The sequence below is a fragment of the Brassica napus genome, chromosome C4, assembly GCF_020379485.1.
Source record: "Brassica napus cultivar Da-Ae chromosome C4, Da-Ae, whole genome shotgun sequence".
Taxonomy (NCBI): Eukaryota; Viridiplantae; Streptophyta; class Magnoliopsida; order Brassicales; family Brassicaceae; genus Brassica; species Brassica napus.
In genome coordinates this window covers 7,213,710-7,285,232 of record NC_063447.1, presented here as the reverse complement: position 1 = coordinate 7,285,232, position 71,523 = coordinate 7,213,710, and the positions used below count along the sequence as shown (strand labels likewise).

The 71,523-nt window shown below is 34.1% G+C and overlaps 7 protein-coding genes across 13 annotated transcripts; 3 read left to right on the top strand and 4 right to left on the bottom strand.

Moving 5' to 3' along the window:
- Nucleotides 1–22,411: 22,411 nt before the first annotated feature.
- LOC106429352 (auxin transporter protein 1) lies at nucleotides 22,412–26,677 on the top strand. Its single transcript, XM_013870102.3, has 9 exons — nucleotides 22,412–22,714; nucleotides 22,922–23,127; nucleotides 23,248–23,433; nucleotides 23,513–23,625; nucleotides 23,715–23,898; nucleotides 24,259–24,356; nucleotides 24,907–25,114; nucleotides 25,211–25,468; nucleotides 26,153–26,677. The coding sequence occupies exons 2-9, from the start codon at nucleotides 22,936–22,938 to the stop codon at nucleotides 26,393–26,395; spliced, it is 1,482 nt and encodes a 493-aa protein (XP_013725556.1). The 5' UTR covers nucleotides 22,412–22,714; nucleotides 22,922–22,935; the 3' UTR covers nucleotides 26,396–26,677.
- A 2,791-nt stretch (nucleotides 26,678–29,468) lies between these two features.
- On the bottom strand, nucleotides 29,469–31,175 carry LOC106429322 (N-alpha-acetyltransferase MAK3). The gene is made up of 6 exons (XM_013870072.3): nucleotides 31,085–31,175; nucleotides 30,944–30,978; nucleotides 30,613–30,790; nucleotides 30,419–30,539; nucleotides 30,255–30,310; nucleotides 29,469–29,936 (listed from the first exon to the last, which is right to left on the bottom strand). Exons 3-6 carry the CDS (start codon nucleotides 30,778–30,780, stop codon nucleotides 29,724–29,726), a joined length of 558 nt encoding a protein of 185 aa, XP_013725526.1. The 5' UTR covers nucleotides 30,781–30,790; nucleotides 30,944–30,978; nucleotides 31,085–31,175; the 3' UTR covers nucleotides 29,469–29,723.
- A 99-nt stretch (nucleotides 31,176–31,274) lies between these two features.
- LOC106429318 (30S ribosomal protein S31, chloroplastic) lies at nucleotides 31,275–31,981 on the top strand. Its single transcript, XM_013870069.3, has 3 exons — nucleotides 31,275–31,507; nucleotides 31,586–31,650; nucleotides 31,730–31,981. Exons 1-3 carry the CDS (start codon nucleotides 31,351–31,353, stop codon nucleotides 31,862–31,864), a joined length of 357 nt encoding a protein of 118 aa, XP_013725523.1. The 5' UTR covers nucleotides 31,275–31,350; the 3' UTR covers nucleotides 31,865–31,981.
- Nucleotides 31,838–33,398, bottom strand: BNAC04G07180D (uncharacterized protein At4g19900). The gene has a single exon (XM_013870076.3). It carries the CDS (start codon nucleotides 33,345–33,347, stop codon nucleotides 32,133–32,135), a length of 1,215 nt encoding a protein of 404 aa, XP_013725530.1. The 5' UTR covers nucleotides 33,348–33,398; the 3' UTR covers nucleotides 31,838–32,132.
- Nucleotides 33,399–33,996: 598 nt separating this feature from the next.
- On the bottom strand, nucleotides 33,997–36,749 carry LOC111205128 (lactosylceramide 4-alpha-galactosyltransferase-like). Its single transcript, XM_022700537.2, has one exon. The coding sequence runs from the start codon at nucleotides 35,220–35,222 to the stop codon at nucleotides 34,032–34,034; it is 1,191 nt and encodes a 396-aa protein (XP_022556258.1). The 5' UTR covers nucleotides 35,223–36,749; the 3' UTR covers nucleotides 33,997–34,031.
- Nucleotides 36,750–36,986: 237 nt separating this feature from the next.
- Nucleotides 36,987–40,641, bottom strand: LOC106429353 (vacuolar cation/proton exchanger 1). Its single transcript, XM_013870103.3, has 10 exons — nucleotides 40,290–40,641; nucleotides 39,739–39,806; nucleotides 39,143–39,171; nucleotides 38,842–39,038; nucleotides 38,325–38,549; nucleotides 38,103–38,234; nucleotides 37,837–37,953; nucleotides 37,570–37,740; nucleotides 37,380–37,470; nucleotides 36,987–37,268 (listed from the first exon to the last, which is right to left on the bottom strand). The coding sequence occupies exons 1-10, from the start codon at nucleotides 40,572–40,574 to the stop codon at nucleotides 37,186–37,188; spliced, it is 1,398 nt and encodes a 465-aa protein (XP_013725557.1). The 5' UTR covers nucleotides 40,575–40,641; the 3' UTR covers nucleotides 36,987–37,185.
- Nucleotides 40,642–56,468: 15,827 nt separating this feature from the next.
- Nucleotides 56,469–68,138, top strand: LOC106407035 (E3 ubiquitin-protein ligase APD1-like). Of its 7 annotated transcripts, none has more exons than XM_048753503.1 (8): nucleotides 56,492–57,244; nucleotides 57,332–57,454; nucleotides 57,567–57,660; nucleotides 57,964–58,035; nucleotides 58,114–58,196; nucleotides 58,277–58,426; nucleotides 58,520–58,603; nucleotides 58,684–60,002. In XM_048753503.1, exons 4-8 carry the CDS (start codon nucleotides 57,966–57,968, stop codon nucleotides 58,690–58,692), a joined length of 396 nt encoding a protein of 131 aa, XP_048609460.1. In that variant the 5' UTR covers nucleotides 56,492–57,244; nucleotides 57,332–57,454; nucleotides 57,567–57,660; nucleotides 57,964–57,965; the 3' UTR covers nucleotides 58,693–60,002. The 7 variants fall into 7 exon arrangements, 5 of the variants coding, with proteins under 5 accessions (XP_048609458.1, XP_048609457.1, XP_048609460.1 ...); XM_048753502.1 differs by having other exon boundaries at nucleotides 56,493–57,239; XM_048753504.1 differs by having other exon boundaries at nucleotides 56,506–57,239; nucleotides 58,526–58,603.
- Nucleotides 68,139–71,523: the final 3,385 nt, after the last annotated feature.

Here is a 71,523-nt window from a genome sequence, read left to right as displayed (position 1 = left end):
TTTCTTATCAAATCTTTATTATTCAAAATCATTAATTGTCATATATACTTTAGCCACATTAGATAATTCTGTAACTTTTATTTAAGAAAATAATAAAGAACATTAATAATGAATTTATGGTTAGTTTAGTAAAAAACTTATTATATAATTAGATGAACCAACCTATTTTTCTAATGATTTTAAGAATCATCCTAGTGATGACATGTGTATATAAAAAGAAGTTGTAATGTTTCACAATTAATATACAAGGGATACTATATAGCTAAATTTTGGAAAGTAACATAGAATATCAGTGAATGGCACTACTATAGAAGTAAATGGCTGGTGCTTTTAAAAATTATTAGGCATACTTCTTAGGCATACAATATCAATTAATCTAAACTCTGTTCTTTTATATGCTTACATGGCTTATTGTATAAACACCAACCATGCCTTTAATTCTGTGGTCATCCAAGAGACCAAGACCATACTGTTTTGTAAAATCCATTAAATCAAAAGTTATAACGTGGATGGTTACATATGCGTGCGTTCTTTCTATTTATCATCTAACACGACAGTCTGACACAGCCATTTCTTTCCGTGAAACCGAATGCGTCCGGCAGTAACACCAGATAACAATTTACGAAGAAAAATCTCCTTTTTTATGGAAAAGTGTCATGGACTTCATGGGAGAGGGTTACTTCAGCTTGTGGAAAAAAACCCAATCATTTCATAACGACGGTTAGATTCTAACAATCTATTATAATTTGCAAAAAAACAAGTTATACGTTGATCTTCAAATTTGCAAAAAAAAAAAGAATTGTTTATCAATTTTTTTATTGAAAATCATTTCCAGCTTCCAAAAACTCAGGCCGGATAAAAAATCATGCAGTGAAGTTCATATAATATGAAGGAACAATAATAAACTAAGCACATATTGGTTCAGAAATACATGGGACCAGTGGCGGAAGCAGCTCTTTGGTAGGGGGGTCACATGACCCATGTCAATTTTTATAAACAGAAAATTTTACTTGAATTTTGGAAAGAAAACTGAGAAATGTTACCAATTGACCCATGTAATATATGTATAATGATGAAATTGACCCCTCTAGAAGATTTTCTTGGCTCCGCCACTGCATGGGACACATATAAATCTCGAAATCATATTCGCATTTATATACACACCTAAGCCTTAACCCCAGCTGATAGTAACGCGGGTGTATTCCTTAAACTAAACAAGTGAAAACAAAAATAAGTAAATAAAGATAAATATTGTTTAATTTATTTTTTAAATATGGGAAAACCAATGTTATTTTATACTAGCTCACATAAGAATTAAAAATCAATTATTTTACTTCCCTGGCCAAACCATATTGCATGGGGGCTATGTTTCCTTAGAAAGCCAATCGACAATAGTCTTTGGGTATCAATTATTTTTCTCAAGCACGTCGAACCCTGGTTGCAAGCCACAACTGGCATTTGGTGCCTTGGTGGTACCTCCACCACTCGATCGATCCTATCAATATCAGTGTTTTTACTATTCATTGTTTTTATTATATGCTTTATTTGTAAAAATTACTCGGTGGTTCTATAAATACCAGCGATTTTACTATTCATCTTTTTTAAGCAAAAAAATAAATAGTAAAGTCGCTGGTAGTGATAAAACCGACTGAGTAGTTTTTACAAATAAAGCATTTAGTAATTTACTGTTACTACCCAAATATATATATAACTATTTTTATTTTATCTTTTAGTGGAAAACAAAAATATTGGGTGACCACAGAAATTATCTACGTTGGAGTAGTGGAGATTAAAAAATATTTTCGACTTATTTATTTTGTTCGCCTACATGTGATGAAATATAAGACTATGAATAATGGAGGTGTTGGATCCCTACAATAAGGATGTTGAATAAAGTGAGTAATACATGTGGATTCAACCTTGTTGAAGAAATTCAACTAGTTGAAATACATGAGAGAATGACAAAAATGACATATGTCACTAATTGGTTGGATCAAAGAAAAATGATTTTTAAAAAAAGTAGTTATGAACGTGTTGTTTTCTAATTGGTTAGACATCTCTTTTTATTTATTTTTTTCACCCCAATTATTTAGAATCAATCATATGATAGTAAAATATTATTTTTAACTTCTATGTCAAATTTCGTCATTTTAAAGCTCTATAAATAGAATTTTTTTTAATTTAATTTGGATATATATATATATAAAACGATTTCTCTTTGTTATGAATAAATTCCAAAAATAATGTTTCATCATTTTTAAAGCTTTATAAATAGACATTTGTTTCATTTAATTTGGAAGCAAAAAATAAATTTGTCTTTGTGAGAAATAAATTTTGAAAATAATAATTAATTAGATAATTTATATTGTAGTTACAATCAAAAATATTATTAATATGTAGTTATTATAGTAAAGAATAAAAATATAAATTAAAGTGGTGGAGAAAAATGTTGAATTTTATCAAACAAACTATTGTAGAGATTAAATATGAAGTGGGTATTGAATAATTAGGTGGAAAAGAAACAAGATGATGTGGAATGTTAAAAAAAAAAAAATGTTGAATTGTTAAAACCATCATAGATAGTCTAAGACGAACGACGAAGGTTAGGAATCTGACATTAATAATCCAAAATTATGTATTCATATGCAGCTTTGTGTCTTGATATTAGTCTGATCAGTGGGCATTAATTTCTGCAGTTCTATTTTTCTTTTGGTGAATCATTGTTCATATCATTGCCTTTGGTTTGTTTATCAGCAAGGAGCGTATAATCATGGGTGCGATAAAGATACCAAGTTTTTCTGAGAAAAGGCATATAAAGATACCAAATTTATTAATTCAGAAAATGTTATGTACTTGTTGGTATTGGCAGGGGTACATACTCAAAAGTCAAAACTAGGCAACCCAAAAGGGAAAAACTCAAAGATTTTAAACTTACGAAGACCAGAATTGTTATTAAGAACCACTCTTTGTCCCAAAAAAAATAATAGAACCACTTCTTTTACGTAATACTTCAATGATGATCACTTGGTCTTATATATCCAACACGGAAGCTTGCGAATGTTTCCCTTTTGTTCAGTCAGTAATTATTACAGAACTTCCAAAAAGATAACAATTCTAGAAGCTTACACAAAAGTTTTTCATTTTTACATGGTAAAATGGTGAAAGATCAGAACATCGGTAGAATAAAAGGATGAAAACGAATTGTCCAAACAAAAATGTTCTGTTTGTAATGTTTCAAGTAGAAGTTAGAACCGCATACTCTTTTTGTTTTAGTGTTTTTGAAAACCGATATCGTTGCAAAATGGAACTAAACTAACTAACATATCATTTTCTACATGATTATTATTATTCCATCTACATGATCGTGTCGATACATAATTTTCACCGTTCCATTTTTTTTTTTTTTTGTCACAAAACACATTCATTCATAAATTAGTTTGGTGGGGGGCATTAAGGTAGCCACAACCACCCCTTGTTCATACAAACTTAAAGCATTCTTGGCTAACATATCAGCCTCACCATTTCTCTCTCGCGACAACCAAGCAAAACTAACCACATCAAAAGCGTTAGACAGAATGTGAATATCCTCCACCACTCCGTAGATCTCCAACAGAGGGTCCTTGCCGTTGATGGCATTAATCAACAATCGTGAGTCTGAATCAAATCTCACGTCCTTTACTCCCAGCCTACAACACGTCATCAAAAATCATCACCGTTCCATAAATATAGCAATTTTCAATGAAAGCCAAACTCATGTTAGTTTATAGCCTTATAGGCCTCTATCATTAACCGACACACCATATCATTTAAAGAATGAATTACATATGTTTTCAATTAGTTATACATATTATTCTCTAAACCAGACTAACGCTTTTTGGTTTTTAATGAAAATTTAAATTTAGCTTTAAATTATTATAAGAAGATTAGACGAAAGCTTTTTGATAATTTTATGGACATTTGAGTTAATTAGCATAAATTTTTAAACTCTTTTAAGAGTTATATTTTAGGTTAGTAAGAAAATTAACATAACTTTATAAATGATATCCAATCATTTGTACTTTTTGTCACAATCATGTGTGCCTAGAAATGATTTTTGATTGTTGACAAAATGATTAATGTTATGTATGAATGTTTACTGCTGCTATAAATAATAAAATATGTGCTACGTTACACTTATTCTATGTTTTCCTTACTAACTCGTAACTAAAAGCGTAGGAAGAGGTCAAAACGAGATTCTTAAAGTTGTAAGGTACAATTATCACAAGTGCTTCATGCTTGGTCTAAATGTATTATTATGCCGACTCATGATTTTAGTTTACCGCATTAGTTTCATGTTAATGTAGTGCAACATGGAGCCCCTTTGAACTAAACATGTTTCTGAGTCATCATCCATTTTAACAACATATCAGACAATATCATCAGAAATTTCACCTCATTTTGAGCCATTTTGTTGACTAGATCTATCATCTTGAAAAAAATGGTCATCTTTATCGAACTTTATAAGCAAATTTGGTACGTGGAAATACTAAAATATATCTGGGACACGCTTATAGAGCTATGTACATCTGAAAAGCTAAAAGAATATGGCAGGACAGCTTAGTATTCTAAATAATGATGTGGAGTTTTCTACTAGTAGTTAAACGCAGGTTCTGTTTTTTTTTTAACTATTAAACACGTGTTCCTTCGTATTAAAAAAAGGTTTATTTGTCAAATTACCAAAAATAAATAAAAAATTAGATTTTTAGAAAGAAAGCAGAGAGAAATAAAAAAGGTCGAGAGTTTGAGTTTTAGTTAGTGTATTTATGTTTTTTTTATTGTATATAGTAGGGCTATTCAATATGGTAAAACCAAACCGTACCAAACCGAACCGAAATAGACAATATGGTTTGGTTTTGGTATAGACCATATAAACCGAATGGATATAATTTTATAAAAACCGTAGGATTTAGATATGGTTTGGTATATAACCGATTAAACCGAATAAACCAAACAAAACCGACTAAAAGTAGAAACATGTAAATATGTATCTATTTTATAACAATACATGAATATCTATTTGTTATATAAGTTAAATTTGTGTTAATAACTATTACCATAATGTTATAGTAATAAAAAACAATTTGTAAAACAATTGAACATTAATTAAATAACAATACATCGCAATTCAGACATCTTATTTTTAAGTTTTTTTTTATCTTTTTGCTTTATTTTAGTATTCACTAAATTAATATGAAGATTATAAATTTGATAGAAAATAATTAATTAAAAATTTTCATAACTTTTTTCTTATCTATAAACAAACAGAGTTTCGTGTTCAATCGAAAAAGCATGACTTTAATGAACACTAAATATGGAAGAGTGGAAAAAATTTTCTTTCATGTTTCTGTTTTGATTCATATTTTTATTTTCAAAATTTCAGGTTCTGATTTTAATTATAGATTTAATTATTTTATTTGATGGTAGAAGCATTTTTACTTTTTCGTTCATTTATTTGAACATGTAATATATTTTTTAATAAATGACTGTGTTGACAATATGACTCTAAAATTCATTTTATATGATATCAAACTAAATAATTATGTTTTTTGGTATAAAACCGAATAAAGCGAAAACCGACGGTATATAAACCGAACCGAACCGAAGTAAATATGGATTTAGAATAGTAGTTATATTTTACTAACCGAAATACCGAAAACCGAAAAAAACCAAACTTAAACCGAACCGATATCCGGATTGAACACCCCTAGTATATAGAGTGCAATTTCTCTTAAAAGTATATTGAATTGGATTCATTTGCAAATTACTCTCCGAAGTTAAGGCCGAATAACGGGAAACTACTTCTTTTATTTTTCTTAATCTCGATTCTTAAATAGTTCTGTCAGCATATTTCACAATGAATCGTTCCTTATGTATGTAGATTGACCACGTCATGCTGCTGTCATTTTCGCACCTGATATAGTTTGTTAATTTGTTGAAAGTACACGTAGAAAAATCTTCTAGGGATTTAGCGAATCACTTTATTATTCCACTAGTTTTCTATCAGTTTACGAGGTTTTGTCTTTAGCTTATTTGTGGATTGTTTATACCTTACTAGTATAATGTATTACGAAGATTATTTAATAAAACTATAAACATAAATTAATCTGAGAATGATTGTTTTCTTTAGAGTATCAAATGTCTGATCATGGGAGATTGCTCTTAAGTCTTAAACATAAAACTAGGTTTGGACCAGCACGACCGTGCGGGTTTTATTATAAAGTTTAAATTTATATGAAAAATGTTCTTAATTTTATTGAAATATTTTTTTATTATATATGTTTTTAAAAAAATATTAGTAGAACCTATTTTTGTAATAATATATTTTAATTTTTTATTTCTATTTAAATACATAATTTTCTTACATTGTTAATAAATCCAGTATGCTAAATATTTGACTGAAAAAATCGGTAAAAGGTGTAGAAAAATCAGATTTAGTTTTGAAAAATAAAAGGGAATATGTATAATTATTATTTTTTTAATAAATGTGGCATATTTTTGTGATAACAAAATTTGTGAACTGGGCTGGTATTCGTAAAATATTTTAACATATTATATTATCTAACACGTTAGCAATATTTATAACAAAGATTTGATGCTAGATCATTATTATGATCTCTAATTGTTATTCATATAAATTATGATAAATATAAAATCAAAGTAAAGATCTTTTGTTACTCACTACGGTTACAAAATCTATAGTATAGCAAGTATGTAGGGATTGTTATAAATCATGGAGTGGATTGCCATTAACCAGACCCGGACCGAGACCGGCCCAATACCTATAAGATGGAGAGATGGCCGAAGCCTAGAGAGAGGAGAGAGAGAGAGCCGACTTCAGGAGAGAGAATGGCGGCCAAAAAGCTTGGAGAAAAGGAAACCCTTTCCTTTTCCTAGTAGATGTAATCTTTCCATTATTATGTATTAGTAGTTTTCATAATCCTAATGAGTTTAGGTTTTGAATACTTTCTATTTATCTTTATCTTGTAATCCTTATATAAAGGAACCCCATTGATCATTAATAAGAACACATAAATATTCAGTTTCTAAACTCTCTAATTACAACACGTTATCAGCACGATATACTCCAAAACCCTGAGACAAAACCTAACCTAAAATCCGTCACACATAAACCCTAATCCAGGCACGACTTAAAATCGATCGATCTCTCCAACCCTGAGATACCAGACGACGGGCCACATATCAAATTGAAGCTCTTGACGAGAAGAATCCATCAGCGCAAACCGTTCGTCGATCCGATCTCAGACGCGCCCTCACTCGCTGGAAAAATACACGGCGCCGTCTTGGTCTTTTGGAACTCTAATCCGAACCAACAAGATTTTCTAGCCAAATTCAAATCCTGTAAAAGATAAGTTTATCATACCTTAGTTGTTTGATGATATCTTGTTCAGATTATGGTGTTCATGTAATCTAATACTCCTTGTTTCTATTTCATGAGCTAAGAAGAGTTGGTGCAAAGATCTAATCCCGAAGAACCCTAAATTGTTCTTGCTTGCGTTCCGGCTTGCAAACACCCGATCAGCTAAAGCCCTTAAGTGTTCCTGATCCTAGACATTCCAGCTTCCTGTTCACAACAGAGCCAGCCCACGTTCGCATCACAGCCAGCTCGCAATTAAGATCAGCCGCATGCAAAGGCAGCAGCTCGCGAACTAGATAAGAAGAAGACGCATCCCGATCGCGTCTGACTACCTCAGCACACATCCGTGACCAGATGCAAGACCGTTCCAGACAGCTCGCGTCCCGTCCCAGCTTGCGACCCGTTAAGGAGTCAGCTCGCATCCGTGTGCAACTAGAGGTTCATCTGACTTTGGTGGTCCAGTTCAACCCTACAAAATAAAGGTAATTCGAAATCTGAAAACAAGAATCGAATTTGGTTGTTTTGTAAAGATTGAAACCCTAAAAGATAATCTCTAAAACTAAAATCCATAGGTTAAATAGATCAATCCCCTATGAGTAAATCGAAGCTCTATAAGTTCGATCTAAACCTAAAAACGAGATTGATCCATTGATCAATTAAAATCAGAACCTTAAAGGTTTTTGAATCTCAAATCAAATCTCCTTGATCAAAGATAAAAGTTTTCGAAATCTCCTAAAACCCTAATTTTGGAAAATCAGTTTTAATTTTGATTTGAAACTTGAGTGTTTGATTGATCGCCTAGAGCTATGATTAGGATTGTTTTAAAACTTGAATCTGAATCTTGTTTAAACTAAAACCCTAATCTCGAATTTAAAATTCCTAAAGGCCTTGAAACCTTAAATCTCTCATTTCTTAAAGCTTGAAAGATAAAGAATTTACATATTGAATGAGAGTTAGGTTGCTAGATTATTTAAATCTAAAACCTAATAGATATGCAACTAAGAAATAGGATTGAATGCATCTAGATCTCGTTTTGTATATGGCCGTGTGGCCTAATACATTGTTCATACTTGCGGCCTTGTGCCCTTGATTGATTAAAAGCTGTGTGGCTTAGTGAACATCAAAGTGACCGTGTGGCCTAGTATCCGGATGGTTATATAAACCGGATTGCATCATGATCCGATCCTTAAGATCCTTGTATCTTATAATGGCCGTGAGGTATAAACATCACAATGCAAAGCCATATGGCCTAAGCATCATAGACAAACTTATGAAATCATATGCACTGATTTTTTAAATTGGTTGCAAGAATTCTAAATCAATGAATTGATTGATAATATGATTTCAGATGCCGAGATTTGAACCCATGGATTATGTCATTCTAAATCTGTCTAGAGATAATTATCTAGAATGGGCAATGAACACTTCTGTTACCCTGAAATCAAGAGGACTCGTAAGGAGTATCATTCAGGGTGATTATGCAACTAGAAGTGAAAAGTTAAGAGCCATTACAATAATGCGCCATCATCTCACTAAGGAACTGAGAAATCAGTATCTACATATTGAGAATCCTCGTGACCTTTGGACATAATTAAAGTCCAGATACACTATGGTATTATTACCAAAGGTCAAACATGAATGGATGAGTCTCAAATTCCAAGACTTTGAGACAGTAACCGAGTTTCACTTTGCCTTGTCCAGGGTCGTGTACCAACTGAGATTATGTGGAGAAGAGGTAACAGGTAATGATTGTCTATTCAAGACATACTCCACATTCCATCCAGAAGATTTGTTGTCAAAACATATCTACATAGAAAGAGGTTCTACCACTTACAATGACCTGATCTCTTGCCTAACGGTGATTGAGAATGACAAGGTACTAAAGAAAAGCAGTGAGATGAAATATCATGCGGAAATGGATCAAGATGAATCCAAGGCAGCCGTGTCCAATGCAATAGATGGACAGGCCGGCTTATCTATTTAACTAAAAAAAATCTCTACATGATAATTTTATTTTAAGTTTTTGTTTTGTGATTTGCTTTTAACCTACTTGATGGTTCACGATTTTTATATATATATAAAAGAGTTTGTTTTGATTATATCTTGCCTGATCTTACTTGAACATATAAATGATTTTAAAGATTTGCCTAAAGGGCATAAAACCAAGTAAGAAATCATGAATGGGTATAGTAAGCATAGTAAAGAAACTATGGCTAAGGCATTGCCTTAAAAGGCATTATACACACCCAAAAGAACATGTGACCCATTGAAGTTATAATGTATGGTTTCCAAGTAGAAACAATGGGTAAGGAAGGAAACAAGTTCCTTTAGATTTTAAGAAGAAAAACGCCTAAGACCTTATAAGAAAGTGGTCGAGACTATACCTATGATCTCTACTGATCAAAACTATGCTACAGATCAGTATGATAAGGAGGCAAGAGATGTGGTAACCATATTGAGATAACACCACGAAATTTTACACTATATTGCATGATAGGATTAGCCATCCTAAAGTCTAAACTTGATGCAAAGATTGAAAAGGCACAGAGTTATCCCGTAAAAGATCTCACGTTGTGAAACATGTACACAAAGGGAAACTCATTAGGCTTAATTGTCCCAAGCACCACGACCTTATAGTATGGTCATGAGGGGGAGAGAGGATAAACCCATGATCAATACTACAAGTTCGTATACCACTATGGTCTAAGACACCATGTTATATGGCTCGGTCATTACTCGGCCATAAAGGACCATTCCTCGGCCGTAGAGGCCATGATACAAACGGCCAAACCAAAGAGGCCATTATCCAGCTAAAGAGACCATGAGAATAAACGGCTCGGCCGTGACTTGGCCGCACACGTAAACCATTACCTATAAAAGGTTCAGCCAAGTAAGCCATTACCTATAAAAGGTTCGGCCATGTAAGCCATTATCTATAAGACTAAGATTCTAAAGTCTATAAGCTTGGAGACATTATGTTTTACATGTATAGAATGATAATATGATCATATGCATCAAGCCATATAAGTGAGCATAGATATTCCCATCTCAGATTGAATACAGGTCATAAAACCAGACATACACCATCTTAAGAGATTTTGAATAAACCACCACATACATACATATGCCGTCTAAGATGGAATCTCAGAAGAGGATTGGGAATATATAAAAAAAATAGGACTTTCTCCACGAAATCAAAAGGACCGAGAGCCAAAACATGGGTGATTAAAATAGTGGCCAGGTACGGATTGCATGAAACAAATGAATCCGGATATTCAATATTAAAGGAGAAAGATTATTAGCTGGATAAAGAATGTTAAAAGCATGAATGGTTTTAACCATCATTGTCTTGGCAAAGAAAGATTATATAAAGTTAGCTAATAGAGAAGCTAATCGAAATGCCAGACACTGACCCGAGAAATGACTAACCAGCTTAGCACCAAATGAATGTCCTAGAAGAGACATAATCAAGTTGATATAGAGTCTATACAAGATAGACCAAGTGTTCCATAAGAAAAAGGAATCTCAGATAGAAAAATGGTGCATAGAATACAGATCCGAGATTATAAGAGAAACCATACCAGACATTGAGAAAAGACTGCGCAGCTACACATCTAAGGTACTAAACCATGTGGACGCCAAGCTACTAGGTAACAAAGGTCCTGGATAATGAAATCTCAAAGTTATCAGATCATGTCTGGAACATAATGAAACCACATGAAAGTGTCGACACACACACACATAAAGAGTATTATATAAAAGATGCATAAGAGAATAACACTTGAACATAAAGAGATGAACGAGGATCATGAACCCACGAAAGAGTACTCATACAATCATAAAAGATCATAGAGATTAAAAAAGATAAAACGTGGAGGTTCAAAGTATCTAAAAGAGAGATGGGCGTATTGGCCATATACATATACAGAAACGCCATCTGATAAACCAGTTAAATAGATGGATCTTGTGAGGTAAATATACCGTGAGAGAAGGCACATGATCACGAGGTCTAGAGTGTTCATGTCTTCCTACTAAACAGCATTAGATCATAGCTTGTTACACAAGGTACTCACAGAGATCAAAGGAACAGATTATAAGGAGATAAACTCCTATGTGGTGGATGCTGCTACAGATTTTCGAAATTGAAAATAGTCTGGTCATAAGAAAGATATTGGATACAAATGATGTAGTAAGCAGCATATGGATCACTGGATAAGATGAAAGAACAGCTTCGTTCCTAAGCTGATTCATGGACTGAAACAAAAGCAGCTGCATATAGTATGTAAAAGAAATTGAACACGCATGATCATTGATCTTGGAGTTGTATAAAAGACAATCCAATACAGTCTATATATTTGAAATTTCTTGTGATTATACTAAACCTAAAAGAGGTTAGTAGGCATAGAATAAATCTATGTGGGTGTCAGACCAAAAGAGTCTGGCCCCGGCCCTTCAAACTAAAGATGTCCGACTCTGTCCGTCTAAGGGCGTCCGGCTCTTCAGCAAAGAATGTCTGGCTCTTATACTGGACGTGTCCGGCTTTTAAGACTAAAAGGCGTCTAGCCCTTCTTCTTGATTACGGGCTAGTAGAGACAAAAGATCAACCGGATACAAATTTATTGTAGTCCATAAGCTTGTAAGAGCCGAGATCTATGACCTAATAATATATATTTCAGTGTGCGATATAATCCACAGCAACAGAGGTCATGAGACACCATCAAGAGATGGATAAAGGACTACAATATCCGAGATAGATATGGTACTGCCTAAAGCAAGAAATATCGATGTCCACATGTGAGATACATGAAGAGTGTTGGGCCACAGAGCCATAATAAGAGATTATAAACTCACATCAATGATCATTGATCTTGAACACTCATGAGACAAGTAGTGGACATGTATAGACGAGGTCTATGATCCAGACATGGATCGGCCACACCGAGACATAGGTTCATGATAACCATGTTTAGTACATTGTCCATGAGTACTTGGTTTATCCGACCATAGTAAAGAGTTAAGAGTATACGATCACGTCTAGACTATGGACATATGCAAACACGATTTGCAAAGACCCAATAGTGATCTCCGAGGACAATGTGATTCACATTGCTTAGCACATATGCTTTACCGGGACACTCGATGTCAAAAGACATGAGAAACGACCTAAGAGGTCGAAGTGGTCTAGTTACGGCTTAGTAATGAAACTGACCGATTACTTCCCATCCTATACATACAAGAAATATCACGCACAAGATGCGTAGAATGTAGAACCTACACTGAGGTTCACATCAGGGGGAGTAGTGCGTGTTGTACTCTTTTTCCTTCATCATGGTTTTGTCCCACTGGGTTTTCCTGATAAGGTTTTAATGAGGGAACATGAAGCGTACTACAAATCATGTATGGTTATGGCATCCAAGGGAGAGTGTTATAAATCATGGAGTGGATTGCCATTAACCAGGCCCGGACCGAGACCGGCCCAATACCTAGAAGATGGAGAGATGGCCGAAGCCTACAGAGAGGAGAGAGAAAGCCGACTTCAGGAGAGAGAATGGCGGCCAAAAAGCTTGGAGAAAAGGAAACTTTTTCCTTTTCCTAGTAGATGTAATCTTTCCATTATTATGTATTAATAGTTTTCCTAATCCTAATGAGTTTAGGTTTTGGATACTTTCTATTTATCTTTATCTTGTAATCCTTATATAAAGGAATCCCTTTGATCATTAATAAGAACACAGAAATATTCAGTTTCTAAACTCTCTAATTACAAATGGAATGGAATAGTTATATTTCATATGTATTATATTTTAAAATTTGAATCCATTAAATAAAAGAAATCAATATATATACCAGTAGCACCGAATTTATCATGTTGCTCCAGCTATGGGTTTAATAATGGCAGATTTTAAAATCTTTAAGGTGATTCATTGAGAATGGTTTTGTATGTATTTATTAGGTGATTCAATATTGCTGTTATAATAACTTTTTCAAGATGATAAACTATGGATCATTAGAGAGCTCGACAATGTTACAAATTTCATATATGTTACAAAGTCTTGGTATCGTTAGGAGTTCACTCATGATGACAGATTTTTGATTTCTTTAATGTGCTACTTGTATCGTTTAATTTGTATGTAGTATATATTAGGAGATTGTTACTGACGTCAATCTGTTACACAAAACGAACCGGTTTATAGGATAGAGTTGTTATGAGGTAAAAACTGATATATTATTGATTCATTAATAATTGATAAATGTTATTAAGATAAAAATGAAATATAATTTCCTAGGAAAGGTCCATTTAAAAAAGTCACATATCAAGTGAAGTTGTGACTTCTATTTTAATAGAATACAGACAACAAATAACATGTATTTCTGAGATCGAGCATACTGCTTTTCACTGATTATTTTCTGATGAAAGTCCACACTTTTTTCTTCGGCTAGTTTGGGTTTTTGGCGTTTTGTCAACACATAGTTAATTTAATTATTTTATCTAATTCGTTATTTTGTATCAAGTAATTTTTAGTTATATATATATGTCAATAATGAAAATGATATAAAACTTATTATTTTAACCAAAGTCGAATAATTATTATTGTATTAGATCATTATGTATAAAACACTCTATATATATTATACATGTACTCAGATTAATTATTAGCAAGACATCACATTCTTGAGCTCTAGTAAAAAACAATATCCTAATTCCTAAACAAAATTGATTCGATTAAGATAAATGTTTCATGTCGTCCGATCTCAAAGATCTAATATCATCATTAGTTCATCAACCAAATCTTGCAAAATCGACAGCACCTTGAACATGATATCGTCCTTGATATCTTCGAAGCCTTACACGTCTCTTCCTTCTTTTCATATTTCTAAAATCTTTTAATCACTCATTCTGTATCATGATTTAAATAAAGAGTAAGCTGAAATTTAGATATTTCAAAGGTTTGATTATAAGGTTTTAAGTCACGGCATATAACGAAGGAAAAGTACAATTGACACCTTAATAACATATTAAATCATGCTGCATGTCTCATGAATTCATTGTTTATATAAATTAGAGGTTAATAATCGGTTAAAGAATGGTAAAGTAAAATCCTTGAAAATTTGGAAAACCATTGTAAGTTTAATTGTGTCATGTTGCAGTCCCATTAGGCCATTACCCACAGTACAGGTGATCGATTGAGAATCTACAATAGATTCAAAGCTTTTGTTGACTTCTTCAAATCGCTCAAACAAAATATATTCATTAAAACCACTCAAAAGCCAATTCAACAATCCGTAAAGCACGAGAAAATGATAAGATGTTTGTTTCTTGGTGTCGTTTCAGATAAATCACATGCACACAAAAACAATTTTCCAAACTAAAATCATTTTTCTGCACTCTTCCTTGTCGACAAACTACTTTATTTTCGAATGGTAAAGTACTAGTCTGAATTTCTCATCTTCTCATTTTGAAGGAAATTTTGTGAAAAATGTTTTTATATTGTACACGTTTCTTACACTCTTTGTGTTTTAGAAAAAACAAAAATCTTGACTTCTTTAACTAAAATAGCTGAATTAAATGATTATTAGTCTTGTAGTAAGTACCAGTCTTCAAAAACGTTTGGCCATCAATGCTGTAGTGGAATCCAGTAAGGATTCGTGTGACAATCGAATACTACTTTCAAATGATGTGGCGACATGTACAAAAAGTTACTATGGCTTGTTTTTTCTTGAAAATATGTGCCAAAATCAGTACGTATACACACCAGATCAGGGTTTGTGCTTTCAGGTTTTGCAAATAATTTTTTTGTTAGACATAATTTTCTCTCAGATAACTGGGATGCTATTTTGAAATAATGATAATCTCACAAGTAATCTTCATTCCGATGTAACAAAATCATCAAGAGAAAATACTCTAGATACAGTCACATTTTGGCTTCACTTACTAATACACAATATAGACCATTTAGTAGTGGGATATGCTAATAAATCACTTGAAATGAAGAGAAAAATGTTATTAAGCACATGGAATCATAAGTAAAAATTGGTTGAGAAGAAAATAAAGAACTTTATGGTAAGAATAGTAATATTTTAATAAAAGAAAATAAATCAAAGAAATAGGAAAGGCCGCAAAAATAAGGTGGGGGCGAAGAGAATGGTGCAAGAGGGAACAAGGTCCGAAAGTTGATCCCCGTTGGAAGGACCAATCTCAGCTCTTGGTATCGTTCTTTCTGTTCTCATGATTATCTCTCCCACTCTTCCATTTCTAATCTTTTTTTTTCTGGTAAACAGAGAAGCGATTTCACTTTTTCGCCGAAAATCCAAACATTATAAATAATTTTTCTTATTGCCAATCGAGCCAAGATAGCAGTAGTTTCAGCAGGAACCTTTTTTACCACTTGGTTCAGCGGGCCTGGTTCCATTTCTAATCTTCATTACACCTTACTGCTTTTTGGAATATTATATTTTTTAACAAAAAAAGATTATTCATACCAAAAAATTGCTATACTCTACTATGAAAGCGTAGTACTCCGTGCAGTATTTGTATATATATAAAGTCTATGTATATATCTACTACGAATTACCAAATAATACTGTTACTTTGACAATATAAGACCATCTTCACTGGTTTACTCTATTTTCTACTCTAAAATAGAGTAACCTTTTAATAGAGTTTTAGTTAGCTCCAATGGTACTTTATTTTAGAGTACAAAATAGAGTGATGAACAAAAAAAAAATAAGTTACTCTATATTTGGAATAAACTTATTTTTCACTCTGTTATAGAAAAATAATATAAGCTCGTACAAGCAAGGGTTTTGTGGCGTTACAAATGTATAGTTCTCCTGTTCTTTCGTATTTTCAGTTTTATTGGTTCGTATATATTCGTTTCATCCGTGTTCTTGATTAAAGCTTGAACAATATGTACCAAAGTTTTGAACCAACAAATATATGCTTAAACAGTACAATAGTTTACTACTAGTTGTTGTTTTGAAAACTATGTAGCTAGAAGTTTCATTTTGAACTTCTGACGAATCCTTAATTATAAATATGTATATATTTTCTGTTGGTATTATTCAAGCCATGGTCTGCTACTCTGCTTATACTAATATTGGTCCCCGGTTTCTATCTGTGCAAATATATGACTTGAAAGAGACAAATATCGAACAGATGTAAATGGTCAAAGTTAAGTTTTCTTAAACTAACTTAACGACAACTCGGCCCATACGTCTTAATTACTAGAGTGTAGTTAATATGATAACGTAAATTCGCATAGTTTGTGTTAGCTGAGACCAAAGCCACACTAAACAAGGGGTTTGGCAGATCTGACTTGTAATAATTTGGAAGGAAATAATTATATAGTGTTGGTGGCAATGTGGCTCCACCATTTGAGCTTTAGTTAGGAGTGTAGTCTTTCCCATGTGACCAATGATACGAGTATATACAGTGCTAAAACATCATCAAATATATTCACATTAAAGAAAGGAGCCTCACTAACAAAATCTAAGGATTTGTAGAATTAAACACAAATAAAGATTCCCGAGATATGTCTTCGTGAGAACTGGACCCAATCGATTTGATATCTGTACAAATATATGACTAGAGCAACTATGTTAATGATCAAAAATTGTTGAACAAAATAAGAAATTAAACGGGGGTGTTCTAATAGACATACATAAAGCACGGTGTCGTGTTCTGTTTTATAATTTAATAAAAATATTTTTGTCACAATTTCTAATTCACATAGTACACATGTGAAAAAACGTATTATATCACGAGGGCGTGACAAAATTTGTAACATGATTTTATCCTAATTCCGTTAAAAATTAAAGTTTGTTAGAAGTGGTCAATTAAAGGTACCTAAGGAAGAAAAGTTAAAACTATGGGGAAAACATGGAAAAAATGGAAAAATATTTGACCTGGACATATAAAAAAAAAAAAAGGAAATGGACCTACTCGCCGATAAGGGGCTTAATGGAAAATCGTCCGATAAAAAGAAAGTATCTTTATAAATGATGAAACGGCGGCGTGTGGGGGCGCAGGTGTTCATAGTGCGCATGTTTCTTTTGTAAAGCCTCAAGCGTGTGAGTTCGTGGAGGGTCCGTTTCCGGCTTGGGTTGGCTCATCTTGTCTCGAAGCTCGAGTGTTTCGGTTCGGAGGCTAGGTCGATTAAGACCTGATTATATCTATTTGAAATTCTGAATGGAGGGTGCAAATAATTTATGTTCTTTTTGTTTTTAAAAAGTTGAGATTTAGATTCATAATCTTTCCTGGCTAAAACTAGTATTTATTTAAGTATAAGGTGATGATTGTTTCTATTAGTTTTTGGTTTTTAGATTTTGGTTTTAGATTTTGGTTTTTGGTTTTGGTTTTTAATTTTCAGCTTTTGATTTTGATTTTTGGGTTTTGGATTTTAGATTTTGGTTTTGTCGTATTCTTATTTTTTTCATAAAATAAGCAATACATTGTTTTAAAATAATAAAAAATAGTAACAAAATATTTTAAAATTACCATTAAAATTTATCAAAACATAGTGGTTGTTATTTAAAATAAAAATATTACCATGTTTAAAATTATTTTATTTTGAAGTATTATACTTAAATATAATTAATAAACTATCTATAAATTACATAAAATATTTTTTTTGTTTTTTTAGAACTTGAACGGCTATTTTTTTTCAAATTAATATAAAATATTGTATTAATAAAATATTTTAAATTTTATAATTTTTAGTTGTTGTTTAGTGTGTATAATAATTATTAAAATTATTCAATAATTTTATTTATAAATATTAATAACTAATTGGCTACAACTAATACTAAAATTATCTATATTTATTTACATATATGAAGCATATAAATTATTTTACATTAATTTTAAATGATAAAAAAATGTATGAGAATTTTATTGTTATGAAAATATTATTTATTTAATTATTAATTAATTAAAATATAGTATTTTATACAAAATAAACAAAACTCGTTTTTATATTGAAAACCCACAAAATTTGGTTTTTGGCTTTTCTTCACAAATTGGTTGAAATTTTGAAAAACTAGTTTCCCTAAATTTTAGGGAATCTATTTGTTAAAAAAACTTGATTGGCAAGTGAAATGGTTTTTGCAAAAACAAAAACTAAAAACTAAAAACTAAAACTTGATTGGATAAAAAATGGTTTAACCAAAAACAAAAACAAAAACCACAAACAATCAACCTAAATCATTCATCATGCCACAAATTTAGAACCTATACGAATAAAGTGTGTATAATAAAGAAGAGTTTTGGTCCATAACAGTGTAGAGAAAAATATATTTATGCATATATGCGTTATAATCACGTTTGATCATTTTCATTTTATTTTATTTTCTTCAACGAGATTTGATCATTTTCATATTTTCTATCTATTTTTGTTATTTTGTTCAATGATTAAAATATAATAGAAACATAATTTTGTAAATACAAAAGTTAACAGAAATAGAGTAATAATGTTAGTTATTAAAGGTGAAAACAACAACCATCCAGATACATTTATTTCAAAATGGAGATGAAACTGGAAATGCTATAATATAATACAATTTAAATTTGCGTTTCTTGGAAACCAACTCAATACTTGTTTTTCATTAACCAGTAAAAGTATAAATTTACATTAATTTTGCGTGAAACAGAAGCAAAAACAAGCATGTCCTTGGGTAAAATCTGTAGTTTCTGCACCAAATTAAAGAAGACCTGCAACATTGCCGCTTTTACATAAATTCACTCTGTATACACATTGACATAGGCTCTATCTATATTGTTTAAAAAATCTGCAAGTTGATTAAATTTCATGGATCGAGAGAGTTGTTGATTTTCTAAAGTTCCAAGAATTAGTCAAATTTCGCTGTTTACAAATAATTATACCGTTGCTTAAGAATGGGAACATTTATACAATAATCTATCCAACATTTCAGTACTATCGATCGGGCTATATAATTAGAGATAATGAGAAAACTGAGAGGGATCAAGCGGTTTTCAACTTTTTAAACAGCTGAGGAAGCAAGTTACTTACAAAACTTAGAAACAAAGATTGCCACACTCGAATAAATAAGTGCATACTCGTCGAGTCCACGAATTCTTTTTTCTTACTATTTATAATGATATTGATATTTTAACTTATAACATTTAGAAAATAGTTTATATATATATATATATATATATATTAATTAAAGACATATTTTATGACTCTATCCTGTGAGAATAAAATGTTCAGATACTAATAAATCATATGCGTGAGTTGTAAACTTGAAAATAAGTAATCATGATTGAATTGCAGCTATAATAGAACCTCTATAAACTAATAATGTTGAAATTTTGAAATTTTATCAATTTATACATATATTAATTTACAAAGTTTTCTCATTTAGATTTTTTATTTTAAAATATATTTATTCTATGATAAAAAATATTTTTTTTATGTATAGACATTAATTGTTATTTTTAAAATTTAACATTTATATTTATTTTATTTTATTATTTGGTGGATAATATATATATATATATATATATATATTGCAGATAACTTAAATGTGGTTTTAGATATAATATTATTAAATCTCATCAAAAATATATTAATTTTTAAGAAAATATAAAAATAATTCAATTGTGAATATAAAACAAAAAAATATAATAACATGTTCTTACTTATATAAAATATGTATACATATAAATTATTAATTTATAATTTTAATAGGACTATATATTGACATAGAATTTTCTAAAAAAAAATTATCTTATTATTTTATCGATTTGTATCAAATTTTGAACCGGACCAAGTTGAGACCGAAAAAATTATTAATTTATAAAGATTATTAATTTATCGAGTATTAATATATAGATGTTCTACTGTATATGTCAATTATCATTTTTTTTTTTGTCACCTGTCCATTTACGCTAGATCAAGTGGTGGTCAGACGAGCCGATTCTCCGAGGAACATCTTCGTTTGGTCGGGTCTGATCTATATGAGAAAAAATAAAGCCCCTGATCCTTGCTTATTTTGCTAACGCGTCCGCCTGACCATTCCTACTTCGAAGAATACGAGACATGTTCACATCCTCGAAATCCTCTTGTAATCTCTGGAACACTTCGATCTATGTCGCGAATATTGGCCAATCCATCGGGTTTGTAGTTATGTCCACTAGGTCCGAGCAGTCCGTCTCAAACTGTATCGTGGTTATCCTCGTGTCTCTCATATATGAGGCTTCCCAAAGTAAACCTTCCATCTCAGCATGTAAAGCTGAGGGGCTCCTGATGCACGTCCGTAATCCGAAATATTCAGAACCCATTTGATCCTTAAGACTCAACCCTAAGTCATTGACACTGCCATTATCGATCCATGACGCATCAATTTGATAGGTAAGGATTCAGGTATCCAAGGAGGCACTGTCTCAACCTCTGTAGTAGGAGGGTCGTCATGATCTTCATTTTCTTCCTCATTTTTCGTTAGCCTTCCTCCAACATTCTGCTTCAATAGACGCGTGTTGGAGAGTGTCAATCAGGGATACGACTTTCCCATTAAGAGTTTGTCGTTCCTCGTCTTCCAAATATACCAACAAATCCATGGGAAGGTATCGAATTGTCGTCTTAGTAGAGCCACCTCTTTTCTCTTCCAATACAGAAAGTTCATATTTTGGTATATAGATGTACTTAGAAAGTAATCCGGAAAAGACAGATAGTCCGATGATGCCCAAACCTGCAGGGCTGGGGGGCATTCAAAAAGAAGATGATTATCGACTCCACTGGGCCAGCACATCTAGAACAACTCCTATCGGTGCCCAAGTGTTTATAAGTGAGCCTCTCTATCGTTGCCACACAGCCCGAGATAGCCTGCCACAAGAAATGTTTCATCTTACTCGGGACTTTTAACTTCCACACATGGCTTTGAAGACACGTGATACTCGGTTCTACAATCCCTTCACGTGTAAGACTCAGCTTGGTCGATCAGAGTAAGTCATAACCGGTTTTAACTAAATACACTCCTGATTTTGTGTGGTTCCAAACATATCCATCCGAAGCAAGAATTTTTTAGCCCAAGTATCAAAGGGATATCATCTGGGTGAAAGAATTCTCATAAAAACTGTATATCCTACTCTTTGGTATCATTCCTAATAAAGAACTGAACAAGAAGTTGAGGTAGTCTGTAAACAATGTGGTCGGCAGGTCTAGGTGGTCGAGCCATTGAATCTGGAACACAAGAGTCACTTCAAACCCTCGTATCTCGACCCGTACCAATCATTTTCCGTAAACCAATAATGAGTAACAATTTTGCTGCCATGATACTACGCGATCCATATGATGGTGAGTATGTTCGTCAATCTTCCAAAGCAGATGTGTGATTATAGTACCTTCTTTTTAAAACACGTGCCAATAAAAATTCCGGGTAATAAATTAGTCTCCATAATTGTTTTGCAAGAAATACTATATTGAAATCATGGAGATCTAGAAAACCTAGTCCCCAAATAGTATTTGGTAATGAGTATTTTGCATACTCGTCATTCAATACATGAAGCCCTTGGTCCATGATCAGGTATCTTACAGAAACTTGATTGCTCCTTAAAATTAATAATATAAGCTGGATAAGATAAAAATACATATTATATTTGAAATAAACACTTAAACATAAAATAAATATATTATTTTGTTATATGTTTTTCATAATTAATAGTTTATAATTTTAATATAATATTTTATATAAAATAAATACATAAAAATATAATATTGATAAACCAAAAATATAAATATAAATAAAGTTTATAAACATAAAAATTACAAAATTTTAGTAAACATAATGTCTAAACGTGATAAACTAATTATTTATCTATCACAAATAATAAAAATTTAAAAATTATTTAAACTAAAAAATCAAATAATATATAATATTATTTTCGATATTATCGTCACCATTTGAAGCCTAATTTATTTATGTTTTTATAAAAATAATAGTATAAAAGAAATAAAAAGAGAAGATATTGGTAAGTATATAAAAAGGAGAGGGGGTGAAGTTCGAAGCATCTTATAGTTATTTTAGCTACTTCATTCCTTTTTTTGCTCTGATCAAAGAAAGTCTTTCTCCTTCTTTCCATAACTCTCTCTCTCTCTCTCTCTCCTCTGCTGCCATCTTCTGGGTTCATGCTCTGTTTCTTGAAGTCAGAGAAAGATAGAGAGAGTGGATATTTGTTTATTTAAAAGAAAGAGCAAGTGAGAACTAAAGGACCCTATCAGTTTTGGTCTTTGTTTGCTTCTGATTCCTTCTCACCTTCTTCTTCTCTTCTCTAAAAGAGATAACGTAAGTCACTCTCTTTCTCACTAAAGAAGAGAAAAACGTGAACAAAGAATAATCATTTTACACTCTGCTTTAACTGATATTCGTCTCCCAAGTCTTAGATCTCTCTCACTACTACTCTGTTTCTTCCCGTGTCTTATGTTTAGTGTTCACTTGGGTTTTGATTTTTCTTTCTATAAGGTGTTCAGACATTTTTTATTCCTTCATCAGATCTAAAGGCAAAAATGTCGGCGGGAGTGAGTCATGGTGAAGAGGCGATAGTCTCAAGCGGAAATGACAACGAAGGAGAACAGATCACCGGCAACCACACCGGAAAAACCGACGAGTACGACCCCTCTAGCGGTTCTGCACTAAGCAACTTCCTCTGGCACGGTGGCTCGGTCTGGGACGCTTGGTTCAGCTGCGCATCTAACCAGGTACAAGCTTCAATAACCCTTCAAAAAAATTGAAAATAAAAACAAGAAAATCTTTGATCAAAAAAAAAAAAAAAATCTTGATTTTCAAGAACCATCAGGAGAGATGTATTTTTTTTTCAGGTGGCCCAAGTGCTTCTGACGTTGCCTTACTCGTTCAGTCAGCTAGGGATGTTGTCAGGAATAGTGTTACAGATCTTCTATGGTTTACTCGGAAGCTGGACTGCTTATCTCATCAGTGTTCTCTACGTTGAGTACCGAGCTCGTAAAGAGAAAGAAGGCAAAAGCTTCAAAAACCACGTTATTCAGGTTATAATACAAAACTCAATCACTCACTAATCGGTTATTAACTTTGACTAAATCTTAGTACTTAATAAAATACTACCAGTGGTTCGAAGTACTTGATGGACTACTCGGTTCATACTGGAAAGCAATAGGACTCGCATTTAATTGCACTTTCCTCTTGTTTGGATCTGTAATCCAACTCATTGCTTGTGCCAGGTCTCTTTAATCTCTCTTTTAATGATCTCTCTCTCTCTCTTTAATTATTATTGGATGATTATAATAAAATGATGATTGGTTGGTTGCAGTAACATTTATTACATAAACGATCACTTGGACAAGAGAACATGGACTTATATATTCGGCGCGTGCTGTGCAACCACTGTGTTTATACCGTCGTTCCATAACTACCGTATCTGGTCATTCCTCGGCTTGGGTATGACCACTTACACCGCCTGGTACTTAGCCATCGCCTCCATTATCCACGGCCAGGTATAAATTATAATAATTATTTATGTATTTAGATTTTTTTTTTTTGTGCAACCTATTTAGATTTCTTAGAAAATATAACAATATAGATTATTACATTGTCGTTTTCATAATTTTATGCTTTGCAATGAAGTGACAGTATATGCCTTCATAAAAAAGAAAAAAATATATTCATTAAAAGGAAAAAATATTCGCATTTCTCTTTATGGCTAGGGAAAAGGAATTGAATTATTCTGTGCATCTAAACCCAAATTTGTATATATTTTTCTTCTAAAACTAGGCAATTTTAGCATTTTCTTAATATTCTCTCAGTCTAATCACTCTTTAAGATTTGTTTTTAATTGTTAATTTTGAATTTTTTAGACGGAAGGTGTGAAGCACACAGGTCCAACGAAGCTAGTGCTTTATTTTACCGGAGCTACCAATATCTTGTATACCTTTGGTGGTCACGCGGTTACTGTGTAAGTTTATTTCTTCTCATTTCTTAATGATTACTAATTAATTTATCAATTTTCTTATAGATAATTAGAAAAAATCATCAAATCCTGTCAGACGTATCACGTATAGTTGAATAACTATTTAAGTTTTTTTTTTTTGACAATGAATAGCTATTTAAGTTAAAAGCTCAAATAGCAGGAAAATTATATGATAAAATTGGTGAAATAATATTAAATTCTGAGTGCTGTATCGTTTCTTCGCCGCTTCTATTGCAGCTTTTGCCGGCAAATAAGGTGTAACTATTATTACAGTCATCACGATTATCATTATTATTTTTCTATCCTTAAAGTAGTAATAATATGTTATCTAACTTTTAATAAATAAGATTCTATGGAACTATAATAATTAATATTCCTACCCTACACTATTGAATGCCACTTAAGCACTTCTACTAGTAATAGTACCCCTCTCTGAAATGTCAAATACACCCTTTTATGCCTTTACTTATCCGATAATTTAAGATCAATTATACATATATCATATATATTATTAACGGTAAATTTAATTATGCAGTGAGATCATGCATGCAATGTGGAAACCACAAAAGTTTAAGTACATTTACTTGATGGCGACGTTATACGTTTTCACACTGACGATTCCGTCAGCTTCCGCCGTTTACTGGGCCTTCGGAGACGCACTTCTCGACCACTCCAACGCGTTCTCTCTTCTCCCCAAGAACCGATGGCGTGACGCTGCCGTTATCCTCATGCTCATTCACCAGGTATGATATATAATAACACACCTTTATATTTCTTTCTAATTTAGTAAATTTAGATCATGATCAGGTTAACTAAGTTATTGTAATATGTTCATGCAGTTTATAACGTTCGGATTTGCTTGTACCCCGCTCTACTTTGTGTGGGAGAAAGTGATAGGGATGCATGACACAAAGAGCATTTGCTTGAGGGCTTTAGCTAGATTGCCTGTGGTTATACCGATATGGTTCCTAGCTATTATCTTTCCGTTCTTCGGTCCAATCAATTCAGCTGTGGGTGCTCTTCTGGTTAGCTTCACCGTGTATATCATCCCCTCCCTCGCTCACATGCTCACTTACCGATCTGCCTCCGCTCGTCAGGTAAATGCTTTTACAATGTGTTATCCAATTATACTCGTAATTATTAAAATAAAATAAACGATCGGTGGAGCAAAATATTAAATAGCGATCAACTATGTAGTTGTGGTAGGGTTGTGAATAGATTATTGTCGTTGGAGGGCATGAATGTCTTTGTCTGAAGATAGATGGGGTTATGTGTTCCGTATCTTACGGAAGATATGATCATCATTCATCACCCGCATTCCTTGCTGGCGTCCTTCAAGCTCATTTTTTAATTATACTTTTTTATAAAAAGTTAAAATCCAAACTCGTATTTTCTGGTTAGGTTAGAATTAGTAATTGACTATGAATTGTTTTTGTTTTTTTCCTACTTTTATCAAACTCGTGTATATTATATTAACAGTAGGAAAATTAAAGTTAGAAAAGGAATAAATTGTGAGGAAAATAAGGATAGGAGAATAGGTAAGAGTCATAATCAGACATGAAAAGGAAGCTGTACAATAGTGACTCTCTGCCTAACATTAATCTAAAGTGAGAGTCTGAGTATGACAAATCATATCTCTCTCTTTGTCATGGGTCAACAAAGCTTTGGATTTTCGTCCATAACTATACGACAATACCCACAAACTCATACACTTAATCATCATCATCTCTCTCTTCACTGGTTCTTGATTTTTAATATTTGGATTTGGATTTTTCTTGTAGAATGCGGCGGAGAAGCCACCGTTCTTCTTACCTAGCTGGACGGCGATGTACGTGTTAAACGCTTTCGTGGTGATATGGGTTCTAATAGTTGGTTTCGGGTTCGGTGGATGGGCTAGTGTAACCAACTTTGTTCGTCAAGTCGACACTTTTGGTCTCTTTGCTAAGTGTTACCAATGTAAATCACCGGTTCCAGCTGCAGCAGCTGCGCATGCTCCGGTCGCCGCTTTACACCACCGCCTTTGAGAAATCTAGCCTGCAGGGTTTGATGCTTTTGTGGAGTTTTATTATAAATTATTTGTTCTTCTTTTGTGTTTTGTGTACGTATACGGGAGCGAGTAAAAGTCACGAAAATAGTGTACTTTTTACACATCCCCTTTGCATGCGTGTTAAAGCTCTTAATTTTTTTTCTTTGGGGTTTTGTATGTTTTCACTCCTTAGGTCGATAATATAGTAGCGTGTGATTTCTTAATTTGGTATTGTGAAAACAATAGGCTAAAAGAAATGTATCGTCTTCTCTTCTTTTTACTTGGCTTTATTACTGTTTTAGTATCACATAACAAATCTTATGATGCATTTTGTTGTTACCTAATGTTAAAAATGAATAATGCTTTTATTCAACTCTAAATTGATTTAATTAATGGTTACGTTTTAGCAGTATATATATTCTTTAACATTTCTGGTGCGGCTTATGAAATAAGACTAAATGTCGTATTCTTTCAAGCTCAACTAAGTATTAAATATGACCTTTTATATATATATACTTCAGACTAAAGTTAACTATTCTTATATCAAAACCTACAATCTTTTTTTTGGATCAAATATCAAAACCTACAATCAAACCGTGATAATATTACATAGTATTTGTTTATCTAAAACTATTTAGTAAAAAAAAGAAATTTTAGTTTTTGAAACTTTTACTTAATTGGGAAATAAAATGGGAACATGGACAAGTTGGACCGAGGGAGCCGGTCATTATACGTGGGGCACATGGGTGTGGGGAAGAGATCGCACGTGGCTTCATGGTCCGAGTCACGTGCCATTATTTACTTCTCACTCTTTCTCTTTGATCAGACACTTTGAAAGAATGGGATCAGAGGACCATTCTTGTCTCTCTTATTAAATATGGCATGTGTTCATAACACTACTCAATCGTTACCCTTATCATATGCTCTGGTTTCACATGTACATTGGACAAAAACTAACTATATGTACATATATGTGAATTATTAACTAATATTCTCGTTTGAATCCACTGACCATTCCTGTACTTTCAATCTGACTTTTTTTTATTGTTATTGTATTTTAAAAAATAAAGAGCTTTGGGAAAATGTCTCTTCTAATAGCAAATAATCGTTTGTTCAGAACTAAGAAGAAAAAAGATGTGACGAATGTATGTAGGACAATGACAATGTGAATGCGAATGTGAATGCGAGTGATCTTCGTTTGCTGCGAAGTTGAGCGGGACCCTTGACGTAGGGTGAAGTTAGTAACGCTGGTTAGGGAGTGGGTCGTCAAATAGTTATAACTATGTGGCCAGAGGTGAATCGTCTTTAATTTATTCTGGTCCTGGGCCACGCGACTTTATACTAGTTGAAGATGGACTATTTGTACACATGAAATCCGCTAACATGGACTTCTTTTCAGAGATGGTACCTGTCGACTGTATACGTAGCTTAATAATTTCTGCAAGTGTTATTGTTGTGGCATTAATCAAACTCAAAGATGCGTTTTGATAGAAATGTCGAATCAATTGATAGACGGCAATTATGCGCTTTATAAAGATTTAGTATATTAAAAATTAGTAATTATCCATATTGATAAAAATGGTCAAGAAATCAGTAAGCGGTAATTATGTGCTTTGTAAAGATTTATCAATACTATTAAAACAAAATCATTCTAAAAATTTACTGTAAAATGTTGTTGGACCTATTCATCAATAACTTCACATGTTTTATTTCATATTTAGCAAAAATATAGCCAAGTTAAAATATAAATAATATTATAGAAATTAACATACGTTTTTAAAAAATCTTGTGGACATTCTAAGTAATTGAGAAATTTCATGGATTTTGCATTTTATATAAACAATAATTTAGGTAGTTAAATTAAAATTCGCAAATGAAAAACAGTTTTTTAATTGATATGTATAATCATATACTATATCATATAACCATGAATAGACCAATTGTTCTATTTTTTTTTTAACTTGAGTTTATTATGTATGGTATAAAACGCAATAATTATGTGACACATGAAGTGAGAAGCCTTAAAAACAAAAAGACACATGAGATATGTCTTTTTTAAACGTAAGAGAATTATGAGATATGTTTTTTGTATTGTGAATAGATTGGTTATTTTCTATAACTATATTAGGTCACATACCATTCTATTCATTATTGAATGAATATATTTTAATAATTCTAACCTCATGTCTTAAACTCCTGTACCTTATATACACCCGTAAAACATTAAATTTGTATACACACATATATATATATATATATATATATAAATATAAATTTAGAGAATATGAAATTATTCGAGTTTTGATTAGTATATTTAGGTCACACAGAATATTTGTTTAGTTTTTAATATGATTCTCTTTTAATAGTATAAATTAAAGAATCACAAATTAAATAGTTTATTCAAATTTATATACTATTAAAAATTATATCATTTTTCCTAAAGAAATATTATCAGATTTATATAGGTTTTTATCTGATTAACCATTATCATGGGCTTTTGAGTTTTTATTTATAAGATTTTTATTTATGACGTTTTAACTAAATCCGAACCGGACTATACATAAATCATTGAATTTACTGGTTTGACCACGGATCTGGGTCGTGTACAAAAATACTAATAAAAATTGTTTACAACCCTACATATCTATTTTAAGTAAATTTTTTGTCTCACCAACTTAACAAATGTAACTCTTATAAAATATACACAAAATATTAAAATGACGTTGTAACATAAAAATGTGCATAAAATCTCAAATAAACTAATTGATAAATTATATAATTTTAAACAAAAATCATTTCCTTCTTTGATATAATACAATTTGTAACTTAATAATGTATATAAAAATCATAAAATCTAAAATAAACTAATTGATAAATTATATAATTTCAAAATCTAGTTATTTTTAAAACTCGGTAATTATCCGTGTTGATAGAAATGTCAAATGTCAAATGCAATGAAATTCATTTCCATAACATTTTTCAATTCAATGATTCAATAATGTATTTTTATCCCACTTAAAGATATCTTAGTTTTTTAGAGTTACTAAAATAAATATAAAAGAGACAATATATAATATGCAATTATAATTTTTCTATCCAAAATATGACCACCAGTTTTAATGATTGCATATTGTTCGAAAAAATAAACAAGTTTTTTTTGTTGTTGTCCTGAACAAAACTTTGGTAATTCCTTAATATGAAACAGAAGATAGTCTAGGTTATGTTCACTATCTGGAATACAGAGAAGCAATACAACATCTTCTTTTCCATGGCCTCAAGGTTGAAACTATGAAAAGGAAGTGATCGGGTTTGGTCATCATGTCATTTCAGTCACGAGGCCTTGGGAAAATCTCATGCTCCGGCTCGGTTTGATCCTCGGAAACCATTTGAGGAACATGAGGCCTTGGGAACAAAAGCTTAAGCCGAAAAGCATCCATCCCATTCAAGTAATAGTGGTGTAGCCGTTTGGCTTTTATGAACCCGAGTCTCCCATATAGAGCCAACGCTCCTTTGTTTGACACTTCTGCCTCCAACGTTACCTTCAGTCACACACAGGTTCATTAAATTTATAACGTGTAATCACACAAACATGTTCTCATCTTGTAATCAAAAGGCGCTGTGCAAGAGCAAATGCCATCAAGAAGTCCTTTTTTTTTAAATGTTGACTTACTACTAATATAACAGCTAAGGAAACACATATACAACATAAACAAACATGGTACCGTTTTAACTTTAGCAATACTAATATGTGGGATCTTATCTATAATCCTACTACCAGGTAAGGTTCTCACTCGAGCTACAAAAAATATCTCAAGTTCTTAAGAGAGGAATGAAACTTGGAAAGAGCAAGCAGATACCTCTTCACAGCCAGATTCCATCATCACTTTTATTGATCTTGTTACAAGCTCTGTGGCTGTAAAAGCACAATAAAAAAAAGGGTTAGCACAGCAACATCCAAACTTAAGAGAGGCATTACTTTGCAGTGGATCAATCACAATCGGTAGCTAGAGACAAAAATTACCTAAGCCTCGACCACGATACGGTTTGATGACAACCAACATGGCGATGTACCCTCTGTAACTCTGCCTATGCTCCCCCATCTTACACACTACGGTTCCTATGCATTTACCTTTGTGAAAGGCCTTAACCAGAAAAAAAGAAGCTACTCATCACTCAATCCATTAAAACAAGAACTAAAGAGAGTATTGTTAATACCAGGAAGCAGAGCTGAGGCCAGAGGTAGACGAAGTAGCGGTAAGTGAAGATGGAGTAAGGCTCGCTGAGTTCTTGATCCACGAGAGACATAATCAAAGGCAAGTGATGCTCGCCTGCGTAGCTAGTGTACTCAATCTCACCCTCATCGAACTCCTCTTTATCTCCCATCTCAAATATACTGAAGATTGTTACAAAAGAGAAACATCAATATTCTGAACGAACTGCTCAATTAACAGTTTAAGCAAGAATCTATAGTTCATTAGTAAATTAAAAAAATCAAATCTTTTTGGCTAAAGCAAGTTTCTTTAGGGAAAAAAGAGAGAGCGTTTACCGAATATAGTTATGCGATTGGGATTAGTGAGAACCCTATTCAAAATCACAGATCAGATAAACACGAGGTGAGAGGATTACAAAAGAGGTGTGATTATTCAGAATCCAAAATCAATGGAGGGGGGGGTGTGATGATTCTTACCGAAGTGTATGTGTCCGAGAGTTCGAACATCAAAAAGGGTTAGCGATTTGGTGACGTCAAGAAGCTACGAAGGCGAAGAAGCAGAAGAGGAAGAAGAACGATTAACACGTGACAAGCGCATGTAGGGTTTTAGAATGGACTTGGGCTTTTACAAAGCCCAATTAGAATTCAAGCCCAAAAAAATGAAGTCTTAAAAACAAGTTCGGATAACGAAAAAGCCTACCATTTCTTCAAACCTTATCTTTCCTCAAAAACACACACAGACGATGGCGTCGCTGCTAATCGGAGCTCCTCCGCGAGTCACCGTCGCATCATCTTCGAGGCTATCATCATCTCACTCGGAAACCGTCGGCGTCTCTCTCCCTTGCTTCACTCAGCAGCTGTCTCTCTCCGCTTCGTCATCATCCAGCTCAATTCCACTTGGTAAACCAGCTCAAAACAAAGCTCGCTCCTTTATTCTCTCTTGACTCGTTTAACGGCGTAAAAGCTTTCGAATTTCAGTGTACTGTGGCCGAGGCGACCGCAAAACAGCGAGAGGAAAGCGTTTCAATCACTCCTTCGGGAATGTAAGTAACAAACTTTCGATTCCGTTAAGTCACATTGAGAGAACTCGAATGTTGGGTTTTTGAATGTTTGTGTGAGCAGGCGAGGCCACGGAACAAGGATAAAGGAAGAGGGCCGCAGAGAGTACCAGTCCCTCCTGCACCACCGAGGAAGGATAAGTTTGAGAACGACGAGAAGATCAAGATTGACATCGACGAGTCCCTCTTCTCCAACTAGAGTCTTTCTTCACTTCTTGTCAGTCACTGTAATTTTATTTGAGTAGAAGATGCTGCTGCTCTTTCTTGTTGTTAAACATCTCCTCTTTCTATGAAAAAATCTGCTTTCTTGTTTTCATTGATAATGTTTCTGTAATATGAGTGATTGAGTCTTAACTTTGTTTTATTAAGAGACATTGAAAGATAAAAAAAAAAAAAACAATAATCACACTAACGAGAATCTCTACTTTATTACATAAGAGTGAATCTTTGTCTCTCTGTTTGAATCTTCAAGTGTGAGAGTCTGTAATGTTTCCACAGACTGTGCAGTGTGTGGAGATGAGTTTATGCATGACGCTTCCTTCTTCAATCTTCATCTTCCTTGTAACCTTATTCCACAGATGTATCATGTAACTTCCTTTTGTCATGTCCTGTACCGTCTTCTCTACCCATTTTACTTCTCCTGTCGTTGTGGGTTTCTTGAACAGCCTTGGGATCTTAAGCCAGTTCACTGGATAGAAACCATCCGGTGGGAAGATTGTTAGGTTGTACTCAGGTTTGTGTCCTAACCTCTGGATAACTCTAGAGACTAGGTAAGGACTGTTGTATCCCCATCTGTTCCCATCAAAAGTTGTGGAGTATTCTTGCAAAAACTCCCTCATAAGAGGATGGTAGATGTCAAAGACCATCACCGCATTGTTTAGTCTTGTCCATCTCTTGGTTTCCGGATCCAAACTCTGTGCACCTATTGCGTTTCTCAGTCCAGTCACGGAGTTGAGGAAGATGATGTCTGTGTCTAGATAGACTCCTCCGTACTTGTAGAGCACGGCGAGTCTTGTCAAGTCAGAGAGGTGCATGAACAAAGGGATGGAGCCAGGATCCATCTTACCACTCTTTAGCTTTTTCAACCAAGCTTCTGCTGGAGTGTTCTTGACTAAGAACGGGATGTCTAAGGTCGCAGCTACGAGGTTGAAGCCTTGGTCAAGTAAAGGCTTAAGGATGGTGTATCCTCTTGTTGAGTCTAAGGAGTTGGATAAGATCACCAAGCAAGCATTAGGGTTTGTGGTGAAGAGGGTGTCAACAGCTAACATCTCTCTTGGTCCAAAGGACTTTGCAGGAGATAGCCAAACCATAAAGAACTGAGCTGAGCAGTTGTTGTTGTACAGCTCTAAAACTCTTCCGTGGAACCTCTTGCTCTTGGTTGTTGACTTAAGTATCTCCAGCTCAGGCAGGTTTCTCCTGAACCAGCTGATTCTCTCGCTCTTGGTAGCTTTGGGAGGAGGTAACAACGGATCTATCTCCTCTTTTTCTTGCTGATCTGAGACCACAACAGAGACACTGCTACTACCAGTACTCATAGGGACAGTGGTTCCGGGAAGAGGAACGTTTGGTTTGAACGGTGGTTTATCGTCAGAGAGAGTACATGTTGGAGATTCCATGTAGAGGAGATTTAATAAAGCAAAAACCGCAAAGATAACCAACATCGCTAACTTCTTTGATCCCATCTTAATCTTCTGAAGACAGAACAAGAGTTTCTTCGTTGCAGATGCACCTTAGGTGGTTTAGTTTATATAGAAAGTTGTATGTTGATTAGTTCCTAACTCAAGACGGAGTAAGATTCTATCTGTGATTGGCGGTTTTGAAAATTAATTCAATATAACAAAGTTGTTTTTGTATAGGACACCGAGAACGCAAAGGTCCTAGTAGAAGTAGGAGTTAGATTTGCCTTAGGACACAAGTAAGTTTATATATCTCTTAGCCAATCACTTGGTGCCACGTTTACAGAAATTTTGGAAATTTTACTTTTTTAGTGACTCCAAATTCTAAAAAAGGAAAAACCCTAAATCCCAAACAATAATAGAGAAAAGGAAACTTGTGTATAGCTGTTTCCTTTTCTCTTCATATATATTTTGTATAATATATGTTTTAATGTTGGTTAAAACTTATCTGTTTCTAGCCTTCATCAATCACACAACACATATATAGGCATCAAGACAAAGAGAGTTCAATGTGGAGTATTGAGGTTGTGATACGTGTGTCACAAGAAAGTTGAGTGTAAGATATCAAACATCATTTATTTGACTATGAAGTGAAAAAGAGTTTACCATTTAGGGCTTAGGACAAAATCTTACACAAAATTAGACAATCAAGATTAGAGTTAAGAGTCCTAGACATTGATTTGATTCTCTTCATCTTTGGATTCCTCTGCAAACAACACAATGGTCTGAAATAATGATGTCTATGGCACTGCCTTTTTCTATCTTAAGCTTTTTGGTGATCTTGTTCCACAGATGCAGCCCATAGCTTATTCTGTTCAGCTTGATCAGATCAGCTTTGAGTAATGTAGTCTCATTGCTGCTCCTTGGCGTCTGAAACAGTCTTTGAATGTCTATCCAATTAAATGGATAGAACGCTACTGGTTGCAATACTGTGCAACTGTTACCTATCGTCTCTTGTGCTCTCTTCACTACCCTGCTTACCAAGTAAGGACCATTGTGTCCCCATCTGTTCCCATCAAAAGTGGTAGCAAACTCTTCCATGAAGCTGTAAACAAGAGGGTGTTCTTTCTCGAAGACAAGAACCGCATTGTTCAGTCTTGTCCAATTCTTTGAATCTCCTTCCACCACTGTTTGCGCTCCTATTGAGTTCTGCACCCCTTTGAAGCTTCTAGTGACGATGAAGTCTGTGTCCAGGTACACACCTCCGTACTTGTATAGAATCGCTAGCCTTGCAAGGTTTGAAAGATTCTGAGATAACGGTATCCTCCCTGGATCTCTTTTGCAGCTTTTCATTTCTTGAAACCAAGTTTTGGCCGGTGTGTTCTCTAGCAGCGTGGAAAGGTCTGGCGTGGCTGCAGACACCTTGTAACCAAGATCACGTAGCGGTTTAATGATGGTATCTCCTTGTGGAGAGTCCATGGATCCTGATACAATCATCAAGCAGCCTTGAGGATGAGATTTAAAGACGCTTTCTACAGCTAGAAGCTCTCTCTTGCCGAAATAATCTGCTGGTGAAAACCATGTCATGAAGAATCTAACCTCACATTCATCATTTAAAGACTCAAGCACCCTTTGGTGAAACTTCTCTGAAAGGTTAGTTGACTTGAAAACCTCAAATTCTCCGAGATGAGAACGAAGCCAAGCCATCCTGTATCTGCTTGTACTGTTCTTAGGAGGAGCCAATGGCTTCCTCTCCATTGTGATCATCTCAGAAGTTGGTGAAGTCCAGAAGAAAGTTGACTCTAATGACATGTTTGAGAGTATTGTTCCCACCACAACAAGCAGCATTATGAAGGCGAAAATGGCCGTAGAGAACACCGGGGAATTCGTGTGCTTGAGTTGTTCAGAGAGACTCTTCTTGTTGCTGTTATCCTTCTCCATTGTTACAAGAATGCCTTAGAACAAAGAGGGAAAGTCAAAAACCTCACAAAAGATGATAAGTTTTAAGAGTTGTAATATTAAAATGGGTTTAAAGGTGTTTTGGTGAGAGGTAGAATTCATAGATCCTATTTTCTGTTGGCTATTCTTGATTTTTATGGCTTTAAACAAAACTAACTATACAAAATATGAAATAAATGTACATTTTTATAATGTTGTTAGGTCAATCTTATGTGGGAGTTTGGTTGTCATATAGATAACATATGATTCAACTTGTGGGATATGCAGAAGATGTGCGTACCACTAACTTGTAGGAATGCCATGTTGAAGATTTTTAGTACTAAGACATATCTAAAAATTAAATATCTATTATATACTTTTATAATGTTACAATTATTAAACTTCTATAAAATTATTCATCAGCATAAACATGTATATAGTTTTAAGTGCATTTTCATTTTTTTCACAAATGCTATTTCAGATTTTTCAATGCCATACTGTTAAATAAACTAAGCCACTTGAACTTATAAATCAGCGAGATTATTAATTAGTGATTCTTATTAAATAATTTTGCCAAACTCTTTAATGATTTTATTTTTGTTGTTGCCAAACTCTTTAATGATTTAGTTGATTTTTTCTCTGCCAACTCTTTAATGATACTAATGGATTTGTGCTAAAGCAAAAGTGTTGCAGCAAAGTTAACAGATATTTCATTAATTGGACAGCATAGTACATGTTATGGTTATCAAGAAGATGACTCGTTCTTCTCCATAGAGTTTGTTGGAGCATTACTTGTAGGGCTACCCTTAGATTCCCTGAACTGCTATGCTTTATGTTCTGTACAACGATAAAAAAAACATTTGTTGTTTGGTGAGAAATTAACAAGAACTTGCAAGTTACAACTAAAAGGAACAAGAATCAGTACCATGTGTCTCAAGGCCATGTCGAGAGACGACCTAGAGAGAGTTTTTCCAATCGTATTCAAAACACTTAATACGAGTACAATCATATTCAAAATTCACAACGCAGAAAGCACTAAAAAAAAAAGAAGTACTAATCAGAATCTGATTTGTTGTTCTCAGAGTCCAAGAACTTGTCAACTGCGCTCTTACGCAGCTCAACACATCTCGTTGTTGCTGACACTAAACTCTTTGTGGTTGTGTTGTCAATACTCCTTCGAAATTTCAACAATGTGATACAGCATTAAGCAGACTGACAGCAAAATCAGTTAACCTATCACCGTGAACAGCTAACGTAATTCAAGAGCTGATCAAACCCGATATGCCTTTAGCTTTCTCGCGGCTTCGCATCTCCAAGAATAGAGAGAGTTCCTCACTAAGAAGAAGAAGAAGGAGAAATTGATTTTGTCGTATATTCACGAAACTGCCACTATTCTGTTTTTTTTTTTTTTGTCAGGTTCTCTGTTTCTTTAAGGAGATGGAGCGTTGTATGGGAGGGTATAGATGTAATGTAACTGATGTAGGTCCCAGGCACTGGATTTAAATATGAACCGTTGGATGCACATCGGCGATGACTGATCGGACGTTTGGTATTTGAATGGACAGACCAATGAAGCAGCTTCGTATACAGTGTGATTCAAACTCCTCTCAGGACCCTCGGCCTGAGGTTCCTATGGTGAATATATATGAGGCCCATTAGCTTATTATTTGGGGTTTAACCTAAAAAGAGGTTTGACATGTTTCATTGATGCTCAATAGAAAGAAGTAGAACCTTGATAACCCAATTATTCATAATTTCATAATTAACTGCTCAGAAAAATGATTAATCATAGAATAGAGAACTTAAGAATGAAAATGGAACATAAAGCATACATAGAGAATAGTCCACTGAAAACCCAAAAATGAATTTTCTCCAAACTTATCTTCATCAAGACCCACAACACACTGAATCTCTTCGACAAGTTGTTTTCCAATTTTTGAAAATGAATCAAGACATTAGGCAAAATTTAAGATGAGAAAACGCCTTCGCCGTTTGCAGCGGCAACATTGTTCATCAGTTGATGTCCCAAGTGAATAGCATTTGGTTGTTCTGAAAAAACAATGATTACATTAATTTTGTGCTATCTTATTATTATTAAGGACTCCTATTATTAATGTCAATCTAACTACTAACGTGAATGTATTATGGAATTTAACTCACTCTGAGGAAGTTTGTCAACAAAGAAACAAATGGCAATGATGATATAACAAAGCAAGAGAACCAATCCCTTCATGTAGTGAGAAGTCCCATCCTGAATAACCACAAAAAAATAACACAATATTTAATTATTGATGCTTGAAGTTTTGAATCATCCGTTGATTTGTATAAATGGATTGATAATCTTTGTAACCTGTAATGTGAAGGCTGTGATGATAATGGAAAGAGCAAGAGAACCGGTTTCAAGAAGACTGAAATTGAGATCCATATTAATTCCTAGAATCCATGCCACGATAACGGTCAATGGGACGACGAATAAACCAATCTGAGTTGCAGATCCTAACGCAACTCCCAAAGATATGTCCTGCAAAATTATTTTCGTTAAAAATGAGTTCATGCATTGCATGCATCATTATTTTGGTTAATCCACAAGTTTCTTTGAAGAGAAATTAGAACTCACAAGCTTGTTCTTGAAAGCGAAAATGATGGCTCCAGCATGTTCAGCAGCGTTTCCAACAATAGGAAGCAATATAATACTTATGAAACTCACTGACAGACCCCATGATTCCGATGCGTTCTAACCAAGGATAAACCAATAGTTAAGTTTATTCATATGTATATTTATATGATCATCAAGACTCAAAACAGTCTACCAATTCTTGTTAAAAGTTATGAACTGGTTCATTCATTGAACATCATGAGACATTGAGACTTAACAAAAGTTACCTCAATGGTGGCCACAACATACTCTGATAGCAATGCGATGACAAGAGTCATCCCAACCAACCATGCAAATCCACTCCAAAAGCTAATTACGGCGGTCTCTTCCTCAGCGACATTGTCATCATACTGATCATCCTGAACCAAAGTTCGTTTTAAAGATTTGTTATAACATGAAAAATTAAACTCCCTTCTCTAGTCTTAGCTTATGTGTATATATTTGTGTACCTCATCTTGTGCGTCAAACAATTGGCGGTGAGTCCAAAGCTGGAAAACGAGATATGCGATGTAAGCGATCAACATAACAATACTGCTGGCTCGTGACAGATTCAGTGACATGTCTGCAATCAAACCAGCCGGAGTCTCTCCGTTTGCAACGTATCCGAACAACATTGGCAGCAAGTGACACAACAGTCCCATTAGGAGTAAGAAGAAGTTCACATCGGCTTGTTTCTGCAACAATAAAAAAAACATCACACAATCAGTTCACTTGGTTCCTCACGTCCATTACTTAAATTTAGCTATAAATATTTGATTGTTTATCAAGCAAAAACTTAAGTAAACCCTTTGATTTCTTATTTTTCTTTTACGAAAAAAAAACTTAAGTAAACCCTAACTATACCGGGTAAGACTAATTGAACCAAACCTATTACAGTTTCGGTTAAGTTATGTTAAAAATAAAAGAAATACTGTAATATTAGTTTTGACTTCTGATATAATCAGAGTACATAGGGAGAGGCTATACCCGGTCAAACCGTTGCTCCCTTCGGAGATTAGCAATTCCACCACAGAAGAGCGAAGTCCCAAGAACCAATAGAAGGTTCGACAAAATGGAACCTAGCAGCGAGTATTTTACCACTGCGACTTTGTTGTTGGTCAATGCAAGAATCGCGATTATCAACTCGGTAGCGTTTCCACAAGTTGCGTTCAATAAGCCACCCACTGCAGTTTATATAAAACACAAAATAATTGAGTTTCTACTGATAAAATAAGTTAATTACTGTTTGTAATTGAAAAAAATATATAGTTGGTAAAGAAGACGTTACATGTAGGACCGGTGTAGAAAGCTAGCTGCCTGCATGGGAAGCACGAGAGATGTTAATGTAGACTTATAACCACATGAATAAAAATTCTAAATCACCAAGAAATACATTTATATAAAAATGTTTCGAGATACTAAACTAGTTAAATATAAAAAGGATAAAGCTTTGTACTATGCTGTCAAGTCTACACATGAGTGAGAAATAATTGTATCCGGTCTGTGACTGATACCCAATAATGCGATGACGAATTCCGAAAGAATATTGGTCCATTTATTTCAAAAAGCAAAGTAATAAACGAACAAATGTATGTTCGATTCGACCTAACTAGAATGAGATTCGTAACAGTCCTCAAATTCAAATAAAAGCACTGACAAAGTTGCAGCGGGTTAAATCTTGACATAAAATATTTGATTTAACGTGATTTTTTTATCTACAGATGGATAGATTCGATTTCATTCCATAGAGGCATAGACAGTTGGCTAAGTCTTGTCTTGATCGAAAAGAAAATCGTAACGTGAAGAATTCAAATAAATAAAATAAGTAAATGGATATATAGGATAAGAATTAAGTACTTGGATGAGGATGAATGAAGTACTTACTCTGTTAGAAAGCTGACTCGCTCAGCCAAAGGTGTGAGTCCTAACATGCTCAGTCCAAATATCCACGGCTGTAAACATTCGCAATTTAGCATAATGTTAAGTACGTGCAATTGTTACCGTAAATACTCTTTATCAATTACGTTGCACATTACATACCAAATCATTAATCTCAAAACGTTAATGATTGCAGATCCAATCAATTAAATTCTTCCACTGGATACCTAATTTAGTGGCTAGTAATAATTTAAATATTCACGCGAATAATGCCATATATATATTAAAAATTAATCACGATTACCTCATTAATTCCTTACATTTTTGGAGAATGGATTGTTTGAACTAAATTAATTGTTTGATGTTTTGTCACATAGTCAAAAATAATTGTAACTGATAGTATTTCATATTTTTATTCCTACACGTAAAAAAACTGAAGGACTGTTTTGAATGCTACTCTGTTTGGCAATGTTTTTTTTTTTTGTTTAACAGATGAAGAGTTGGGCCTTATGCCTTAATCTCTTCATCTAATCGATAATCATGCAAACAAATCTAACCTGACTGAAGCCGCAATATGTGCCAATAATTGCGGCAGGTATGGCCGGAAAAAGAATAGCCAGCTTCGTGCCGAGAATGACTTCTTGAAGGTTAGAGAGAAAATCTTTAAGACCTTTGTATGGAACCTTTTGGATCACTCTGATGTCAGACTTCTTCCTCAACGAAGAAGAAGACATGTTGTGAGCTGTTCTTCCTCCATGTCTCAGCTCTCTGCTTGATCCTTTCGCTGTCATGTTTGCGTTCCCATTCTCCGCCGCTGACCACTGTTCAACGATCCCCGCCATTTCTACACTTATTCAAAAAATGTATATATACTCTGAGTAACGAATATGTTTTTTGCTTTGCTGGTTCTTATGTTGTGTGTTTATAAATACTGATTAGTTTTGTATTTTGGGTCCACACGAGGCAGCTTCCACGAAATTTCCTTTGATATCTTTTATGTAATTTGGGATTTTATTCTTTATAAAATATGGTAACAAAATAAGAAATGGTAGATGTAGATACCATATCTGGATTTTTGGGAACTACCACTTTAAGACTTATAGCAAGATGTTAAAAAATCTATCTTTGGTTAATAATGATTTAATTTAATAGCAGAATATTAAGAGGAAAACGTGATTGTCGAAATTATTTTCTAATCTTTGTTAGGTGAGCAATATGTTCCAAATTAAAATTTGATTTTCAGATTTAATGGCTAAATTGGAAAGGAAATATTCTAAGAGGATATGATCAGAGGACTCAAAATAACTCGATTTTTCCGTGCTCATGCACGGATATAAAGATTTCAAAAGTAAATATATTATAGCAATTTATTAATATTTTATTTTTATTTTAAATAATTTTAGTTATATTTTAATTAATATATAAATGAGTTTTAAATAATATTATGTTATTTTAATTTACATATGATTTTGTATATATAATATCTCATCTGTTTGGTAATTATTTGGATATATTAGATAAAATAATTTTTTAGAATCAACCATAATATTTTTGTTCTATAGATTAAAATTTTGATTATTTTTATTTTCATTTAATTTGATTCTTTTCTTAGGTTGTAAATATATTTAGTAAGATTGTGTATAATTTGATATATGTTGTTTAGAGAATTAAATAGTAAAAATAAACTAAATGGTTGATCGATTTAAAGTTACATAGATTTATTGATTTAAAGTTATTTATTGATATGTTAAGTCGTTCTATAATTTATATTTATACAAAATATTACTATAAACAATAATATATTCTTAGTTAAATTTTAATTTTTGATGAAAGAATTTGGATTGGTTCGAGTTATTCATTTTATGTGTATAGAGTGTGTTACATATATTCCTTTAAATTAAAATACAACTATTTTTAATCTAATTCACCTAGATTGATTAATTGTATATTTATTTGGTTCTTCATCTTAGATATATAAGTATATTTTTGATTTTGTAATAATTTGGTATATGTTAATGTTCAAAAATAAAATTAGAAAAAAATAAAGTGATGATCGATATAAATTTACATAAACACACAACCGAAAAATTTTAAAACTGAAAATTATTTATTTGCTTAAATATCGTTGTAAACTTTATTTTTGAAACCACATTATATATAAATAATTTTCCGTTTTAATTTTTATAAATGTCTTTTTATTATATATGTTATTCGGAAAATTTAAAAAGGAAACTTAAAGAAAAGAAAAAAAATAAAACAAAAATATTTTATTTTTCATTGAAGATATCTTAGTTTTTGTTATATAAATAATATTTTGTTATAATTTGAGAAATATATTGATTTAAATAAAATACTTATTACTTTTAAATAATATTTTATTTTGGTTAAGATTATCTTTTGAAAAGAAGATTATTTTGTGAACTTTCCTTTTTATAAATCAAATTATATATAAAACTATTTTCGTTTTTAAATTTTATAAATGTTATTTATTATAGTGTTATCTGAAAAAAAGAAACCTAAATAAAATAAGGAAAAAGAAAAAAATAGTATATTTAATAATGACAATTATATATATTTGATTCATTAAAGATACCATTGTAAATAACCGTTGTTAGAATTAATGTGAGAGCGACACGTAGAAAACTGACTTCTCAAATAATATTATAGAGATTAAGATTCCCGAAACTTACATATTTATTAGGATTCTTAAAAACACAATTAATTTCTTAACCTCTCTCGCATTTTATGTTGTTAAGAGCGTTTCCCAAAAAAAAAAACTTCAAAACTTTGTTTTTGAGGTTTTACCCCACTCTAATTTTTTTTGAAAAGATTTTGAATAGTGAAAGTCATTATTCTTAACATCAAATTTGAGATTCCATCCTTCTTTGTATTTTAATCATATCACCCATAAACTCTAGTCTTATAGTATTATATCATTCATTTCTTTTACATATATTTTCAGAATTTTTACTTTTACATATAAAATTAAATGAATAAATTAATTAAAAGAAAAGTTATAGAATCTTATAAAGATATAAAACAGAAGAAATATTATACAACATTAAAGGCAAATTTTACATGGCGACAATACTACACTAAGCAAATTTAATACAAAATAAAAACTGTGCAGTTTTGTTATTATGAAGTAATTTTACATTAGAGTGTAACATATTATGAATTAATACTATTTTGATATTTTAATGTATGTTTGAGTTATTTATAAAAGAAATCAAAAACTTTAATATAAATATAAAAAATATGAGGTTTTTATTTGAAGCCGTTTTTGGAGACAAACATCAAATAATGTATGTTTGAGTTATTTATAAAAGAAATCCTTTTTTGGGATTACTAATGCAACGACATGTTTTCCCAGACTTGAAAGTTTCTTTACAACTGCGCAAATCACATGTCAATCATCTAGTATAATGTAATACTTACTATGTTTTGTTGTTTACAATACCTTTTAACTTCTGCACGAGAATGTGCCAAGAACCACTTGGCTTTGGCTGTACCACCTCTGCAAATTATCGAATATGAGAAAAATTCGACTCCAAACTCTCTTTTGTGGTGACAAAATTGGCCACCAGGTCCCGGGAAAAGGAAAAAAGTTCTACAAGGCGAGAGATAAAAATCTTAATTGCATTGACAAAGTTTTTGTTTTTGTTTTGATACACAATTTGGTTAACAAAAATCTTAATTGCATTGACAAAGTTTTTAATTGTTTTGATAATAGCGCTACACACAACACATAACAGGAATTTACTCCCTTTGTACATAATATATTGATTTTCAAGGATTTTCATACATATGTAAAACAGTTTAACAGATAATTTCATATTACCTTATTATTATTTTTGATTTTCACTGAAACTTGTGTTATTAGAAGCTCATTAAAAGCATGATGAAGTTCACAAAGATACTCGAGGAATAGATTACCTACTCTAAACGGAAACAGAGCATCACAAAATTCTAAACAAAATAACATACCAAAAACGGATTACTGTAACTACATTATGGCAGTAAGACGTCAACTTCTTTTTGTCAACTAGAATATATATATATATAAATAGGGGTTGATTGGTAACTGCTGTGATTTCATTTTTTGACTGTAGAAATATTGCTGTGGTTTTTATTGCTTTGGCTTTAAATTTTTAATTTTTAAAAGTCTTTAAATATGGGCTGTAGGTTTTTGTCTCTGCAGAGAAATTGTAAATACATAATTTCAAAGAAGTGCTGTGGATTTTATAAAAAGGCTGTGAACTTAAAAAAAAATAGAAATCAAGATTGGTGTAGATGTAGTGCTCTAGAAAGAAATGAGGCTGTAGAGAGCACTCACAGCCACTACCAATCACACCCATAGTCCGGGAGATTGTGGTCAAGTGGTAAGAAGAAAGGTTTGTGACGCAAACACGTTTCAAGTTCGATCTACCTGCTATGCGAAAACTAAATCACATTCTTCCTAGACACCTAACATGAATATGGGCTATTGCTTTCGGCCCATTTGAATACCCGGAAAGAGAGTCTATCCATGGCCTGGGATACCCCCAGGTTAATAAAAAAAAAATAAGTAGAATATATTCTAAATGGAAATATTAACACTCAACTTAAAAAAAAAAAAATTAACACTCAAAACTGCATATTCTCCTAACTGCCGGTAGCCTATAAACGAGATTTACCAATGCTGCCAACAGCTCGCCAAACGATAACATCGACCTCCTTTCGCAATTAAGACACCATGACTTAGTGTTAGTGACCCGGCAAGGCGGCAAGGAGTTTTTTTTAAGACTTCATTTTTTCAAAAAACATTCTTAACCAATGCGTTTTTTTTCTTCTATTCGCCACACATGACAATAATACACATATTAGAGACAAGGCTCGTAACTATCTTTCTCTTATAACACTACTATTAACTATCTTAACAGCTCCATTATATTTTGGCTTCTCATAGCAGATACTCCATCCATCTTGTTCATGAGTTAGGTTTGTGAGTTTTATAGGCCTGCTCTTTGATAGTTTTTCCATAAATTATTATCTTTTCACTTAAAAGTTTTTTTATTCGACGTAATGTTTTACTTGTTATAGAAAAGCAAAAAACAAACTCAGGTCTGTATCCAATCGAGATTCGCATAAGAAGAGATAAAGATTAGCATGGGTTTGTATGATACGAGCTTGGAGAGTGTTCTTTGGAGAAAATTTAAGGGCCTATATTGTGTCGTGTAGTACGAAAACGAAACTGCTGATTTTTCCGTGTCTTTTTGTTTAACGAGGAGGTAGCTTTGATAAAAAGGTGGGATGTGGCTCCTGCCGCTTGTCTTGTTTCATATTATAATTTACAAGAATTATTGTTTTAAGTGTACATTATTTTTATATTTCTATAATGTTTATTAGACTAATATATATTCTTAACAAATTATTTTTGAATCCTTATGTTTTTAGTTAAAACAACTTATTATAAAACATATTAGAATATTGTTTAGTAAAGTTACTTTTGGCTGATGTTTATGTTTTTCCTTGAAAAAGTTTATCATTAGAATCAAACAAAAGGACTAGAGGTGGACAAATCAATTGAGATCTCTGGCTAAGTCCAAAAGTCATTTGAATCCATCGATAAATTAGGAGAATAATTTAATGCTTAAGAGAACCCTCGATGATAATAGTATAACTCTATGCAAACAAGTACACACTATATCTTGAGGATAATGGTTATAATCTGCCGACAACAATACGTGCACCACACTGTTTTTGAAAACAGATTGGATGGTGATCCAAAAGCTTTCTATGTCACGGGTCAGCCAAACTCTACCAGTTTAAAAGAGTTCACAATTTAAATAAATAGTAAAAATGTATAGCTTCCATCTAGTGAGCCAAAAATTTCCCTAATATAACAGAGTCTAGAGTTCTATGAGTTGTATATGAAGAGACTACTTCACAATATTTATATTTCTATATCTGCATAAATGTTACATAAAAAATGGAATGTTTGAGAACCTTAGATTTAGAGAAAATAAGTTTGTGTATATGTATTCTGTTAAGCTCCAATAGACTTTCATGACTGGCTGCCACACCGAGCATCCAATCCATATAAACCCCTAAAAAGGAATATTGAAGATTTTGGAAAGATCTCATCATTAAATCGAGGAATGATGAAGTTGAACAAGTGGTAGCGTACGTGGATAAAAGTTTTCTAAAATGATTCCTGATAAATTGCACATTTGATTACACCCCCCACCCCCCATCTCGATCGCTTGATTCTTGTACTATATGGCGGCCACTAGTCCCAGAGGATTGAAGTTTCGTTACAACGTCGTAAAATGCTACATTTATGTAGTCCTCTCAATAGATTATATATATATATATATATATATTAGAACTAAATGGTCCCTAAACCATAGTTAAGTATTTAAGCGGATGCTGCCGAAGATCAGAGAATCAGGGAGCCCATGTGGGTAGATAAAGACACTAACAAGCTGAAAGACGCATTTGTCTTGTCCGAACATACCACAACATCATAATTCATGGAAATGCCCCACAAATCTTTGTTGATTTCGGAAGTTACACTGATTTCTTGTTTGAGTTTATATTGGAGAGAAGATCCCACATCGGAAATATGAAAGAGACTTGAGTAATATATAAGGGACTTGGGCCATTCTACTAATTGCCAATTGATTTTAAGTTGGAAGCCCATGAAACTTATCATAGTATCAGAGTCACGTTAATGGTTATACACACCATTATCTCGAGGGAGGGTATTGAAGAGAAGATCCCACATCGAAAATATGAAAGGGACGTTAATAATATATAAAGGACTTGAGCTACTCCACTAATTGCCAATTGGTTTTAAGTTGAAAACCCAAGAAACTTATCAGTTTATCAACATATACGTATGGGCAAACAATAGGCACAATACCTTGGGGTCACAACGATGAAAAGGGCCAAAACATTTTAAATTGTAATTGACGTTAAAGGAAACTTCCCGGAAGCTGCCTTCATGAGCATACGTCCATGTACTTCTCACATGCATGTGGGAAGATGTATGCTGTTATCGACTCACCCTTCCTGGATAAAAAATAATGACAGTTTTTTTTTGTCTGTATCGTAAGATTTTTAAATCAAATGGAATTAAAGCGCCCTACATTATTTAAAATTCTTCCAGTTTAGCATGTTAGGGCATCTATAGATCACTAGATTGGTCACAGACCATCTGATGAGTAGGTCCCTTGACGTGTACGGAACAAGACACTTAGCGTTATCTTTTAGAAGTAATCATACTCATACCTTCTCAATTTTCACAATGTAAGAATTATCATATCTTCTCAATAAGAAAGAATATGCGGCTGTAACGGTTTAGCAATCAAACAATTATTTGCGGCAACCGCCCACATACGATTTCTACTTGAACGTTTTTAACGATTTTTTTTTTCAACTAAAAGTAGAAGGACGTATACAGTGACTTCAATAAAAATCAACTCAAAAACAGCAAATGAATGGTCATAGAGTGACTAAGCTCAACAGAACCTCCACATCCAATAAAGCAAAACTCCTCTCATGGTGGCAGTAAAATAGACCACTCACCCGGAATCATGAATGGAAGATTAACACTGAAGTAAGAAGGCAGCGATTGTTCAAGAGAGAGAAAGAGAGAGAGAGTAGCCAATCGACCATAATGAGAGAATATTTCTACTGGATTTTATTTTCTTTCTTTTTTAGAATTTTCAGATTATTACACAGTGACAACAATTTTATTACAAATAACTTGATCAAAATCTAGTAAAAGGTGATCTTAACAATCTTAAAACCATGAAAATATCATTCAACGGATTTTGTAAGTAAATAATGGATAAAAGACATATTCAAGTTGTGACTAGAGTTGCTGAAAAACAAACTAGTCTAATTACCTTTTTTTTTCTTATTCTTTATTTCTTAGTATACGCCCAGGCACATGCGAGAATGTAGTGAAGGAGCAAAAATGGCATGAGTCTTGTCCAAAAAGCTATGATGATGGGATCCATTTCACAGCGAAGTCAACCGGGATTGTCATGGAAGAGATAATTGAAGGTAATGAGAGAAGCGAATTGGCAACCGAGTCTTCACTGGAAACCACTAGCGGTGAAGTTTCCCTTTTATTTTGGTGAACTGAACTCCCTTAGCCTTACTAATCTTGAGTTATCAAAACAAGAAGTTGGAACCACCACCTGGTACGGCCGGTTGTAAGAACAAACTTAGCATTTAAAGACATCGTGCTTCTACATTGACAATCATTGTGTACTGTACCTGATAGTAGATAGAATTCCCTGTTGGGATTGTTCTCATTACGTTGGCATATAAAGCCATTGCTGTTACAATATTTGAGGGATTTACAAAGATCTCTAGAACTACCGATATCTACTTGAAATCTATAAATAATATACAAGAGAATATACTCATTCTCTAATATACAAGAGAATAAACTACCGATATCTACTCTAAGCGTCGGTGGTCTGACGGTTAGACTGGTCTTGAACTGATTGAACAGCAAGCGAGGCAATCCCTTGGTACACACGTCCGCAAACTGCAGTGAAGATGGAACGTGAATGACTTTGACATGACCCATTGCTACCTTCTCTCTGACGAAGTGAATATCAATCTCAATGTGCTTTGTTTGTTGATGCTTGACTGGATTATGGGCCATGTATACAGAGCTAATGTTGTGGCAATAAACCATCGAAGCTTTGTTAAGGGGGCAGCCAACTTCAAGCAACAAGTTGCGTATACCACAGAGTTCAGCTACTGCATTTGCCACACCTTTTATTCTGCTTCTGCAGTGGACCTTGAGACAGTAGGCTGTCGTTTTGATGACCAAGATACAAGGTTGGAGCCCAAATAGACACAGTAGCCTGAGGTGGAACGTCTGGTATCAGGACAGCCAGCCCAATCCGCATCTGAGTATGCTACAAGATGATTGATATTGCTTTTGAGGAGTTGTAAACCGTGATCTTTGGTACCTTGTATATAGCGGATGATACGATTCAGAGCTTGTAGAAGAGGCTGTCGAGGATCATGCATAAAGAGGCAGATTTCGTTCACCGCATAAGCTATGTCTGGCCGAGTAAAGGTTAAATACTGCAAGGCTCCTGCAAGTTGCCGCTAGCTGGTAGGATTATTCACTTTCTCTCCTAGTTAGCCTGGGAGCTTTGAATTCAAGTCGACAGGAGTATCACACAGTTTACATTCTTCCATCGCAGCTCTCTTGATGATATCTTCTGCCTAAGACTTCTGACGCAGAAATATTCCTCCATTGATGAAGTCAGCTTTGACACCCAAGAAGTAATGTAGTTTTCCAGAATCTGACATTGGAAACTCTTTCTTCAATGTGTCAATTATCTCTTACAGAAACTTGTCATCAAAAGCAGTGAGTAGGATGTCATCCACGTATAGGAGAAGATAAGCATGGCGAGTTTCTCTGCTAAACATAAACAGAGACGCATCGCTTTTGCTAGCGACGAACCCCATAGCACAAACATACTTCGCAAATCTTGAATTCCAAACACAAGGAGCTTATTTCAAGCCATATATTGCCTTGTGAAGCTTACACACATGATTGGGAAATTGCTTATCAACGAAATCCGGCGGTTGGTGCATGTATATGGTCTCCTCTCCGTGAATAAATGTGTTCTTTACGTCCAATTGATCGATTGGCCAATTCCTTGCTAAAGAGACATCAAGCACTGTACGGATCGTTGATGGTTTCACAACTGGACTAAATGTTTCATTGTAGTCGACTCCTTCCTCTTGAGACTTGCCGTTAGCAACAAGGCGTGATCTGTATCTCTTGAAGGTGCCATCTGCATTAAGTTTATGCGTGTGCAACCACATACAAGTAACAACGTTAGTATTGGGAGGACGAGGAACATGATCCCATGTTCGAGTCTCACCAAAAGCATCGATCTCATCATTCATAGAAAGAGTCTAATTTGGATCATTTAAAGCTTTTATGTAAGAAGTTAGAATTGGTGAAACAGAGGAATGAAGAGAAAATTGAGTTTTAGATTTATGAACACCTGATTTGCTTCGTGTCTGCATTGAATGACCTGTGTTAACAGGAGCAGGAGCTAAAGCTACAGGTGGAGGAGGAGCAACAGGGATCGGTGGCTGCTGTATTTGAGCTGGAGTTGGTGTTTGAAGAATGGCTTTTAAAACTGGGGAAGTGTCCCATGTTTCATCAAGGAACTGATATGATGAAGCCTTTGATTATTTAACAGCAGCCAGAAATACATTCTCATCGAAGAAAACATGTCGTGAGAAGATGATCTTGTTAGTCTTTAGATCAAGACAGCGATACCCTTTATTTTGAGCTGGATAGCCCAAAAACAGACTCGGAGTAGATCGAGGTGAAAGTTTTGAGAGATTCGAGTGATTGATGTTGGGAAAACACAAACACCCGGAGACTCTTAAATGATCATACCTCGGAGCGTTGTTGAAGATTTTGAAGAAAGATGTTTGGTTTTCTATTGCAGTACACAGAAGGATGTTCTGAATGTGTACTGCGACATGTAAGGCTTCTACCAGTACCCAGAAGAGAGTTTGGATTGAAAGAGTAGTGCACAAATGGAGTTGTTGAGTGTGCGAATCATTCTTTCTGATTTTCCATTTTGTTGAGAGGTATGAGGACATGAGAAACGCAACTGAATGCCCTTATTGTCGAATATATAGTAAAATTTTTGATTGTCGTATTCGCCTCCATTATCACACTACAGAGCATGAATATTAGTCTGGAATTGAGTTTTGACATAAGCTAAGAAGTGAAGAAATTTGGTATACACTTCATGTTTTCAACGTAATGGATAAACCCATACGAAATGAGAGAAATCATCAAGAAATAGAACATAATATTTGATACCACTCATGCTTGCTGAGAGAAATGTCCAAACATCGGAATGGATTAACTCAGCAGGTTTGGAAACTTGAGAATTTGAAGTAACAAACGGCAGCTTTATTTGTTTTCCTAACTGATAAGGTAAACAAGAAAATGAAAGAGGTTTCTTGTTACAAGAAAGCTAATTTGAAGCAATAACAGAACGCAAAGAGTCTTTATTGGTGTGTGCTAGCCGTTTGTGCCAAGTGTTCGAAGAGATGGTAAGAAAAGCCGATTGTGAAGGTGGGGACTTAAGCAATCCTGGAACAGTGTAGAGATCACTTGAGCTGTTACAGCGGAGCAGAGTTATCCCCGTGAGACAATCCTTCACAGATAATCCAAAAGGGTCAAAATCAACATAACACCAGTTATCCTTCGTGAATTTACGAACAAATATTAGATTTTTGACAATAGCAGGAGCAACAAGAATTTTATTGAGAGCTAAAGGACATGAAGAAGAAGAAATGCAAGAAGAGCCGTAAGCAACAATGGGAATTTTGGAACCATTACCAACCGTGACTGAACGATCAATGTTTGAGGGGAGACAAGAGTTTAGGATACCTGCCGAAGAAGCAAAGTGACTCGTAGCTCCTGTGTCCATGTACCAATCAGCTGCACCCGGATCAGCCAATGTCATAGTATTAAACGCCTTAGAAAAGTCTGTGGTAGGCTGATAGTCAGTCTGAGCAATATTTGCTTGATGCTGATTAGTAGGACGTGGACCAAGAAGGCCACGCTGAGGTGTAAGCTGTGTCTTTGGCCCCAGTACAAATAAAGGGTGGAACTGGTACAGTATACAATCATATAGCTAATTTAACATTTGGATATTCATATAGCTAATTTAACATTTCATGAAAACCTTTTGTTGTATTCATTAGGTTCGTTGGGGTTTCTTCGGATTAAAACAAGTTATTCTCACTAATGTGCTTCGGAAATCAGTCCAAATCCACAGAGAAACCAAAGTTAATATGGAAACCCAAGAGTCCTCAGCTCAGCAGCACACACAAACCGTGTGATCACCTAAATAGAGAAAGAAGACACGATCAATCAAGCACAACAAAACAGAAAAGTAATGTTGGCGTCCGTAAAAGTGAAAGCAGCCTAAGCTACAGCTCATCAGATAACAACGGCTAATAGATTTGCTATCCAAGAGGATGAAGTGGCTTAGATCATTTAACCTAGGATACTTAGCTATATAACATAATGCATTGTAATAAGAAATGTTAAGAGAGTTGAATCAATAAGAAAGTTACCTCTTCACCTTTATCATTTCTCTGTTTTCAAGGTATACACAACAAATTGTAGAATCTTTTTTGTTTTGAAACACAACAAATTTTAGAATCTAGAAACTCTGTTTTCGTTTTTGTGATCAGTATTACGAACAAATGAAATCTGATCAATATTCCGATGGATTTACAAATTAAGACTAACCGCACATCTAGATGGCAAGCATGCAATTATAGATGCAACATGTAGCTCACATCATATGTTAGATAAACTAGCCCACACTTTACGTATCTATCAGCATTATGCATACCCTACTTTTGGCATGGGCTGACACAGCAAAAGCAATGGATGTCGCAACATTTTTTGTAATATGCTTCGAAGTTTGAAAGCCAAGAATTCTTATAATGCAGTAGGGAGGTTCAATCTATTAAATTATATACATTGAAGACTTGACCTCTTAAAATTTATAGTGGAGGCATTAGGCCTAAAATGCTTTTTTATCCTTGTTTAGAAATTTGCTAGCAGGAAACGTGCCGCTAATCCGCGGTTCTAAAAAGTTAACAGAAAAGCGGGACAAAATTGAAGAGCATGAGAGGAAAAAAATTAGATATATTTAACGATAACATACATTGAATATATATTTTACCTATTCTGATACTCAAATTAACGTAGCATACAAGGTAGTTAAGGTGGAAACTGGAAATGCCTTTCACTTCGTGTCTTTGATTCCCATATAAGCATTTTTTTTCTTTTATTTAATAAAGGGTAATATTTTTTTTTTTTTTTTTTTTTTTTTTTTTTTTTTTTGCTAAAAATAAAGGGTAATATCATAATTAGATTTTTCATCTTTGTCTTCCACTTTTCTATTTAATTTGACGCATATTTTACTATTCCCTAACATAATTCATCATTTTTAATATGACTGTTTCGTTTAAGTTTCATTTTCTTGTTATCATTGGCAAAATATGATCCTTGATGTAAACACCGATTTCAAGCCTGAAATTGTCAAAAGAAATTGTTGACTCCGAGTGGCTGCGTGTAACAATAATTCCACACCGCAAAATCGTCTTCTATAGGACCATATTAGAACAAAGGTTTATACCGAACTAGAGATAGGTTTTCTGTGTGTTATAGATTAAATTTTTAGCATGAATGTGACATTTAATAGATTTATAATCAATATTTTGATAAAATTAGACATAAATATGATTTAAACTATGACCATACAAAAATATTGAAAATTTTATTTGAATATATTTCAGATAAGTACATCTCCATAAAATAAATTCAATATGTTATATCTTACAATAACTTATTTTTTTTCTTAAAAAAATCTGAGTTAATCTAGGATATATGGAGCTTAAATCACTTTTTAGATAAGACATTAAAATAAATTTTTACAAAAAAATATTTAAAAACTTTTAGATCAATTCTAATTTATGATGACTCGAGCTAATCAAGGAGTCTTTTCCTTCTTTCCGTTACTAAGATTTATGTATGTTTTGTTGTCTTTCCTTTTTAGTCTAACGAATAAGTTTTTTTTTGTTTTTCGGTTTTTGTCGTTATGTTGTCGTTAGTATTTTCTGTTGTTTAGTCGTTTTCTGTTAATTCATTATCAATGTTGTAAATTTTGTCGAAAGTTTAAGATTTAATGTAAAATTTAATATCTAACGAAATTTTAATATGAAATTTACTTGTGTTATATCTTCTACTATATATTTCAAATAAATACATCTATACTCAATAAACTTAGTATCTAACGAATAAGTTTTTTTTTTTTGCTTTTCGGTTTGTTGTCGTTATGTTCTCGTAAATATTTTTCTATTGTTTAGCCATTTTTTGTTATTTCATTATTAATGTTGCAAATTCTGTCGAAGGTTCAAGATTTAATGTAAAATTTAATATTTAACGAAATTTCAACATAATTTACTTGTGTTATATTTTATACTATAACATATTACATATATTTCAAATTCTATACTCAATAAAATTAGTACATTTTATTTCACAATAACTTTTTCTTTAACTCAATTAGTATAAACATGCGGAGATTATATAATGGTGACGATTGGTTGGGCTTTAACTTAGTACTTTAGCTTTAATTTTTCCTAAAGCACTAATCCTAACCAATCATGCTTTACCTTTATTTTTAAGTTAAAGTCTATAGCAAAATTTTATAAAATTTTGCCAATCAAGTTGTAGCTTTATTTTTTCAAGATACATCAAAAATAAAATAAAACTTTAACTTTTCTATTTGTTTAGACAAAAATCGTACATCCTTATTGGTGATGATTGGTTCGACTGTGGCTTTAAAAATTTAGCTGTAGATGATTAGCTCTAGATAAATCGGTTGTAGCTGTAAAGTTGTTATTGTAGACTTTTTCTGCAGAGACTTTTGCTGTAGTTAAATTTGTTGTAGCCGTAAGCTGTAGGCTGTAGATATTTTAAAATAAAATATATGAAATATGTGTTGTATGTATAAAATTATTATTTTATATCAATTAAAATAATTTATATTAATATTTTTTAATAAACTATCAAAATTTATTGTAATTTAAAATGTGATATGTAAATAATATTTATATTATTTAAATATATTAATAATTTAAAAACACTCAAATTCAAAATTAAAATATTTATAATTTTTTTTATTATGATTATATAATTTGTTTGATATTATAGATATTTTTTTTTCATTTACAGATTATACAGCCTATAAAAAGAAGATGTAGGGTTTTTGCCTAAAATACATAAGAAAAAACTTTGCTTTATTTTTTTGCTGTAGCTTTAAAAATAAAGTTAAAGCATGATTGGTAAAACTAAATAAAAACTTAATGTATACTTTAATTTTTAAAATTAAAGGTACAACATGATTGGTAAAATTTAGTGATTTAAAAATAAATTAAGCTAAAATACGGAGATAAAGCCCAACCAATCACCCCCATTATTTGGGCTGTAGAAAAAATAAACTCATAACTGAAAAAACACGTTATATTTTTCATCAACATACGAGGTACGTGTATATATTCTTAGTATATTCGAATCATGATAATCCTTGATCATAAACTAATAATTTAAAGTTAGATAAACTTAAGAACATAAATTATCAACTAAAAACAAAAAGGAAAAATCAATAGATAACTTAAGCAAGGAAAACCCTAACGTAACACTTGATGAGATTGCAATGAATTTATTGAATTCTCGTAGATAAAATTTATTATTATTTAGTTGGTGATTTCCCTTTGACTATTTTTTTTTTAATTTTAGATGGTTTTCTTTATTTTGGATAAATTTTATAAATTGTTATGTTTTTAAATTAACAGAAAAGTTTTTTTTACAGCTACAACACATTTTATCCAATCATGTTTTATTTTACAAAAGTACAGCCAATAATTTACAACTCCAGTTATCATAATTACAGCAAAAATCTCTGCAGAAAAATATACTTTAGTAAATGTACAGCTACAGCCAATACACTTACGGTACAAATTCTACAGTAAATTTTTTACAGTACAGTCCAACCAATCACGTTTCAGATGGGTTAATTTTAACGTTTCTTTGTTTTCTTGTTTCGCTCATATAAATAATATTATATTATATTTCTAAATGATTTCTAATAGATTTAGACAAAAGATAATAATAAACTACAAACATGCAAATAAATTCAACATATCATTAGATAACATATTAGATCTATATTCTATAATTGCTTACATGTAATCTAGCCAGTGGATGTTTAGATATTATAATTCTTTCCTAAATCAAACAAAAAGATATGCATGCACATACTTTAATACGGTCCACAACTTTATTACTAAAATACCGTATACACATTTAATAAAGACTAGATCTCGATACGCGCAACCGCTCAGATTTTTGTTTTCATTTATTTTTATATAAACATTTTGTTTTCAATTCTAAATTGATATAATATTGTAATATATATGTGTATATCAATTTTTAAAACAAAATAAGTTTACGGTATATTTTTTTCATTGAATAGATTGTTTCAAATTTTCACATGTATTTATATCTTCTTCTATATATATATTTTCGGATTATTATTTCATTATTAAAATAGTAACTATATATATAAATATTAGTAAAATATTGTTTTATTGTCATATTCAAAGATATTGTAGCATTTCACAAATTTAGAAAGTTTTTTAAAAAATTAAACTTTTTCCTTCATGGATTTATATTATCGTGTAAATAATTAAACATTTAGTTTTTTTGTTTAATATTTAAAATAAAATATATAATTTAAAATTTGTTTTCATTGGTTTAAGGTAGCAAAGATTAATCATTGTTAGATAATATGATTTTTGTTATTTAAAAAAAAATCTTTATAATTTTAAAAGTTAACATCGACAAATATTTAAATAATTAACATCTGAAGGTATAGTATTACAACATTAAATTATATCTATTTAATTTATAGTATCTATAAATTTAATGGATCATCTATTGTTTAAATCTAATTATTGATAGCCCAATAGAAAATTCTGGTAGACCCAAAATTTAAATGATAAGATTAGAGATTAAATGTAACATGAATTTATAGAAATATGTCCATTTTTTTAAAACTCACACATGAATCAAGGTTGTTACTTATGTTTTAATATATAAGATTAGTAGTCAAACGTAAAATATTTTCTTTCTTTTGGCAAAATCTTTATTCCTTATACAACTAATTAAACTTCCAACGAAGGACTTTTGAAAATACACTTTCCTCAAACTAAAACATAACCATGTACAACAAAGCATACGTAAGATATTATCTTAATGAAATTACAAAAACACCCTCAAAGTCATTTGACTACCATCATTCATCTTCTACAGTTCAAGGCTTGCCCGTATACCACTTTTCAAACTGTGTAACCGTTACATTAATTAACTTGCAACTTTCTTCATGGATTCACGTCCTCACGGATTGTCAGATTCTTCCTTTATATCACTAGGGGGTCCATCAATCTTATCATCGTTATCTATTCACCTCATTTCTCTGTTTTTTTTTCTCTCTCAACCTCTAAGATTACTTGAGATGGATTTTCGCCTTCAATTATTTGGTGATCGCCGGAGGGGTCCGGTGTCTGATCTTGAATTCAATTTATCATGCGTGTTTGTGTTTCTATTTGGCTGGTTGCTTCGTTTGTTTCGATCTTAAATTAAAACGATTTTTGATTTTTGGGCTTTAGCATTTGAAAGTCTCTTCCCTATATATGTGATTTTATTTGTGAATCAGTGGCTGTTTTTACCCACCCAACATATGTCTGGATTGGACCTAACGCTTCCTTCCTTGTTGAACCAAACTCCATTTCTTCGGATGATATGATGGGTCAAGTATTTGCTTCATTGGTTCCAACGGTGGCAGCTGTTTGTCCAAAGCGTTAAGTTTGTTGTTGTCTGGTTACATCTTTTTGTGTTCCCATGTGTTGTGCTAATTAATATATTGAGACATGTTTTATTTCTTTCTGTTAGGTGGAAAATTTGTATGGTTATGAATCTGGTGTTCAGCTGTTTGGGTTCTATATATCTCCTCGTGTTGGTGTAGCGAATTGATCTGAATCTCGTTTGCTGTCTCTCTCACATGGATCTTACAAGGTGGGGTTGAGATTCCTCATGATTGTTGTGGCTATTTGAAAACGTTATTGTATTTATTAAAGTAGTTAATATTTAATTAGACAATTTATTGAACTGGTTTCACTTCTCTCAGGGTTGGCCATACTATCTGAACCGAGGAGGTTTGTTGAATATTTCATATAATGTTAAACCTGAAGGCTGTTCAGTTCGGCTTGTGGTCGATAAAGGTTGGTTAATATTATATATGTTTGTGTTCTTGCTTGTCTTTCTGCTATGGTTTGCATGTTGGTTTGATATTTGTCATCAAGGTTGTGATAATAGTACAAATACCCTAAAGCTCTTCTTTAATGAAGAACTTGTAACCTATAAAACCCCTTAGAAAAGTCTATAACTTTCCTAAACATACTCCAAAACGTAAAGCAAAACCTAACTAAGGAAAGATGTCTTAATCGTGAATGTAGTTGTTTGTTTAAAAGTGTTGCCTTTTTAGGGATGTCAACATAATTATTTAAATGCTCTCTTTTTCACAGTAATGGCCACTCGCTGGTTGTGGGAGGAACCTCCAATTGACCTGACCGCTCTCTCATTGAATCTGATTCAGGGTTAGTCAACTAGGAGATCCAACATAAGTGCTTTGGTTACACTGGTTATTCATAAGTTAATAATAGTTTTTTTTACAGGGAGTGGTGTGATTCAACTGAACATAAGTAATTCTGAAAGGTATCATCTTAATGTGGCTAACCCCAACTTGAAGGACGTAGAGGCAATAATTACTTTGGTTTCTGTTGTGTTCTTGCACACGTCCATTTTTTGTTTTTTGAACTTGTGATGGAATTTGTTCAGGTGGAACTGGATATTGATGTGAAGGCTGTCGTGTATGATACTAAAGAACCACCATTCTACAAGTGTAACTTCAGCAACAGCGCGTGCACATTCAATACAATGCCTTTTGTTGGAACTTCTATTGTTTTAACTTCACCAGCACATCGACAGGTATGTATTCTCTATGAACCACACTAACAATTTTTTTTTATATATTATTCTCAGTCTCAGCTGAATGAATCCTCATCTCTCACTGTCTCTGAGTTCAAGGAGTATTATCTGGAGGACAAGAATGGTTCATCAGAATCTCCTATCAAGCTAGATGCACTTCATATGCCATCGTCACAGGTAAACTTTCCATTTGATATCTGAGCATTGTAAGCTAATTCTTTTGGTATCAATTACATGTAGCATTTGTGCATATACAGGTCTCGTGATTTGCTTCATTATGCTAGCTATAAAACTAAATAACTGGTTACAGCATCATGGGGGAAGAGAGATATGTAATGGATGGAAAAATGCAACATTTGTAGAGGACTTTCCTAAAATAACTCTGAGGGTGATTCTGAAGGCGATTTTAGGGTTAAGGATTTCAAGGTGGTGACGGCTGCTCGGCTCGCTTAATGGCGACGTTGAAGACGAAGGATTCTCCTCCGATGGTGACGGATGGGATTACAAGTCAGGGAACGAAGTCTGGGAACAAATCGTACGTCAAGGCGGTTCAGCAAAAACATGTTTTGGAGAGTATCATGAGGTGAAAGTAGAGGTCGTGGAGGGGACAGAGATGGTAGAGATACCAGATGATCTCCTTGTTAACACAGTTCCTTTGTCGGCGGATTTTCTAGAGTGGAGATTTCTAGATCCTGCTTCTCATGTGGCAAGGATTCATATTATTGTTAACAAGATATGGCCATTGGGGAACAAAACATTAAGATTGATGTTTTTGCGGTTAATGAAAAAATGTTGAAGTTTCAGATCACTGATCAACAAACAAGGAGTCGTATTTTGAGGCGAGGAGTGTGGAATATAACGGGCATTCCAATGATCCTGTCTAAGTGAGCGCCATTGGAAGAGAAAAAGGAGGAAGAAGTTGAGATTAAGACTACGTGGGTAACAATGAAGAATGTGCCACCTACTATGTTTTCATGGAAGGGACTAGGATTCATCGCTCAGTTGGGAAGCCTGTATGACTGCATCCTGACACAGAGCTCTGTACCATTTTCGAGGAGGCTAAGGTCTTTGTCAATGCAAACATGACAAAACCACTTCCCCATGCATACAGATTCCGCTCTAAGTCTGGAATAAATGCGAACATTGAGTTTACCTACCCATGGGTTCCTACAAAATGTTCTCTTTGTGAAAATTGGGGATATAACGAGGGAGAGTGCTCAAAAAAGAAAGAAGATGTAATGGAGAGAAGTGTGGAACAAAAAAGGGAAGCATTACCAATTCACAAGAGAATGTGAAACGGGTATCTTCAAATGAGTCGGAGATAGTGAATGGGAAGATAATGGAAGAAGCAGTTAAAGAAGGGGTTGACTCGGCTGATACCGTGGAAGTATCTGGAGCAGAGACTTCAGCTATGTGATATTACGTGTATACGTACACTAATTAACCTAATGTGCACACTACCACAATCGAATGGTATGTCGATGTAGCACTTTAGGACCGAATCCAGAGAGACCAACGATTACCCTTTATTTCTATAGGATCAATATTAAGCTAAAACAATATGGGGGTTTTAAGATTTGAGGGTTTCATGACAAACAACTAACAAGATTAATTAAAGGTTTTCAGATGATTAAGAGAGCTAAGTTCAGGGTGATTCATCGGGATACTTAGGATCATGAGCTACACAACTATTCAGGAAGGCAATAAGAGCCAATCTAGAACTTGAACAACAAAAATAGATAAACCCACTGTCGTGGTGTCTACCAATTTATCAAGCAATCCTAATGCCTAAACTATCGTTTGGATCAGAGAATGATGACAAGCATTAAGTTCAGATTCAATTGGTTCACGATTTGCCTTAACATCACCTTTCGTTGGCTAAGGACATATCGCCTATCTATGTTTTTTCTAGCAACCTAAAACACTTTAATTTTGATGATTAGATTAAACCTATGATCATATGCTAAGTGTCCAGTTTAACACAAGCATTAAGATTAGCAATAAACAGAGATATCAAGGAATAACAATCCTATTTGTGTCTAACTCATTGATCCATGATCCCTAACACCCTAAACCTAACAAGCGACTACTCAGCCATGAACAGAGAAATCACAGAGACAATAGATGAAGAAAACATGCTGAATCAATAAATAAATAAGATAGGGTTCAGGAATCTTCTCAAGGTGAGAGAGATGAAGCCTTTTCCCTTTCAAGGTAGCAAATCTTCAAGTACAAAAGTCTCCAATGGTTTCATGTGTAAAAACTAGCGTCCAATGATAATAAAAAATAAGAAAAGATATATATGCAGGTCTATGGCGGCCTGAGATTAGAAGGGGGAAGCCCTAGGTAAAATCCCGAAATATTTGGAAACTTCCTTAAAAATCTCTGCCGCTGGAACAGACACTCAGGTTGCTCCGCTCGACTTTTCTGCGTGAAAATCACCAAATTGCACTGTTTTCTGCCTCTTTTGTTCCAGCTGGTCCATCTCCCATCCAATGCAATTCCAGACCTGTAATGACTCGAAAAGGACTAGGAAGACTCGATAAAGACTTGAAAACCAATTGAAAAGAATATATACAAGATGTCTAAAACACCATATATCAATTCTCCCAGACTTAGATCCTTGTTTGTCTTCAAACAATGTCAAGTATCAAGAACAGGGAGAAAGGTTTGAAAGTGTGGGAACTCTCCTATTCTCAGCAACCATACTTTAACCACGAATCTCTGAACCATACAAGTAGTAAAACTAGGACAACACACCCTTACCAAAACCCCACTGACTGCTGTTCAAGATCGGCTCTATACTCTACATCTCAAACCTGCAAAAGCTACACTTTCCAGACAAAGCTCCTTACATTCAATTAAGAGTAGCGTGAGCTTCTCACCTCAGGCACAATTCAGGGTAGACGGTCTAGGTGTGGAATAGGCTATTTAATGGTTGAGTTAAGAGTGTTTAGGGGCTACCATTTTTTTTTGTAGAGGATACAGGATATCGCGCAAAACTGCAAGAGAGGACGGATCCATTGATGTCCATAACCTCTACTCGTTTTTGCTATATCTGGTGCGACTATTCTGATGATGGAATAGGCGATTGATTGTTCTGCTTTCCTCTGCATACTCTTCAACACTTGGTACCAACTTCTCGCTCGACCTTCCCAGTGGCTCCATGTTTCTTTTCTTTCTTCCCTTTCTCCATCACCTTATTTTTGTTTTTTTTTTGTTTTTTTTTGAAGACTGATATGGTGATGTGACGAAGAAGGAGGTAATACATGATGGTTCTGAGTGCCATTGGTGGTTCTGATTTCGCAACCATTCTGGTTCTCCACCCCTGCTCTTGCGCAGTTCATTGGTTATGGAGGGGTTGCTCCCTTAATCTGCTTGTTCTCCTTTCTGACTGAATTTCTGCAGCAGTAACGAGTAAGAGGCTGCGTTGATCCTTTCCTCTCTGATCTTTTTGCACATATCTGCACATATGACACTGAAAAACAAATGCATGAAGGTGGAATAAAGGCTAAGGTGCAGGGTGGGAACTATCTAAAGATGAGCTTGCCACTCAGGATCAGCAAGATGGATAAAAAGAATAAGAAGTCATGAGTGTATTCTTGTTTCCCTGATCTAATGCCCATAATAGGAAGGATCGCAGTCAAGATTAGGTTCAAGTTAAATGAAGCTACGTCTTTCCAGTGTAACCTCGACAAGCCGAAATCTTCTGGAGAACCAAATGAGATAATGTCAGGGTGTTCCAGGTCTACATGTGTGTCTTTCGCCACTGCTAAGGTCACTGAATAAGATAACTAAAGCACGAGGTGGTCAATGATCAACACAGAATAAGATCCTAATTCCCACAAAGTTTTGACTGACTCGATCATAAAAACTGACTCAAACTGACTCAAAAGAAAGAAACAAGTTAGTAAACGACGAAAAACCTCCCCCCAGACTTACTTCACACCGTCCCCGGTATGAAAATAAATCAGAAAGAAGGTGAAAACAAGAATAAACATTTTTTTTTGTTTGAGATACTTACCTGAGTGGAGCGGGCGCTCCATGAAAATTTTGGGTGTTCTATCGTCAGATGGTCGCCTGTAATAGCCGCTCTTTTTAGAGGGTAGGTTGTTCCATTGCTGCCACCTAGAATTTTTGAAGTATCTCAGATTTTTTTGATTTTTGACCTGAGACTCAATGAACTAAAACAAAAAATAAGTAAACAAAAACAAAACCAACTTATATTTACACTTACCAGTGGGTTGCCTTCCACCAAGCGCTTGGTTTAAGTCACTAGCTTGACTTGGTGACAGGGATCAGTCGGGTTGATCATGAGGGCTTGTTCCAAAACAAGCTCCACAATCAGACATGTTCAACTTCAGAACTCTGCTCAGCAACCCCTTCACAGCAGCTTATCCTTTCTCTTTCAACTCATGTGTGAGAATTACTCTGACTTTGAGAATTACTCTGACTTTAGAGAAAGGTTTATAGGTACCCTTGCACTTTACCTCATACTCAATGGATTTCTCATCACACAAGCGAGGTATCAAAGTCATCATAGGGTCACCCTTGACCCTTTTCTTCTGGAATTTTTCATTCACCTTTGCATTCCCACTGAGTTTCTTTGTATCAGTGTGAGGATCTCCATCCAGAACTTCTTTGATCTAACTCTTATCTCCAAACTCCTTCTTAGGAACAATTTCCAGCTGTTCTCCACTAACCACTGAGATGCAAGAGGCGTAGCAGATTGGTGATCTGGTTGGGACAGCCTTGTAGAAAAATTTCTTGTTGATGTTGGAGAAGGAGAATCTCTTATTTGGCATGTCGACGACTGCTCCTACTGTAGCCATAAGTGACATTCCAAAGATTTAAGGCATCTCATGATCCTTGCTCATCTCAACAACCTGAAATTCGGTATGGAGAATACAGCTCCCAACTTGGACAGGAAGGTTGCGAATGGTTCCATAAGGGACTGTCATGGAAGAGTTTGCAAAAGCCAGCTTCACCTGAGAAGGCTCAACATCAACAATGCCCAGCTCGTCTACAATCACTTTTGAGACAAAGTTCACACTAGACCTAGAATCACAAAGAGCTTCCTTGAATTCCACTCCAGCAATGGAACAAGGAAAAACAAACTTTCCGGGGTCATCAACCTTAGGTAGTACCTTCAGTGATGGTGTCAGTGCTTCAGTAAAGAGTGCCTTGATTTCTTTCTGAGATTCTCTGCAATTTTTGTAGAACATATGCAATGGCCGAATCTCCCAAGCATGTTCAAATGAGATATTTTGAGGAAGCCTTCTCACCATCTTCCTAAACCCACCCAGCTGCTCTGCACTAATAGGATCCATCAGATGTTTAGGTGGAATTAGATAGGGAACCTTAGGAACATAGACTCACACTGGTGGAGTCTCAGCAGGTTCACTAGGAGCAGTCGCTTTAGAGCTAGCATAGTGCTTTGTTCTCTCTTCTGCGTCTGGAACAGTTTCAGCAGACAGTTGCTCTGGTTCATTTCTCCCAGATTTCTCACATCTCAGCTCTGCTGCATTACATTGCTCAACCCTAGGATTCATAACATTCTTTCCAGGAAGCATACCTTGCTGCCTCTTAACACTCTCAGTTGTTTGAGCAAGCTGAACATCAATCCTCTTTATATGGTTGCTCACAGTATCATACTTTCTATTCAGCTTGGTGAACATGTTGTCCATCCTGGTGTTTGTCGGACCCAATTTTGGTCAATACCGGGCCGAGATCAAAGGCATATGCCGAGAAAGGCCGAGGCCCACAACTAGGATTCGAGCTCGAGAAGGAGTCGCAGGAGTCGCAGAGATCGCGTAACAAGAAACTAAGATCGCGGAGCTACCACGGGGGTCTCGGAGTCGACTTACTATAAAGGAAGGAGAAGAAACACGGAAGAGGACACGTTGAAAGCCCTAGAGAAAGCTACACATTCACATCGATCTTGTTGTCTTCCCACTTTTAGATTCTTCTTTTATCGATCTCCTTTGTATCACTCGATCTAGTTCAATTCATTGTATTCGATACCAATTATCAATAAAGTCCATTTTCACCTACCAAAAACTATTTAACATCGTTGTGTTCTAAAGATATCGTTGCCTACATCATTTGTCTTCCCTAGATCAAACTCCGATCACTATCAAATACTTTGTGTAGATTTTAGGTTCTACATTTTGGCGCCGACTGTGGGGAAGATAAACGAAAAAACATCTTTGCTAAGAAACCGATCTAAGTTTCCTAAGCGCGATTATGGATCCCAACCAAACATCAAGATCTACTCCTTCGGGAACCAGCGACATCGATCCTATCGGATCAAACTCAGGAGCCGGAGTAACCCCGGTTGGATTAACGGGAGCCAACAATGCGACCGAAACAGCCCCGACGCAACGAATCCCTCCGATCGGGACTTCGAAGCAAGATCAATCTCTTCCGATCAACCAGACGAAAATCCCAGAACGAACTGGAGCTCGAGTTTGGAACCGTCACGGAGACAGACCACCCTCTGACGATCCGATTCGATCCCAATCCAGACCGATTTCCCCGACTCATGTAGCCCAAACTCGAGGAGAACTGACCGAACTCCGAGGAATGATGACAACTCTAATCGATGAGATCCAAAGTCAAAGGGTCACTAATCAATCCCTTACTAACAGACTAGATCAAGCCGAAAGGGAACTCGCAGAGTATCGAGCTGCAAACGTTCGAGAAAGAAACCGAACACCCCTCGATCCGTTAAGCCCGATCCGGACGATACACGGGAGAAAATTCACAACGACCCCCACCGCAGGGCATCGCCCACCGAAGTTTAAGCTACAGTGGATTGGACGAAATCGAACCGAACTCCAACGACCACGAAGCACCCCGACCCAATTCCATAATGGATCAACAGAGAGGCAAGGGGAGCCAAGGATGCGAATATCACCACCAAACCATTCCATCCCCGAGAATCGAACTCCATCCGCAACGAGGACCTTCCATCAGGCGGGGCTCGACAACCTAACGGAACAAACTCGGAGACACGATCACCGCGGTCCTATCAATATCGACCCCCAAAGGGAAGATTTGGAAATCCAAAGCGAAACCGGAACCATCCAGAATTATATTGAAAGGAACGACGCCGACCTCAAAAGAATACACGCGATTATACACATGGCGACGAGCTCTGCCCCCGACATCGACATGGTCATCGAGGAAACAAGAAGGACCCCGTTTACAAACAGAATCGCCAGCGTAAGACTGCATCACGTTGGGAAACTAAAATTCCCCGAATACGCCGGAAGCACATACCCAAAAGCCCATGTGCGAGCCTTCCGTCTAGCAATATCAAGGGTACACCTCACTGACGACGAAAAAGAAGCAGGGTACTGCCGCTTCTTCGCCGAAAACCTGACTGGAGCTGCACTAGAATGGTTCGCCGGACTAGAAGAAAACTCTATCTACAACTTCACCCAGTTGGTGTCTACGTTCCTAAAACAATACTCAATTTTTATAGAGACAAAAGTTACCAAGGAAGACCTTTGGAATCTCAAATAAGAACCTTTCGAACCTCTAAGAACATACATAAACAAGTTCCGAGAGATCAAAGCCAAAATTTTGCACCCAAACGAGGTCGTCGCTCTAGCAGCATTGAAGAATGGCGTCTGGTTCTCATCCAAGTTTAGGGAAGAACTCGCGGTTCAGACACCTGTGTCGTTGGACGACGCCCTACACCGAGCCTCGTACTTCGCCACCCACGAAGAGGAGGTCGCAGCGTTAAAAGAACAGTATAGTGCAAATAAGAATAATGCAATAAAAAAGCCGGCGACTCCTAAAGAACCAACCACCAAGGGGCAACACTCCTATTCAGTAAATAATTCGCCGCAGAAATCTTCGACATACGACCTTAACAAATACTATGCCTTCCACAAACGAAAGGGCCATTCGACCGAGGAATGCCGAGCCGCACTTCGCAATCAAAACGAAAGTAAGAATAAATCTATCGAAGAAGCCGGAGAAGAAGAAGATGAGCCAGTAACTCTGAAATCCAACCGAAAAGCCAAAGTCCCGACGAACAAAAGAGGCAGGGAGATTGGGTAGGAATCACCGAGCTCTCCACCCCCGGCTCCGAAGAAAAGAGTCGACATGATTTCAATGGGGCAGAACAGCAACAAAACCGACGAAATCAAGAGCCAAACCGAAGGGAAAATTCGGTTCGAGATCTCGGTGGCGATCCGCACATTAGAGAAACCCGACGAGGACACTCCTCCTCCCCATGTCACGAAGTACAACCCAAACACAAGACCTCCTAGCCCGAAATTCCTCAACTTCAAACAAAAGAACAAAATGACCAAAATTCGTGAGCTCCTGTATAAACCGATTCAGAAAAAAGACAGAATGCAGACCCTCAATCACAATCTGTCTGGGGGGTAACACCGATTAAGAGGTGGAATTTCCTGGCCCACAACGAGGGCAAAAAACGGATCGACTTCATTTACGGAGGCTCTAAGTTCTGCAACTCAGCCAACTCAATCAAAGCATACCAAAGGAGAGCCGAAAACAATGTAGGAATCAGAGAACCCCTGGCAGGTCCCGATCACGAAATCACCTTCAACGAAAATGAAACCGCAGACCTCGATAAACCACACGATGATGCTCTCGTGATACAAATCGACGTCGGTGGTTGAAAACTATCCCGAGTAATGATCGACACCGGAAGCTCGGCCGACGTCCTCTTTTACGAAGCGTTTAAGAAAATGGGATTCACTAAAGCACTCCTAAGACAAGAGCGAACCCCCCTCATTGGCTTCGCAGGAGAGACCACCTACTCTCTCGAATCGATCGAGCTCGCGGTTACCGCTGGAGAAGTCAGAAAAATCGTAGAATTCATCGTGATAGACCGTCCAGCCCCATTCAACACAATCCTTGGTAGACCTTGGCTATACAACATGAAGGCAGTTCCCTCGACATATCACCAATGCCTGAAATTTCCAACGTCGAAGGGAGTCGAAACTTTCAGAGGAAGCCAGAAGAACTCAAGGACATGCTACCTCGCAAGCTTTAAAGACATCGAACAACACCCTTAATCACACAACCAAAGTTGACAACAGACGTACCTACGTACACGAAAAATCGAACAGCCGACCCTCTCCCTGGGAAAATAATCGAACTACGTTATGACTTGATCCCTCGACGAGGGTACGTAGGCAACTCACGACACGAGTTCAGTCTCCCCCACCTACATAACTCAAAATGGGTGTATCGCAGCATCCGAGGAACAACAGCTCGACAATATCAAAAACTGCTTTCTTTCATAAGATATGTAACGAAACAGAATCCAACATCTTAATGAATACAGTACTTAGACGTTCGAACACATCAGATTTCTCGTGTCAGAAAATCGCATAACTTCACAGTTGACCAAAAACCAGGACCCTGATCAAGTCCTCGGTCGCGGCCAACTCCGCCAACAAGCGCGACGAAACTAACTAACAAAATCTTTTGTTACATCTAAACTGTCGATAAAAATATCTATAACAAATCGACACATGATCCCAAAAGGTCGGCCTCGCACAAAACATAAAGTGACGACAAACAAATCGGGACTCACGATCCCTTCATTATTAAAATAAAAAAATAATAATAATAAAGCAACGAAAGCAGAGGGAAGATATTATGAAAGTATTTTAAAGATTCTATGTATTATTAGTCTTAATAAAATACATTTAATAAGATTTGTAAGTGATGGTCCAAATTAAAAAAAAATCACACATGAAAGAAGTCATGACTTCTATTTTAATATATAAGATGTGTCTATCAATTTTTAAAACATAATAAGTATACGGTATAATTTTTCATTGAATAGATTATTTCAATTTTTCACATGTATTTGTATCTTCTTCTATATATATATTTTCGGATTATTATTTCATTATTAAAATCGTAACTATATATATATATATAAATTAGTAAAATATTGTTTTATTGTCATATTCAAAAATATTGTAATATTTCACAAATTTAGAAAGTTTTTAAAAAATTAAACTTTTCGCTTCATATATTTATATTATCGAGTAAATAATTAAATATTTAGTTTTTGTTTAATTTTTAAAATAAACTATATAGTTAATTTGTTTTCATTGGTTTAAGGTAGTAAATATTAATCATTGTTAGATAATAAGATTTTTTTATTTAAAAAAAATATTTATAATTTTAAAAGTTAACATCGACAAATATTTAAATAATTAACATATGAAGGTATAGTATTACAACATTAAATGATATCTATTTAATTTATACTATTTATAAATCCAATGGATTATCTATTGTTTAAATTCAATTATTGATGGCTCAATAAAAATTTATGCTAGGCCCAAAATTTAAATGATAAGATTAGAGATTAAATGTAACATGACTTTCTAGGAATAGGTCCATTAAGTCCATTTTTTTTAAAATCACACATGAATCAAAGTTGTGACTTCTGTTTTAATATATAAGATTTATATTATCGAGTAAATAATTAAACCTTTAGTTTTTGTTTAATTTTTAAAATAAACTATATAGTTAATTTGTTTTCATTGGTTTAAGGTAGTAAAGATTAATCATTGTTAGATAATAAGATTTTTGTTATTTAAAAAAAATATTTATAATTTTAAAATTTAACATCGATAAATATTTAAATAATTAACATATGAAGGTATAATATTACAACATTAAATTATATCTATTTAATTTATACTATCAACAAATCCAGTGGATCATCTATTATTTAAATTCAATTATTGATAGCCCAATAAAAATTTATGGTATGCCCAAAATTTAAATGATAAGATTATAGATTAAATATAACATGACTTTCAAGGAATATGTCCATTAAGTCAATTTTTTTAAAAAATCACACATGAATCAAGGTTGTGACTTCTGTTTTAGTATATAAGATGATCTATACTATTAAAGCAAAATCCATATGCCATTCCTTCTCTTAGAATATTTTAGATTAATTTCAAAAGATTTTTCTAACTAAATCCTATCTACGATTTCAGTTTCAGAAAGTTGTTCTAACTGAATCCCTATAATACATAGTTATACCTTTAATTCTGAAATACTAGGAACCTACTACTTTGAATTAAAACCGTCGACTCATCTTATATATTAAAACATAAGTCACAACTTTGATTCATATGTGATTTTTTTTTAAAAATGGACCTAATGGACCTATTACTAGAAAATCATGTTACATTTAATGTCTAATCTCATCATTTAAATTTTGGGCATATCAGAAATTTTTATTGGGCTATCAATAATTGAATTTAAACAATAGATGATCCATTGAATTTATAGATAGTATAAATTAAATAGATATAATTTAATGTTGTAATATTATACCTACATATGTTAAATATTTAAATATTTGTCGATGTTAACTTTTAAAATTATAAAGATTTTTTTAAATAACAAAAATCGTATTATGTAACAATGATTAATCTTTACTACCTTAAACCAATGAAAACAATTTTAAACTATATAGTTTATTTTAAAAATCAAACAAAATCTAAATGTTTAATTATTTACTCGATAATATAAATCTATGAAGCGAAAATATTTATTTTTTTAAAAAACTTTCTAAATTTGTGAAACATCTTTGAATATGATAATACAACAATATTTTACTTATCTTTATATATAGTTACGATTTTAATAATGAAATAATATTCCGAAAATATATATATAGAAGAAGATACAAATACATGCGAAAGTTTGAAACAATCTATTCAATGAAAAAATATACTGTATACTTATTATGTTTTAAAAATTGATAGACACATATATATTATAATATATACCAATTTAGAATTGAAAACAAAAAAATTATATAAAAATAAATAAAAACAAAAACCCGCGCAACCGCGCGGATCGAGATCTAGTAATTTCAATTAAAACTGTCGACTCCTTTGATACTAAAGCGTATAAAAGTCCACTAAATAAAAACTATGTTGTTTGGAAACCAATGATATTGATACTATACTTACATAAATATTATCTCTACTACAAAATTAATGGAAACTTGGACAATGATATATTAAAAGAAAATATAAAAGTAAATATATGTTTAAATTAATGATTTAAACACAATCACAACGTTGAGTTGGGTTGGATGCTGTTGAAACTGGATCTCGAAAAAGCTTTTGACAGAATACGCTGGGATTTTTTGGAGGATACTTTACAGGCAGCCGGGTTCCCTGATACTTGCGTAGGGTGGATTATGCAGTGTGTTACAGGACCATCGATGAGTCTGTTGTGGAACGGAGAGATGACTGATAGTTTCAAGCCACTGAGGGGCTTACGGCAGGGAGACCCCTTGTCTCCCTACCTTTTTGTTCTGTGTATGGAACGGCTTTGCCACCATATTGATCGAGCTGTAGTGGAGAACAATTGGAAACCTATACGACTATCACGAGGAGGACCGTTGTTATCCCATATCTTGTTTGCAGACGACCTTATACTGTTTGCGGAGGCCTCAGTTGCTCAGATACGTGTCATTAGAGGTGTACTGGAAAGATTCTGCATAGCATCTGGCCAGAAAGTCAACTTGGAGAAATCCAAAATATTCTTCTCTTTGAATGTTTCGCGGGAGATGGGAAGAATGATTAGTCATGAGAGTGGTATTCAATCAACACATGATCTGGGCAAATATCTCGGCATGCCGGTGTTGCAGAAGCGGATTAACAAGGACACCTTTGGAGAGGTTCTTGAGAGGGTTTCATCTCGACTTACAGGCTGGAAGAGTAAGACACTGAGCTTTGCGGGCCGTGTGACACTTACCAAATCGGTATTGTCGTCGATTCCGGTACATACCATGAGTACCATTATGCTTCCACAGAGTACTCTTGACCGACTAGACAGACTTGCGCGTAACTTTCTCTGGGGGAGCTCCTCAGACCGACGAAAGCTTCATCTCGTGGCATGGGACAAAGTTTGTCAACATAAAAATGAAGGAGGTTTAGGGATCCGGCGCTCAAAAGAGATGAATAAGGCCCTGATAGCAAAAGTTGGATGGCGAGTTATGAACAACGAGCACAGTTTATGGGCTCAGGTGGTGAGAAAGAAATACAGCGTAGGTGATC

What these genes read in the sequence shown, in the direction of transcription:
- LOC106429352 (XM_013870102.3), top strand. Translation starts at nt 22,936, where the DNA reads ATGTCGGCGGGAGTGAGTCATGGTGAAGAGGCGATAGTCTCAAGCGGA. An exon ending in TCAGCTGCGCATCTAACCAG is followed by an intron (nt 23,128 to 23,247) that starts GTACAAGCTTCA and finishes TTTTTTTTTCAG; the next exon opens with GTGGCCCAAGTGCTTCTGAC. An exon ending in GGTGGTCACGCGGTTACTGT is followed by an intron (nt 24,357 to 24,906) that starts GTAAGTTTATTT and finishes TTAATTATGCAG; the next exon opens with TGAGATCATGCATGCAATGT.
- LOC111205128 (XM_022700537.2), bottom strand. Translation starts at nt 35,222, where the DNA reads ATGGAGAAGGATAACAGCAACAAGAAGAGTCTCTCTGAACAACTCAAG.
- BNAC04G07180D (XM_013870076.3), bottom strand. Translation starts at nt 33,347, where the DNA reads ATGGGATCAAAGAAGTTAGCGATGTTGGTTATCTTTGCGGTTTTTGCT.
- LOC106429353 (XM_013870103.3), bottom strand. Translation starts at nt 40,574, where the DNA reads ATGGCGGGGATCGTTGAACAGTGGTCAGCGGCGGAGAATGGGAACGCA. An exon ending in GGGAGCAACGGTTTGACCGG is followed by an intron (nt 38,550 to 38,841) that starts GTATAGCCTCTC and finishes TTATTGTTGCAG; the next exon opens with AAACAAGCCGATGTGAACTT. An exon ending in TGTTTGACGCACAAGATGAG is followed by an intron (nt 38,235 to 38,324) that starts GTACACAAATAT and finishes ACTTTGGTTCAG; the next exon opens with GATGATCAGTATGATGACAA.
- LOC106429322 (XM_013870072.3), bottom strand. Translation starts at nt 30,780, where the DNA reads ATGGGAGATAAAGAGGAGTTCGATGAGGGTGAGATTGAGTACACTAGC. An exon ending in GTATCGTGGTCGAGGCTTAG is followed by an intron (nt 30,311 to 30,418) that starts GTAATTTTTGTC and finishes GTGCTTTTACAG; the next exon opens with CCACAGAGCTTGTAACAAGA. An exon ending in TGGAATCTGGCTGTGAAGAG is followed by an intron (nt 29,937 to 30,254) that starts GTATCTGCTTGC and finishes GTGTGACTGAAG; the next exon opens with GTAACGTTGGAGGCAGAAGT.
- LOC106407035 (XM_048753501.1), top strand. Translation starts at nt 64,673, where the DNA reads ATGGATCCCAACCAAACATCAAGATCTACTCCTTCGGGAACCAGCGAC.
- LOC106429318 (XM_013870069.3), top strand. Translation starts at nt 31,351, where the DNA reads ATGGCGTCGCTGCTAATCGGAGCTCCTCCGCGAGTCACCGTCGCATCA. An exon ending in ATCCAGCTCAATTCCACTTG is followed by an intron (nt 31,508 to 31,585) that starts GTAAACCAGCTC and finishes TTCGAATTTCAG; the next exon opens with TGTACTGTGGCCGAGGCGAC. An exon ending in TCAATCACTCCTTCGGGAAT is followed by an intron (nt 31,651 to 31,729) that starts GTAAGTAACAAA and finishes TTGTGTGAGCAG; the next exon opens with GCGAGGCCACGGAACAAGGA.